This window comes from Dromiciops gliroides, chromosome 3, assembly GCF_019393635.1.
Source record: "Dromiciops gliroides isolate mDroGli1 chromosome 3, mDroGli1.pri, whole genome shotgun sequence".
Classification (NCBI taxonomy): domain Eukaryota; kingdom Metazoa; phylum Chordata; class Mammalia; order Microbiotheria; family Microbiotheriidae; genus Dromiciops; species Dromiciops gliroides.
The window spans coordinates 92,753,775-92,825,863 of NC_057863.1; the positions used below are offsets into that span (position 1 = coordinate 92,753,775).

At 37.9% G+C, this 72,089-nt stretch overlaps 3 protein-coding genes across 3 annotated transcripts; 2 read left to right on the top strand and 1 right to left on the bottom strand.

Annotated features, from left to right (window-relative positions):
- Positions 1 to 2,825: 2,825 nt before the first annotated feature.
- LACC1 (laccase domain containing 1) lies at positions 2,826 to 16,649 on the bottom strand. The gene is given in 8 exon segments (XM_043994606.1): positions 2,826 to 2,947; positions 2,950 to 3,004; positions 4,143 to 4,285; positions 4,287 to 4,358; positions 4,360 to 4,370; positions 6,400 to 6,565; positions 7,961 to 8,139; positions 16,495 to 16,649. Coding segments are annotated over 6 exon segments (540 nt in total). The 5' UTR covers positions 6,539 to 6,565; positions 7,961 to 8,139; positions 16,495 to 16,649; the 3' UTR covers positions 2,826 to 2,827.
- On the top strand, positions 13,147 to 16,222 carry LOC122747181 (formin-like protein 5). The gene is made up of 3 exons (XM_043993367.1): positions 13,147 to 13,221; positions 15,046 to 15,099; positions 15,488 to 16,222. Exons 1-3 carry the CDS (start codon positions 13,147 to 13,149, stop codon positions 16,220 to 16,222), a joined length of 864 nt encoding a protein of 287 aa, XP_043849302.1.
- Positions 16,650 to 30,643: 13,994 nt separating the features above from the next.
- Positions 30,644 to 54,352, top strand: CCDC122 (coiled-coil domain containing 122). The gene is made up of 4 exons (XM_043990583.1): positions 30,644 to 30,757; positions 39,382 to 39,780; positions 40,533 to 40,649; positions 53,783 to 54,352. Exons 1-4 carry the CDS (start codon positions 30,644 to 30,646, stop codon positions 53,930 to 53,932), a joined length of 780 nt encoding a protein of 259 aa, XP_043846518.1. The 3' UTR covers positions 53,933 to 54,352.
- The last annotated feature ends 17,737 nt before the right edge of the window (positions 54,353 to 72,089 follow it).

Below are 72,089 nucleotides of genomic sequence, written 5' to 3' on the forward strand. Positions count from 1 at the left end.
ACTATTAAGCAACTCTAATTGTAACTATCAGCTAAGTCATAAAACAGGGAAAGACTCGTTCTTGACAAAGATATACATAATTATCATGGAGAGATTCAGCAAAGTCAAAGACACAGATGGGTTAGATCCTGGAGATGTTCCTAGTCTGACTGACTCAAATAGTGGAATGTTAGAGAGCCTCCTACACAAAAGCCGTCATCGTTTAGAAGAGTACAGCATAACAATCAATACAGAAAACGCCCAACAGCTGATGAATGCCTACTGTCCAAAGCATGATATGAAGTTGGGTGATATCTATAGAGAACCTCCATCACTTTGGAAAAACACCACAAACAGAAAATGACTCGGGGCCTAGAACTGAACGAGCTTGGTTTCCTTTGGGAAACAGCAATGTTTTTTAATGACTCCAAATTTCTTTCTGAAACAAAAATCCATCATGTGGTGATGTTGTATGGTGGTGAGCTACATCCTACCTTCTACAAGGAATTACAGTAGAGCATCATACAGAGTAATGGGGCGTGCCAGGACAACCTGACACTTCACAAGTAAGGAATGATACAAGAGAAAGGGCATAAAGGAGGTTATCAGAGAACTGTGCAACTGAAAAAATGGCTGTCATGGAGCAAAACGAGTACTGAATAGTCGAGATGCTATACTGTTATCCACATGATACCCCAAAGAACATCTGTCAGGCTCCTAATAGTGAATTTATGAGAATAGATGTGTTAGAATCCCAGGCATGGAGGGTTATAATCTGTATCACTGGAAAGAATATTCACACTGATGAGATCGCAGAACCACTGGAATACTGGAACCAGTTGTATAGGTGGCCAGGAAACAAGCCAGGCAAGCATTCAGGCTTGTACCTGTAAAACACAAGGCAATCAAATATAAAAAGATATTGCTAAAATAATAGAAAGAAGTATCCCGCCATACTTTCTGGCAGCATCTATCAATCGTGTATTGATAAGGTCAATTATAAAGAGAAAAACAAATAGTTAGCATATCAAAACATTTGCATTGTTCAAAGTTACTGTGGGGAAAAATACTGAGGCACATTCACAATGATGATTATCTTTTGGCTTCACAACATAACTGAAAATATAGGAGTGGTGGAATAGGAAGGGAATGCCATTTACTGGAATTAGACATCGATGCAGTCACAATAATGTAACATTTCTGGGAATTTCAATGTGTTTCTTCAACAGATAGAAACTTTAAAATCAAAATCATTTTCTTGTATTACCTGCAAACAGCTGTTGTAAATCTGGCTAAGTACTTGGCCTGCACACCAGACAGGCTAGTATTTTAATGAAAAGTTGTTCAAAGATTATTCCTTCAACTGGTAAACAGAAAGATAAATGAACTCAAAAAATGAGAAATTTACAGTGTCAACACATTCTACTTCCTGGTGTCAACATTTAATGAAATGGCATAATATACTCATCGCTACATGCCCCAAGTAAATTAAGTGATCCATTATTAATATATAAACATAAATTTTTTAAACTGACATTAAAAACACGAGGAATCTTAATTATTAGACTACAGAAAAAAAGTGATTTGGGGATTCATACACTATTAGTGGAGCAACTTTCTTCATGTTTTCAATGTTGTTGACTGTTCAAAATCTTGCTGATGATTGTCATTCTATTTTCACTTAAGGTTGCAATTCTGGTTTTTTTTCATTTATGCTGAACTATTTTGCCCCCCCCCCAAATCTCAGTATTTGAGTAGCCTAATATAGCAAGAAAAGCACCACTTAATCACAAGGACAAGAGAGATTTTAAAAATGAAAAATGTGTATGAGAAGAATTCAATATTCTCTGGTTTCTCCCCCAATGACATATTCCTAACTCAAAGATCAAAGACTTCAGAGCCAGAGGGGACCTTAGGTATCAACCGATATACCCCCTTCATTTTATTTACAGAAGAGGAAATCGAGGCTTCAGAGTTGTTCCAAGACTGAGCACACTGGCAAGGGAATGTGGACTAAAACTCAGGCCTCTGGAATCTTGGGTCGGTGCTTTTCCACTATACAAGCTGCTGCTTCCTTGTCTGTCAAGTTTCTAACACCCTCTGTCTTCACATATATTAAAAAAAAAGTCTTCAAAATGCATTAAAAAGATGACAGTACCTACCTTTAAAGAAACAAGAAGAGGCTGACATCCAGATAATACAAGTTTTACAAATAATTCTTGAGCACAGATTCTATCCCAGGTTTGAATGATGTGAGAGCTATAAAGGACCTTAAGAGGTCACCTAGTCCAACCCCTTCTCTTTACAGATGAAAAAACAGATCTACAGGGGATAAGTGATTTGCCCAAGGTCCCACAGGGAGGAACAGAGCCAGGGACTTTGGACTACAAATTCAATATTCTTTCCACAATGGGCAGCCTCTCAAGGAAAGAATGGATTCTAAATTGTGCCTCTTGATGCATATGAACTGTGTGAACAAAGAATAAGTCACCTACCATCTATGTATAACAAACTCAAAGAACAGTAATGCTGAAAATGATTTGGAAACCATAACGCAGTACAGAAATGAGTTATTATTATTATTACTGCTCTAATATATTAACCAAGAAAAGCAGCTATCCTTCAAGGGAAAATCATCTTAGAGAAAACCAGGAAGAAGCCTGTCATTATGATCTTCCTACCCTGTAGCAGACTCAAAATAAATTTCTGAGTATACCCACAGGTATAAAAAAGGAAATTTATTATGCTATTATTAGGCATTTAACCTACCAAGGAAAACCTTAGTTCACAAAGAGTCTTTGAATGCATTCTAATAAGATTTGGTGAAAAGAAAAAGAACTTACCATATTTACTCTCTTATTAATACGAAGCCCATTTGTGACCCAAAATTAATGCCATCTCGGACATGAGAGAAGAACATATCAGGATTACAAGATGTACAAAGGTCAAGATTTTGGTTCTGTTCAGACTTCGAATCACCTTTGAATATTCTGAGTGAAGAATTCCTCCTCGTTCTAAAAGAATTCTTAAAATAAAAAACAAAGGAAGACATCAACTTATATGTCAATAATCAAGTAACTAGAATAATGTGTATTAGACATATTCTAAGTAGGGGTAGGGGGTTGATTTGGTATGAGACTGTTCTAGTAAAGATCTACAAACCACTAAGGAAATTAATTATATTTCAATCATGATACCTGGCCTATTCTACAAGTGGGTGCTATATCCTTAATTAATGAGATATCAGTGCAATCTTCATATTTCACTTTACAGACTTGGTTTAAAAACAAAGCTTTGCAAACAACATAAAGTATGGGAAGAGATAGGTCTAAAGCAAATTAAAATGTATTTTTATGCAAGGCTCACTTAATCCAATCACAGCATTAGGCTGGATTCAAACATTTTAGAATTGTTTTAAAAATCATCTGGCTCTCTTTTCTCCTTACTTTTTGAGTTTTTTTTAAATAAGAAAAATAGTTATCAAAGTGGCATATACAAGGCTATAAAATAATAAGGTTAGTTCTTAAAGCCATATGTAGAAATAAAGCGTATTCTTTTATATTTGTACAAAAAATTTTAAAACTCTTTACCTAACTCTGCTTCTGGAAGCAAAAGAACAGGATCAAACACAAACAGAGCAATAGCACCCAGTTTTCTAAGGGTATTAATAATAAAACTCAAAAAATTCAAATAGCAAGTCTCCAAAAAAAATCTTTAAAGGTACTAGGTTTTAAACCATCTTAGTTATTTTAAACTAAAAAAACATATTCCTCTACCCAGCTAATAATAGAAGTGTTCTCTGGTAATGTGCTACTTTGATTAAATAGATCAGCTTAATACTTCACCATCCTTGGGAAACTTTAGCCTACATACTACCTGTGACTAAAAGTAAACTTTGATCTACCTAAAGCTTTAAAAAAATTATTAAATCGTTTACCAAATATTTCTCTTTTCCCTTTCAAATCAAAAAAGGCTTGCAAAAAGTTTAGGAAAAGTTTCTATATTGTTGAGATAGAACAGGCTTCATCTTTTATATAGATTTTTGATACAACTGAGTTCTCAGCTAGTTAATATCAGCATCCTGAATGTCTCAGGGCTGCCATTTTGGTCTTATAATGAAAAGGGTGACGTTTCATGTTCTACAGAAAAGAAATCAAACTTACCGAGTGGCTCTACGTAAGTCAACATAGGGATTTGGTGAATCAATTTGTCTTACACATTGAGGATCGATATTATAAAAGGCCTTTGCTGAATCTCTCGGAAGAGTAAAACAACAAGGTCCCACCGAAGGGCCCATTACAACAAGAAATATCTTCCAGGCGACAGCCATATTCCGCTACCAGAGCATTGACGGTAGCATAGCAACTCCCTAACAACGTTACCCCTCCATCCTAGACAATAGCAAGGGAAAGAAGGCAAAATTTAGAAACGCTCAACAATTATGAACAGTATTTCTCACATTACTATAATACCAAATCGACTCCACAAGTATTAGTTCTTGAAAAACCTATCACATTTCAATATGACAATAAGACTAGAATATACGAGAATATTGAAAGCAATCTTCTGAACTCTGCTTAGGACTAAGAAGAGTCTGTATTGGGTCACAACTTTAAGGACAGAAATGTGACAAGATTCAAGGGGAGGAAAATTAAAAGAAATATTTGCACTTAATTACTTCAAAGATCATTGATTTCAACTGATGCACATAGAAACCCTTCTACACCTCAGAAATTCTTCATGGAAAAAAAAGAATTTCCAGGAGAAGGTAAGACACTGTTTTTATCTTTGTATTCTTAGCATTAAGAAAAGTGCCTTTGTAGCAAGTATTTAATACATGTTTGTTAAATTGAACTGAATTTGAACCTCCGAAGTAACAAATAGGAACCAATTTTATATCAAGAAATGGAGATAGAGAATAAACCTGTGTTCCCCAGCAATGTTTGCTATTTACCAAACGTGGCTACAAACCATCCAATGCCATTGTTGTTAACTGGGTGACAAGCATCACAAGGTACTTTGTTTTCTCAGTGCTATCTGGAGCCCAAAATAATGGACTGATTCGAAAAGGTGAAAAAAGACTTGGTAATTCTGGCATCTTCTGTGTCTTAAGGAAAGATCCTTTAATTCTTCCTTAATTGATTAATTACTTCCCCAAAATTTTTCAAACCTCCTCTTCTCTCCTCAAACCTTCCATACACCTCTACCTTCATACTCTCTTAACAGAAGATCTCATCTCTTATTTAAAAAAAAATTAGCATCTTAAACACAACATACCCAAAAGTCATCTTTCACCCCAAACCAACCCTTTAAATTTTTCGATTTTTGTCAAAAGCACCACTATTTTACCAACCTCCCAGATTCATAACTTTGGTTTTCACCTTGATTCCCCTCTCACTCCATTTATAATAGCCAAATTTTGCCATTTCTACATTCACCGTATCTTTTGCATACAACCTCCTCTTTCTGCTAACATAGCTATTTATTACCCTAGTAGAAGTCCTAAAAACTTCTTGCCTAGAGTTCTGCCAAAGCCAATTTTCCCCCCTGCCTCAACCTTCTCTTTCAGTCTATCCTACACACTGCTGCCAAAGCAATTTCCTTTAAACCCAGATCTAACCATGTCATTCCCTATTCAATAAACTCCAATGATGCCCTACTGTCTCTAGGATAAACTATAAACTCCTCTAATTTTAAAGCCCTTCCAAAAAAGCCCTTGAAAGCCTTTAAAACATACCTTGCTCCAATGTACCTTTCTGGCCTCACGGACATTACTTGTCCTTTTGCACTGGAATCCAGCCACACTGGCTTTCTCTTTGTTCCTTACACACACCACCTCCATTTTTTGTGCTTTTCTACCTGCTGTCCTCTATGCCTGGAATGCTCTTCCTCCTCCCATCCACTTCCAAGCATTTCTCTCTTCCTTCAAGATGCTCTTCAAGTGAAACCTTTCCTGATCTCTTCAGCCACTGGTTCCCTTCCACTCCAACCACCTTTTTATTTAACTATTCATTTATCCTTTATATACTTCTATATGCCTTGCTATTTCACCTATTAGAATATAAGCTCCTTGTGGGTAGGGATTATTGGGTTTATCCTATTTGGAACCCTATCCTTGAGCTCAGTGCCCAGCACCATAGCAGGTGCTTAAGACTGGATTACTGACTGACTGATGACCACACCCAAATGAGAATCTACCTACTGTTCTAAAAAACCTCCAGGAATTTTTTATCTTCCCCAACCCATGTGATCATTGCTATTAAGAAGTTTTCCTGTATATTTATTTTAAATACTTTAAGTTTCAACTTAAGCTTTTCCTATCCTAATTTATCTCAAAAGGAACAGTCCAATATCCACAACACCTTAAACACACTATGATAAAAGGTGCTGACAGTGAAATGAACAATGAAATATAGTTACCGGAATGGGCAACACCACATGCTTTTTTAACAGGATCTGCAAAAACCAAAGGCATACAATCTGCGCCAAGAGCTGCTATGGTGACACCTCTCTGGTTGGTGGTTAGTCCATCATAATAATCAGGTTCCTTCTTGCCCATTATCCAAACACTATTGGCATGATCAGTCTAGTAACAGGAAAAATTTAAGGCAAATAAGGGGAAAAGTTTTAAAAGAGAAATTCATTAATAACTTTGAATGAAATGACTATAACATAAAACATTATCATCTTAAGATTGTTATTAAACCATTAGTTCCATGAGATAATTGACTCTCCTATAGATAATACACACTAGGTGCCCTTGGACCAACAAATTATCCCATCTTGATATAAAAGCCATATGGGGGGGGGGGGGCAGCTAGGCGGCGCAGTGGATAAAACACTGACCTTGGATTCAGGAGGACCCGAGTTCAAATCCGACCTCAGACATTTGACACTTACTAGCTGTGAGACTCTGGGCAAGCCACTTAACCCTCATTGTCCCAATCCCCGCCCCCCCAAGACCACATAAGTTTAAAAACTTTTTTTTTTAATGAAAATCTCCATAAATCTTAAAGGAAAATTAGAAAACCAATAAGTCGGGGACAGCTAGGTGGCACAGTGGATAAAGCACCAGCCCTGGATTCAGGAAGACCTAAGTTCAAATCTAGCCTCAGACACTTGACACTTACTAGCTGTGTGACCTTGGGCAAGTCACTTAACAAAAAGCAAACAAAAAAAAGAAAACCACTAAGTCCCAAAGTAAAAAGCTCAAACAGGGTGCAGCTAGGTGGCACAGTGGATAAAGCACCAGCCCTGGATTCAAGAGGACCTGAGTTCAAATCCAGCCTCAGACACTTGACACTTACTAGCTGTGTGTTAAGCAAGTCACTTAACCCTCATTGCCGTGCCGCCCCCCCCCCCCCAGCTCAAACGGAGGAAATAAGGTGGCACAATGGATAGAGTGCAGTGCCTGGAGTCAGGAAGACAGACCTGAGTCCAAATCTGGCCTCTAGACTCTTAGCTATGTGACCTTGGGTAGGTCGCTTAACCTCTTTTTTCAACAGTAAAATTGTGATAATAGATGCAGCTACATGCCAGGATTGTTGTGAGAATAAAATGAGATAATTTTTGTAAAGCACTTAGCACAGTCCTTCCTTCCTTCCTAGGAACACAAGCTTTGTCAGAAAAAGGCATCTTCTCATCAATGATGGTTGTTTGCTTCTGATGCTACTTGAATGGGCTCCCTTTGTTTTAACCACACCCAACACTCTTGTAAATAAAAAGGTTAGCCAGTGAAGCTATATATCAGTAGGATCAGGTCTCATAGTAATCAGTATGGTACTATGGTACTTTTGAAGGCACTCCGAGTGGCAGATATATAATTTTGTAACTTATCTTTGGGGTCTGACGTGTCTATTGAGGAAAATCAAGAGTAACTATCCTTAGACTAGAAGTGGAAAAGCTGAAGCAAAAGTAGCCTGATCAAAAGTCACATGGCCAAATATACTCTAATTTTCTCATCCATGAAGCAACAAAATACCTTTATGCGGTGAAATTTTTCAGGGTCAAACCCTGCCGCTTGAGCCAATCTGCGCAGATTTTCTTGAACAACGGCCTTGGGATCTTTACGCTTAGTACTACTGAAGAGATTGAAAGAACTGAGCGTGGGTATGTAAGATATCCCACCTGTCCTGGTAGTGAAGCCATGTATAAATGTATCTGGAAAATAAGTAAAAGATTCAAAATAACTTCCATGTACAAAGACTACATTCTACAATGCTCCTGGCAAATGATATTGATAAGGGACACTAATGTGATACTACCAAAGATTGTTTTTAAAAGTCTGTAGGGATAGCTAGAAAAGGTTGGGCTGAACAACTGGGCCTGAGTTGATCTAATTTGAAAAGCAATGGAAGCCTTCTGAAAATCATCCAAGGAATTACTGCTACATCAAGCAACCATCGCTATGGGTCTTCTGGCTGCCAAGACAGCAGGCTCTACAGGGTTATGACTTCTTAAATCATGAGACAACCTCTGCCACCACTGCTTAAGTGGTTTGGACACTACTCTGGTGGAGCCTCAGCTTAAGTCCTATACATCTGGATCCTTTCCCTGATACCCTGCTTTCCACTAACTGATCTAATCTTCCCAACTATGCTCTCACATCATAACCCATAGTGGCAATAGCTGAAAGGAACTTAACCTTTGTGCTAACTGGCCAACTGGCCCAGCTCTAATAGCTTATTTCAACCCAATTTTGTAGGATGGAAGCCCATAAAATTCAGACCCTGTGCAGAGCCCCAACAACAGATAGTAGAGAATAGTGCTAGCAGAATAGGGAGCTGAGATGCAAGTGCTACATAAATTCTGGTGCTGAGGACCCAGATACTTGTAACAATAACAGCTCATGTATATGCAGTATAGTTGACAAAAAGTTTTCCTAAGCCTAAGCCAGAGGTAGATAATGTATTATTTTTCCTTGCCAGGTTCTTATTTTCCCAAAGTCATCTAATTCCTCTTTAATTTCTAGCTCTATTGAGCCAAATCCTCCATGTTTCTCCCCCCATAAAACACAATCTATCAGGAAGCTAAGATAAACAATATTGTGTAATAGTATTACAATTTGAGCTGCAAAACAAACTACAATGTAAGGTCCAAGGACAAAGACTGTCACCAAAGTTATTAGAAAAGGCTTCTTAAAAGAGGTGGCATTCAAGCTGTATTTTAAAGGATGGGTAAGAATTCACAGGTTACAGAAGGCTAAGACTATTGTAGGAATAAGAAACAGTAGAAGTAAAGCCAACACCAGGAGAATCAAATATGCCTTGTCACATTCAGAGCACAGAGAAGTCCAGGTTTTTTGGACTATGGCATGAAAGGTAGGGTGGCATTATATAACAGTGGATAAAAATATTATCTGGGACTACAGAACAAAATGATCTTTTGAACACTGATAGAGGTAGCATGGTGCAGTAAAAAAGACTCCTGAACCTGTAATCATAGGACCTGAGTTGAAATCCTGATTCTGCCACTTATTAGTAACTGTGGACAAGTTAATTACCAATTCTCTAGACCTGTCTTATCTATAAAAAGAAAAAAGTTAGACAAGTATGCTACTCCCAATTGAAAATCTAGATGCTACAATGACCTCCTCAACAGCAAGCTCTTCATAACTGAGTTAATGAGGTAGCATGCCAATAAGCAGGAAATACAAGTAACACACTTAATGCTAACAGATTTTATTTGTCCTCCATACCCAAGAGTCTTATAGTTATGGATCCTTACCTTAGTGATCCTTATTCTCTCCTTCAAACCATAGAAGTAGTGTTTCCTCCCAAATATGATAAAATCCTTTGTCTGTCCCCTTTCCTTTGAGGTAGGTTTATGTTAACAGCAACCAACCAACTATTCTCCTGCTAATCAAGAGTGATATGCTTTTACCCAAACTAGATGCGATATTCTGATGCAGAGAAACATGGTTATGCCTTTTATGTCACAAGAAACAGAAATGAGGTTGTTTTATATTGTGCTACAGAAGCAAACGGTCAGATAATGCTTTAGACCAGTAGTCTCAAAGCTTTTGTTGATACCACTATCAATAAAAAATTTATGTGCCCCTAGTATATATGTGTGTGTGTATATATATTTACTCGTTTATAAATTCTATATGGGTGCTACTGTACCATTGTTAACATTACAAAATAAACACGAAAATAGAAATTGAAAATATTTTATTGAAAGTACAAAAACACTGCTCTCACTAAAAATTATCAATGAGATCAAAATTAGCGAATACTTCATTAGTCTTGAAAATTTGCTCAACAATTTGTGTTAAAGCACTTCACAGATCTGGTTTATTTAGAAACTTGGTTTCAATGGCTGTCATAACTGAAAAAGATACCTCACAAAGTCACACAGATCCAACTTACTGCTGGTCAAGCTTACTAAATTATATTCATTGGTGCTCTAAGTATATAGTTACCCTAATATAGGTGACATTGTTTTCAGCAACCAGGCAAGGAAACAGGAAGTATTCAGAGGGAAAATATTGACAATATGGATGGAGAGGATGGTGTAGGTATGTTGAAACCTGAGATTGGCTATCATGGGAAGCATAGAATGTGGCCCATCTTCCCATCATCTTTTTTGGTTGTTCACATATGATTTGAGGTCAATCTATGGCCTCTACCCTGAAGAACATTGCTTTAAAAATGTGAATGGTGACTTTTATTCATCCACTAATAAGGGAGCCATCTTTATCAAATAAATGATCTAAATTCTAAGAAAAAAAATATTTAAAAGTGAATACACTTAGAGCCAAACTCTAGTAACAAAGAGTTGTAAAATGTCATAAGTGGACTAATTTATTCTGGAATATGTTAACAATTATACCTTGTCGACACAAACAAAATTATCAAGTGATGAGATTATTTCTTTCCTTTTTTTGCAGGGCAATGAGGATTAAGTGACTTGCCCAGGGTCAAACACCTAGTAAGTGTCAAGTGTCTGAGGTCGAATTTGAACTCAGGTCCTCCTGAATCCAGGACCAGTGTTTTTTCCACTGCACCACCTAGCTACCCCCAATTAGAGTATTTCTATGCTTGCCAATGACAAGAATTTTCCATCTGTAAAATAGCAATATGGTTTATAATACTTTGCTTGCTAAGAAGAGGGCTCTGATAAAATTGTACATATAGCTGCAGCCAAGTAATCTATAATAAGAATTTACATGCCAATCACAGGCCAGGCACTAAGAATATAAAAACAAAAATAAGTAATGATTCCGTGAAAAGTAGCTGAATTTGGAGTCACAGGACTAAAATCCTACCTCTGCCACTTCCTATCTATGACTAAGCTACATACCAAAGCTTCTTAAATTTTTATGTGACCCTCAGTATATAGGTATATAAAATAGACAAACATTTATTGTCAAATTTTTTGTGACTCTCATGTAGTTACACTACTCCATATGGGGTTGTGACCCATAGTCTGAGAAGTTTCAAGCTATCTATTCACCCTCTCGAGGCCTCAGTTCCTTATCAGTAAAAATGAAGAGTTTGTACTAGATGGCCTATGAGATCCCCTCCAGCTTTAAATCCATGACCTTTTGTGTGTGTGTGTGTGTGTGTGTGTGTACATATATAATGTACATATTATGTATATCTTGAGAATACATAGAAAAGGTATACAAGGCAATTTGGAGAGGGAGCATGCTAGAGCCGAGTAGATCTGGAAAGGCTTCAAGTACAAAGTGATGCTTAATTTAACTGAGTGATACAAAGGAAACAAGGGATTCTAACAGGTGGAAATGAGGAGAGTGAATTTCAGGAATGGGGATGGCTAGCACAAAAGCAGAGACAGTCTAGTCTAGTCTGGCAACCAGAGTCTGGGAAAAAGAACAATCCATTAATAAAGCTAGAAAGGTAGACTGGGGCCAGGTTGTGAATGGTTTTATATTTCATACTAGAGGCAAAAGAGAAACAGAGGTTTACAGAGTAGAGAAGTGGCATGATCAGACTCACACTTTAGGAAAATCACTCATCAATGCAATGACCAAGAATAATTCTAGATGACCAATTAAGAATGCTACTTACTTTCTGACAAAAAGGTCACAAGACTGTAGAATATGATGTGAATATCCGGACATGGCCAATGTGGGAATTTGTGCGTGACTATAACTATTTGTTTAGATGTATTTTCCCCCCTCCCTCAATTGGAAGGATAGGAGAAAGAGAAGACTAATGCTTAATTTTTAAAGACATAAAATCATTCTGACAGCATGTGGAAAACGGATTGGAAAGGGGAGAGATCTGAGGCTGGTAGACCAGGTTCTTGCAATAACTAAGGCAAGAGATGATGAAGGGCTAAACTAGAGTGGTGGTTATGTCAATGTACAGGAGGTAATAGATGTTTAGAAAATTCTGAACTTTTCTATAAGTAATCTTATCCTTCTTTTCTTCTTCTTGATACATCCATAATTTTACTGACTTGGGTATTCCCTCTATCAATGAAACCAAAGATAGGGATATTTTGTCATGCTCAATAAATATTTACTAAGTGAAAGAATATCAAATGAAGATTTTATATATATATATTGGGGGGTTATGTATATATATATATATATATATATATATATATATATATATATATATATATATATATATATATATATATATATATATATATATATATATATATATTTGTGTGTGTGTGAACACAATAATAAGCCATGAAAAAGAGATGAAATCAAGTAAAGGATAGGGGTTTGGAAAAGGATGGGCGCCTGAAGAGTTGACTACATGTATACATGAAAAATAAATGGATATAACCTAAAATACCTGGGATCAAGGAAGATGTAAGAATGGTGAGTTCCCCCATCAGTCCTGGTAGACTTCTCAAATATGTTTTGATATCATTCTGGACTTCTTCTAATTCTTGGTTTGTAACAGTGTTTAGCTCAATGGATTCTTTTATAGGACTTTCTCCCAAATCTAGTGGTAAGTCTTCAAACTCAAAATGGTAAACATCAGTGAAGAGTTGATCAATAAAAACTTTCATTAGTGCTTTCCTTTGTAGTGTCGTCATTATTTTAATACTACTCAAATTTTTCTCATCAAGTTTTTGCTTAATTGTATATAAGATAGCAGCCATGCTGGAATTACTTATAACCTCAAATCCCACTGGAAGGGCTGGTAAACTATTAAGCATTTCAAGTTCACTATTATCATGTTCACCGTCATTTTCACATCTGAGATTATGGAAATGCATTATGCAAAGGAATTTGGCATTTGTGGCATGGAGGTAATGGACAGCTTTCAGTGTTTTTAGGAGTACACAATTACTCTGAGAGTTCAATTTCAAACCAAAGAAATCGATCAATACTGCTTCTGCCATATTCCAATACTGTATAAAGCTCCTCAAATAGAATCCTGCACCAAATAAACTACCTATAAAGAAAAAATATAATATGAATATAAAATTAAATTACCTCTTCTCAATGGCCACCACCCAAAAAAATTGTGTAATTTTAAAAATTGGATTTGGATATTAAAAAACTAAGCCATCAAATAATATGATCAATGAAGTAATGCCTCCCTTATTTTCCATATAAAATTTTTTGTAGGCTTTCAAGTACAAATATCTTTATAAAGCAGTGTTTTATATAGGAAGAGTTAAGCATAAACTAAGAAAGAGACCTAGGATACTTTTTTTTCTCCATCATAGGTAGTTAGCTTAGACAAAATCCTTAAAACTAAGATGGCCACATAATGTCATACAACTCGAAGTGAAATATCTTACCCTCAACCTGGGGCCAGGTTCCAGCTGTCTCACTTACTAGCCAAGTCATTTTAACTTGGCTGAGTCTGTTTCCTTATCTGTGACACGAAACTAACTATCCTTCTAATATGGACCTCAAGAGGGTTGATGTATAGATAAAATGAGACAAAATAAGTGAAAGTGCTTCATAAATAAAAAGTATATATTGTTGATCATTTCAGTCATATCCAAACTCTGGGGGTTTTCTTGGCAAATACTGGAGTGGTCTGCCATTTCCTATTCCAGATCATTTTTACAGATGAGGAACTGAAACAAACAGGGTAGTGACTTGCTCACTGTCACATACCTAGTAAGTTTCAGAGGCTAGATTTGAACTCAGAAAGATGAGTCTTCCTGATTCCCAGCCCAGTGCTCTATCCACTATGACACCTAGCTGCATAATAACCTACATTTATTAAATTTCAATCTAAAGAAATCATTATTTTTATAAAGCAACTTCATCCTAAGAATAGCTCATAGGGATTAAAATTTTGCAAAGTGCTTTACATACATTATTCTCATCTGATCCTCCAATAAAACCCATGAAGTACGTTTGTTATTGTCTCCATATTACAAGTGAGAAAACTGAGACCCAAAGAAGTGAACATCTTGTTCAATATCACCCAGTTAATAAGTGAAAGTTCTGGAATTTGAACTCAGGTCTTTTCAACTCTATCTAAAGCCTTTGTTACCTTTGGTTTTTTGGGGGGCAGGGCAATGAGTCAAATGACTTCCCCAGGGTCACACAGCTAGTGTCAAGTGTCTGAGGCTGGATCTGAGCTCAGGTCCTCCTGAATCCAGGGCTGGTGTTATCCACTGCACCACCTAGCTGCCCCTTTGTTACCTTCCTTTAAAAGGATAAGTTAATAGGGAAATCTTTATTTTATATGTATAGAATGGTATATCTGCACAGCATCACAAGCACCATGCAGATTAGATGAGTACAGCTATCGTAACCCTCTTTTTCCTTCAATCATCAACAAGGCATTTACTGAAGGGCTCAGCTGGAGACCAAGCCCAGTCCCTATTCTTTCCTTAGGCTCTATAGAGCTATGCCCTTTTCACATCCCACCCCATTTCTAGCTCCCCAGCATTGTTTATTTCCTAAGGTACTTAATTGCTACACTTTCCATTCTTTATCTAAAGACACCCTTGGCGTTAATTTGTAACAGATTTTACCTCAATACAAATGAGGGATCAAGTGGGAGAAAAAAATGGTAATGAGCACAAGCAGTGCTTTGTCACCCCATCTTCAGATGCAATCCTGCTGCCTGCAATCCTGCCGCCGCATTTTCCTTTTTACTTCAGCATCAACGCATCAGTGCGGATCTCGATTTCCTTCTCCTTTCTATTGTTCTTAAGGTGTGTCTGATCTTACAGATCCCCCTCCCCCCCCCCCCCCCCCCGTGTGTATATGCATAATACAGCTCTAGGGCTTTTCTACAACTATAGAGATAGATTTCTATGTATGGATACACAGATAAAGATCTACATCTACGTAGATGTAGATCTATATCTACGCGTCTATATCTATAGTTCTACAGATATGAGAGTATGACGTAATACATATTACAAATACTGCTATATCGCAGACATATTTTTAGACTATATATAATCGCTTAGCCCAGCTGGGGCCATTCTTAAGGTTCCCGATCCCTAGGGTCGAGGCTGTGAAATCATCCCTTAGCCTCGTCGACACAAAGAGTCTCACCATTCATCCTAGGGGGTTGTTCCAGTCGTCACATTTTAGGCACTCACCTCGCTTATAGCACTTGGACTCCTTCAATCATCGAGGCCCCCCCCCATCCTGCCCACTACTACCCCCCCACAACCCCCACAACCTCCCACCCTCACCCGCCCCCGCCCGAGACACCTCCCCCCAGCATCCTTACCCACCCCCCCACAATCCCCACCCGCAATCTCCTCCGCCCACGCCCCCCCTCGCCCCTCTCCCCCCCCCCCGCCACGATTCCCCCCAGCTCACCCGAGCTCCCCCCGCCCGCGACACCACCCCCTGCACCCACAATCCCCACCGCCACCCAGGCCCCCGCCCACGACCACCCCCATTCCGCGCCCTCGCCCCCTGCGCTCACGACCCCCACCCCGGCCCTCGCCCGTGAATCCCCCCCTCACCCTCGCCCACAATCTCCCCCCACCCTCGCCCACCGCCCACGACCCTCCCCCCCGCCCCCCCGCCCCCCCGCCTCTCCCCCACGACCCCCTCCTCCAACGCCCTGCTGGATGGGGCGGTGGCCGCCGTCTTTGTCTTCCTAAAAATTCAGCAAGCCCAGGTAGCTTTGACCGGGTGCCTTCGGCCAGGGCCGCCGTCCTCAGGGCTCACGCACACAGCCGCCCCGCACTGTTGGGGCTCGTGGCTGTACCCCGTTACCACTCGATAAGCACCCAAGGACACCCCATACTTACAGGCCAAGGACGAGCGGAGCCACAGCCCGCAGCTTTCAGCCTCCCCGAGCTAAGCTTCTAGGGAGGGTCGTGTGAGACTGCGCAGTCGGGACTGCGGCAGACTGACTAGACAAGCTGCGGCTGCGCAGTGAGCCGCCCAGGAGGAGATGCTGCAGATGCGGCAAATGCCGCAGACTTCCGGTGCCCCTCACCCCACCCCACCCCACCCCCACCCCCGCCTCCAAGCCCTCAGCCCTGGGCGTGGCCCTGTTTTAGAGCCCCCGAGTATGGGGCAGGAAAATAAACCTAGAGAAAAAGGGATGGGCGGGGGGTAGATAGAGAGATTGGGCTCACCAGAGATGCGGGGACCTGTGGAGGAGGGGGAGGGGAGAAGGGACGACCTTGGAGAGCGACTGCAGCGAGAGCGAGGCTTGGGCTCCAGCGGGGGAGGGGAAGAGAATAAATCCCTAGGGCAAGGCTGGAAGAGTGGAGGAGGGAGGGGCGGCCTAAGGAGCGGCCGACGCGAAAGCGAGGCTGGGCGAGAAATCGGCCAGTAAAACCCCGCCCCTGCGGCACCAGCTGCGGGCACCTTCCCGCAGCTGGTGCGGACTTGACCTGAGTGCCTTAAATAGGGGGAAGTGGGCCTCGTCCGCCATTCTGAGGACCCAGGGTTCTAGCCCCGGTTCTAGACTCTAGTTGAGTAAGCGCTGGTAAGTGGGCCTGGGCTTCCACCTGTATTAAATTATCCCACTCGCACGTCAATCCACGAAAGTCCAAGACACAAAACGCCTACTGTGTGCCGAGCACGAGGTACCTGATGGGGTGAGCATAGCCTTGCGATGTGTAGGTTGGCATCAGCTCCCCGTTTTTTAAAATGAATATTCTGGGCGTGGCAGGACCGCACCTTCCTTTGTTTGGGGTCTGGACTTCCCAGCCCCCTCCAGGAAGCCCAGTGTCACATTGTCCTTTTGGATGTCTCATCATTCTAGTCACGGTGAGCTTACGGTCCTTTAAAACTACCCGTCTGAAAATTAATCTTTTTCAAAATAAAGGTATTGCTTAACCACCGCTCCCTATCTCTTATTTGTGAAGCTAATGTTTTGAGCCCAGCTGTAAACTTAGATGCTTAGAGCCAAGCCAACATTCTAACTGGTTGGAAACTATAGATATAGGAATATCTCTAGATATATCCTATATAGATCTATGTAGGTATTATATGATTTGGAATATACTATGTATTATGCATATATTTTATATCATTGATTGCATACTGACTGCCATCCATAGTTTAGCTGTCATCAAGAAAATGGAAGACTGCTATCTTTGCCTTTATCCAAGTCATTGCTAAAAATGTTGAATAGTTCAGGGCCAAGAATCTGTCCTAGGACATTCAACCATAGAATGCTTCCAATTTGAAATCGGCCCATTAATTAATAACTGTTCTTTGAGTGCGGTCCTTAAATCAGTTTAGAATCTACCTAAGTATACAGTTTATTGATTAGTCCACATGTCTTTATCTTGTCTAAAAGGATATCATGATTTTGCTACATTTTTCTTATTTTAACTTTCAGTCATTCCTTTGTGGTCAACATTTTACTCATTCAAAAAATATCTATTGAGATCCCCTTTGTGAGATAATGTAACCTCACTGATCTGAAGGTCAGCAAACCTGCATTCTACTTCCAGCCTTGCTAGCATTTGATTTGGACCTCTTCAGACCTCAGTTTACTTGTATTAAAAAGAGGGGGTTTGACTAGGTGACTTCTCAGGTCCCTCCCAGCTCTAATATCCTATAATTTTACTGCAAACAAGGAATTGTGTGGGTTATACAAAGATATAAAACTGTCCCTGCTGCCAGGGAACTTTCAGTCCAATAGGGAACTATGTACCTGAATATATTATAAATCAAGATGTCATAAATGTCATAAGCATAGTGCAACCAACATACTATGGGAAGTCAGAGAGGGGAAAGCTTTTTGGATTTTGGTGTAACCAAGAAAGTGCCATTTTAAGCTGGTTTTGACTTTGATTTCCCATATGTCAAGTGAAGTCTGTTGCAATGTAGAAAAACGAAGTTCTTGTATTCCAAATATGAGGAAGTATGTTGCAGTGGATAGCATGCTGAATTTGAATTCAGGAAGACCTAATTTGAAATCACCTCTCAGAGAGTTACTTGCTGTGTGACCCTGAACAAATAACTTTATCTTCTTTGAACCTCAGTTTCCCATCTTTACATCTATGAAGGATAATAATACTACCTCCAAGATTTGTTGTGAGGATTAAGATGTATGAAGCATTTTGCAAACCTTAAAGTATTATAGAAATGTTAGCTATTAACTATCTTTAATTGAATCAATTGAAATATTTCCATTAAAATACTAGTATAATTGACTTTTTTTTTTTTTAGTGAGGCAATTGGGGTTAAGTGACTTGCCCAGGGTCACACAACTAGTAAGTGTTAAGTGTCTGAGGCCGGATTTGAACTCAGGTCCTCCTGACTCCAGGGCCGGTGCTCTATCTTATAATTGACTTTTAAGAAATATTGACAAGGGGCAGCTAGGTGGCCCAGTGGATAGAGCACCTGCCCTGGAGTCAAGAGGACCTGAGTTCAAATCTCGCCTCAGACACTTAACACTTACTAGTTGTGTGACCCTGGACAAGTCACAACCCCAATGACCTCAAAAAAAAAAAAAGAAAGAAAAAGAAATATTCAGAGGAAAAAATTTAAAACAAAGAATAAAACAAACAAAAAGAATATTTCATATTGAGAATAATTTTAAATTTTTTACATATATATGTTTTCATTAGTTTGAGTACTTCACTAAAAAACAAACTCTATACTTTAAGTAAACAGACTATCATCTTCATGATGAACCCTCTTGATCTTAACCAGTCTGTTCCTCAGACAACCCAAGCCCTTCCTCAAAGCACTTCTAGCTTGCTAAGACCTGTCAGATCATGCACTTTGCTTGGAGTTGCTTTCCAGATCCTAGTAACACCTCCATGTTATGGGAAAGCATTTAATGGAAAGATGATTAGAATATTCCACCGTAAACACTCAGGCCACTTTATGTCAGCTTAAAACAGGACAATGTAAGGTCTGCCTGTTTATTTATTGCATAGCAACTTTCTGAACTTAATGCCACTAAAGCCAGGGGAATTTGAGAGGAAAAAACCAAACAAAAGTAAAATAGGCTCAGACCACAGACACAGATTTGTTGCCTAAATACAACCAAGCAGAAAATTTATAGAAAATCAAATTCTTTGCTAGGTGGTATATTGATGGAGTGCTGAGCAGGGAGTCAGAAAGACCTAAATTCAAATTTTACCTCAAGACATTTGCTGTGTGACCTTGGTCAAGTCACTTAATTGTTTGCCTCAGTTTCTTCAACTGCAAATTGTGGCTAATTGTGGGCACCTATCTCCTAGAATTGTTGCGAGGACCAAAACAGATTGTGGGGTTGACATATCTCTGAAAAGTCTTCAGGATTCTTGACTGTTACTTGAATAAAAAGTACCAGAACCTGAATAAAAAGGATGAAAAACCCATGGAATTGGAAGAATCATAGAACTTTAGAATTAGAATGGATTTTAATTATGATTTAGTCCAGTCACATTATTTTACAGATTAGAAAACTGAAACTCCAGAGAGGGAAAAAGATTTGTCCAAAGTTAGAAAGTTAGCGACACACCAGAACTAGAATCAAGCCCTCCTGAGTCCAACAAATTTCATTTCCACTATACCACATTGCCTTCTCCTCTAAGATAAGACCATACTTCACCATCCTGGACAGATGAAAATGAATCCTGTTTTCCAAAAATCCTAGAGAATGAGATTTGAAAATTTTTGTTTTAACTAAGTTTGGGAACCTTGAGAAACACTATGGCAAAAAGAGTCACAACATACTAGCAACAACAACAACAAATATATATATATATATATAAACAAAAGATAAGTAAGGGGGCAGCTAGGTGACACAGTGGATAAAGCACCAGCCCTGGATTCAGGAGTACCTGAGTTCAAATCTGGCCTCAGACACTTGACACTTACCAGCTGTGTGACCCTGGGCAAGTCACTTAACCCCATTGCCCCACCAAAAAAAACCAAAAAGATAAGTGAAGGGGAGCTTATGTTTCCAAAAACCAGGGAAAACTTTAGTAATATGCCTATGGAGGGAGCTAGCAGTAGGGACATCTTAAAGAATTAATTGTGGGTTTGATCTGAGTAAAAACTTTACTGAGCTAGGTCACAGCTGTTCTTTCTACACAGAATTTAGTTTTTTCTCTGGGAGCTAGCTCAGCAATTGAGTCTTGCACAACCAACATCACCCAGTAGTTTAGTACTTACTCAGCACTTAAGGATAAATAAAGGAATTTCCAGTCTGGGTTCAGATAAAGGTTGTTTCTTTTCTTAAAAGACCTGTTTGTTACTCAACTGTCTTTATATAAATAAACTCTTCAAGAAAATTCCCTGTCTGCTATACTTCTCTCTAATGTTTAACATACTCAGTCAAATATTTTTAACATATACCTTAAGATCATAAGAATTAGAACTGAAATTTTTTTAGAGATAATATAGTCCAAACATTTCATTTTAATGATAAGGAAACTGAGGTCCAGAAAAGTTAAAGTGTTTGCTCAAGGAGATATCAGTAGTCAGCAAAGATACGTTCTAAACCTAAGTCAACTAATTTAAAAATATTTATTATGCATCAGTCACAGTGCTAGGTATCAGGGATACAGACCAAAAAAAAAAATGTAATAAACACTACCCTCAAGGAGGTTACTTTCTGTAGGTCCTTTGATGCTAATGCCTGTGTTCTATTATATCATCCTGCCTCTTATTCTCTACTAAGTGGAAGAGTAGAACACAAGATAAAACAGAAGTCTCTATAAAATTAACCCTATATATACTCCAGAGACTATTAAATCTTTTTTCTTTAAAGTTTCCCTAAAGCTAAAAATCCCACAAGTATTGTCTCATTTGATATGTCTGAACTGAAATAATTCCCCGCCCATCTCCTGACTTCCCATTTTCTATATGTGGTACCATGATCGACATGTATCATTCATCACACCATTGTCATTCAGCTTGAAACCTTGATGTTATCTTTTACTTTCTTCTCCCTGATCTTCTGCATATAATTATCAAATCATATCCATATCTCTGCAATTTTTCTTGTCATTTATTCTTTCCTTGCTATTCTCATTGCCAGCTAAGTGGTACAATGGATAGAGCACTGGACCTGTAGTCAAGAGGACCTGAGTTCAAATTTCACCTCAGACAATTACTAGCTGTGTGACCCTGGGCAAGTCACTTAATTCCAATTGCCTTAAATATCTGGGGCCATCTCCAATTGTCCTGGTATATATATCTTGCCACTGGACCCACATGACTCTGTAGAAGAGAGTGAGGTTGGTGACCTTGCACAGCCCTCCTTCACTTAAATCCAATTCAGTGCAAGTCATGACATCACCCCGATATCATGATCCTCTTCAAGAACGAAGGATAAACAACAACAACATTGCTAGCACCATAGTATAGCCTTTCATTATTATTCACTTAGATTATAACTATAGATTCCATTATGCCTTCACATCTCTATTTTCTCAAGATCCTCCAATGTATCCTTCATAGACTCTGAACTTTTTGAGAGCAGGAACTATCTTTTGCCATTCTTCATATCTTCATTGCTTAGTACAATTCCTGGCATGTGCTAAGTGCTTTTTGACTGGCTATCAGAATAATATACCACACAAATCAATCCTTTACTTATTTTTTTTGGTGATAATATTGCATGCCAAGTAACTTTCTAACTCCTTTGCCTAGCAATCAAAGACCTATAAAATATGGTCCCAACTTTTCTTTTCTCACTAAACCTCTTATTGCTCCTCAAATTCTCTACTCTATCCATTAGGCTAGCCACTACTAGTTGAACACACCCTACCTAATCTCATCTCTATGCCTTTGTCCACACCATTTCAGCTATCTTGGGGGAAGAGCGTGTGGTAAGGGTACAAAAATAAAAACGTAATGATCCTGCCCTTAACAAGCTTAAATTCAATTGGGGAGATAATTCTATGTCATGTGAAATTTCTCTGAAGAAACTGTGGCTGTCTAGCCTTCAGAAGAGAAGATGAGACCATGATAACTTTCTGCACATTTGGAGGGCTGTCATATGGAAGACATATACATATTTTCTTTGGTCTAAAGAGCAGAACCAGAAGCAAAGGGTGGATGTTGAAGAAAGGCACATTTCAGCTTGACTTAAGGGAAAGTTTCCTTTTAATTAGAGATTTATAAAAGTAGAATGGACCATCCCCAGAAGGAGTAAATTCCTTTCAGGTAAAAGTTACATGACCTCAAGGATATAATAGAGGGCATTTCTGCTGGGGTATGAGTTAGGCTCTATGATCTGTCAGGTCCCTTTCTTCACTAATATTCTATAATTCCATGCCTTGGGTTCAATCAGTACTGTGTTCCATATATACTCCTTTCTGAGATGACTCCAGAACATGCTCATCCCTCCCTTTCTTTGGTCATATACACAAAAGACTTCTATTCCAACATTTCCTTTTTTTAGCTCTACTCCATTGGGATGACCATACCTGCCAAATATTGGCAGTGGATTTGTCATCTTCCCTCTGTGTCAACCAAGCCCCCCAAGGTTTTCCCCAGAAGCTTCATTAAGTTTGTTCTTTGCCTCACTCCTGCCATTACATTACAATATGTAAAAGGATAGTGGAGGGAGAGTCTAATACAGTTGTGTCCAGAAAAACAAAACATCCAGTCTAAAAAGAAAGCAAGAAAGAATGCAGTCCCTTTGACCCAGCAGTACACTATGAGGTCTATATCTCAAAGAGATCAAAGGAAAAGGAAAAGGACCCACATGCACAAAAATATTTCTAGCAGCTCTTTTTGTGATGGCAAAGCATTGGAAATTGAGGGGATGCTCATCAGTTGGGGAATGATTGTGGTGTGTGAATGTGATGGCATACTCGTGTTATAAGAAATGATGGGCAGGATGCTTTCAGAAAATCCTGTGAAGACTTACATGAACTGATGCAAAGTGAAAGAAGGGGAACCAGGAGAACATTGTACGGGTTAACAACAATATTGTAGGGGGCAGCTAGGTGGTGAAGTGGATAAAGCACCAGCCCTGGATTCAGGAGGACCTGAGTTCAAATCTGACCTCAGATACTTGACACTTACTAGCTGTGTGACTCTGGGCAAGTCAATTAACCCCCATTGCCCTGTAAAAAAAAAAAAAGGTAAAAAAAACAACAGCAATATTGTATGATGATCAACTGTGAATGACTTATCTATTCTCAGCAACACAATGATCTAAGATAATTCCTAAGTACTTATGATCCACCTCCAGAGAAAGAACTGATGGAGTATGAATGCAGATTGAAGCATACTGTTTTTTCTTTATTTATTATTCTTGGTTTTTTGTCCCTTTTCTTTTGCAACATGGCTAATGTGGAAATATTTGCTTGACTACACATATATTAGCATATATTAAATTGCCTCCTCAAGGAGGGAGGAGGGGGGAAATTTGAATGTTAAAAAATTTTTGTTGGGGCAGCTAGGTGGTGTAGTGGATAGAGCACTGGCCCTGGATTCAGGAGGACCTGAATTCAAATGTGACCTCAGACACTTAACACTTACTAGCTGTGTGACTCTGGGCAAGTCACTTAACCCTAATTGCCTCACCAAAAAAAAAAAAATGTTTACATGTAATTGAGAAAAAATAAACAACATGCACTAAAATTTTAAAACAAAAAAAGAAGGAATGGAATGCTTCATATTTAAGTGGAAGTGGCACAAGGAGTAATAGTTCGGGTTTCTTTCTTTCTTTCCTGGTATATAGAATAGAAGGGCTAAAGTCCCTTCAAGTGAATGAGAAAGAGAGAAAATGTTGGGCCAGATATTCTGCTGCAATTTAAAAGATTAGTTAGGAATGGTCTTGTGCCCCTGCTTAGCTGATGAATAGGAAAAAGACAGAAGCTTTGTACTAGAAGGGATTTTAGGGGCGGCAAGGTGGCGCAGTGGATAAAGCACCGGCCCTGGATTCAGGAGTACCTGAGTTCAAATCCGGCCTCAGACACTTGACACTTACTAGCTGTGTGACCCTGGGCAAGTCACTTAACCCCCATTGTCCCGCAAAAAAAAAAAAAAAACCACACAGAAGGGATTTTAGAGGTCATCTATCTTTAAATACAGGGGGTTACTTCAGGGCATCTTTCAGACAGTCCCCAAAGTTCCCATTTCAATTACTTCATATTGGGGCGGCTAGGTGGTGCAGTGGATAGAGCACCGGCCCTGGATTCAGGAGGATCTGAGTTCAAATCCGGCCTCAGACACTTAACACTTACTAGCTGTGTGACCCTGGGCAAGTCACTTAACCCCCATTGCCCCGCAAAAAAAAAAAAAAAAAATCAATGACTTCATATACTTATTAAGAATCCAGAATGATATACAAGTATAAAAAGCACCAGTGTTTTATAGTCAAAGGTGGAAATTAATTTTCCTTTCCTTTCTAAACCAGGCAGTGGAAAAAACAGAAAAGGAATATTTCAATACAGCAAAACTGTCATGGGAAAGAGATGTTTTTATATACTATTTACATATACCTTCCCTTCACAATAGAGAAAATATCAATGATGACATAACTTCTCTTGAATATATGTACCTCAAAAGATCAGCCATCTTTTCTGCTAAGTATTGTCTGCCTTTCGGTTAGCATTTCCGAGCCCTATTTATGGGTCTGTCAGGCCTTTACATCTATGATTCTGCCTCAGTAGTTCCAAATTTTTCTCAAACTGAGTTACTCCATACCTATTTACGTAAAGTTTTTTTTCTTTTCTGGGCATGTTTCAAAATAATTTAAAAATCCCCCAATTCCACTAAATAATCTACACTCTGAATATCTTCTGTTACTAACCACCCCCCTTCCCTTCCAGAATCAACTTTAGTTTTGAAACCTTAGATTCAAAAGAACCAATTTCACAGTCAAGTGAAAACTATACATATAATCGAGTTATTCAACAAAGATTTTTAAGCACCTATTTTGTGCAATGTGCTCTGAGAGGCACTAGGAATGTAAGGATAAATAAGAATGCTAGGCTACAAAGAATTTATAATCTTATAAATAAGAGTATAAGCTGCTGTGAGATCACATGAGGGAAAGATTACTTACAGAAGGGTTAAGGGAAAGCTTCAAAGAATAAAGGACATTTCAGCTAGACCTAAAAAAGCAGACAAGTCAATAGTCAGGATATATAACTTTCTTTTCCTTATTTTGGTTAAAACATCAAGACAGGGAAAGCTAGGTGGCACAGTGGATAGAGCAACAGCCCTGGAGTCAGGAGGACCTGAGTTCAAATTTGACCTCAGACACTTGACAGTTTACTAGCTGTGTGACCTTGGGCAAGTCGCTTAACCCTAATTGCCTCATCAAAAAACAAACATCAAGAAAACAGAGAGGGGGTGGTAGGGTGAAGAAAGCACACTAGTAAATGAAATGCATTTTTGAATGTGCTCTTCTGAGAGCTTCTGACAAGAACCCTTTCTTCTTTTGGCCTCCGGAAGAATACAGCTTGGAGCTGCTCTGGGGTGGGTGAGTGTACAAAGCAGCCTCTATTTTTGTTGTTTTGGGCCAGAGGATCACAAAAAGGCCAGGAGTGTCTCTAACTTATGTCTTCTGCCTTCCATGAGTGTTTTTGATGTGTGTGTAATTCTATTATTTGATTGTTTGTTTTTGGTGGGCAATGGGGGTTAAGTGAGTTGCCCAGGGTCACACATCTAGTAAGTGTCAAGTGTCTGAGGCCACATTTGAACTCAGGTCCTCCTGAATCCAGAGCTGGTGCTTTATCCACTGTGCCACCTAGCTGCCCCCTGAGTAACTCTATTATTGGAGCAGTGGTACTTTGTAGTGATCCAACCTTAGTCTTTTCTTTTTTTTTTTTTTTTTTTGCGGGGCAATGGGAGTTAAGTGACTTACCAAGGGTCACACAGCTAGTAAGTGTCAAGTGTCTGAGGCCAGATTTGAACTCAGGTCCTCCTGAATCCAAGGCTGGTGCTTTATCCACTGCACCACCTAGCTGCCCCCCTTAGTCTTTTCTTTATGGCTACATTGTTTAGAGCAGCAGTTCCCCACCTTTTTTGAGATTGAGAACCGCCCCCCCCATTTTAGTATACAATATTTTAATACTAAATAATAAGGATGACTGTGAAATAGTGATAATTCTTAAGAAAAGACTTAATGACAAGGCTATAATGAAGTCAGTCTCGTCTTTCGATGAATTTATATTTTGTCACATCAGCTTCTACATACCCTTGGAAAACAGCAATGTGTATATTACAACATATACATATAGTAATATGAGAGCAAGAATCAGGTAATGCCCAGGCTCAAGGTAAAAAAGACTTGGAGTTCAAGTCCTAGCTCTGACACCTATCTGATGATGTGTGACCTTAGACCGGTAATTTAACCTCTGGATGCTGCAGGCAACTCTCTTAAACCTATAAATTGAAGAGTAGGTGTGGATCTAAATTGGTAGAAGTTTTCTCACTGGGATTTTCTTTCATCAGTGAAAACACAGGTCTAGACCTAAAACAAACGTATACGTGCAAAGGAGTAATATTTATTCAGTCTATAGAAGTTACGTTTGATAAAGATCAAAATGGCAATGCTTAGTGAATACATAGATTCTTGGGAACCCTTTAATTCCAGACCACCCCACATACCCACCAATATCTGGGATTCACATTTTGGAAACCACAATTATATCCTACTATTACTTATTATTGTTGTTATTGTTATTATCATCATGATCATTTATATAGTACCTTAAGGTTTGCAAAGAACTTTACATTTATTGTCTCTGTTGATCCTTGCTACAAGCCACACTCCAGTAAGGTTGCCTTTTTACATTTGAGAAGATAGTGTGAGAGAGGTTGAGTGACTTACCCAACTAGTAAGTAGCTACCCTAAGTTATATACACATAAACATATACAAATATACACAAATAATTACATATGTAATTTATTGTCTAGTATAATATACTACTTTTTTAAAAAATTGCAGAATCAGTCAACACTTGGATCTCTTCAGGATTTTTGTTACTATATGGAATTCCAAGGCCTTACCAATAGATGGCAGGATTTCTTTTTTGATTTCCTCTCCATTCTTCTGTAGATTACAGAGATTGATTGAAATAAGTCTTGATTTTTTTCTCAACAGCTACATGTCCTTAGGCGTGTATTTGTCTGGTGTAAATGTACCACTGATTTGTTTAAACCTATTTTTCATGTCAGTTTGTTTTCTTAGGCTTTCTCTTTAGTTAGGGAGGATATTGAGCCTATTGTTTTGTACATTGTGCAAGGCCCAAAAGAGTCAATCTGTGTCCTTCCGTGGTTTATAATCCACTTTAAATACAAAGTAAAAATGTAAGGGTTGAGAATCTTGAAGATAAGTGCAGCACAGTGGAAGAAACACTGGATTTACAGTCAGAATTTAATTTTGAGTTCTGTTGATTCTCATTAGAACCTTAGGGAATCACTTGACCTCCCTAACCCTGTTTCCTCATTTGTTGTCAGGTCGATCAGGTGTTCTAAAGCTAGGATCCATGAACTTGCTTTTTTAACATGTTGATGACTTTCAATAGAATAGTTCTCCTTTGTAATCCTGTGTATTTTATATTATGCATTTATTCTGAATTCTGAAAAGTCCAGAGGCTTTGCTAAACTGACAAAAGGGTCAATGACCCAAGAAAAGTTAAGAACCACTAGCACAGGGGATTCATTCATCTTATGATTGGAGATGTAGCCTGTGGCCACATGAATCCAAGCTGTCCTATGGAAGATTTTTGTGGTCTGGGCCTCATCAACACTCAGCTGCTGCTGCAAATGCCTGAACTAATAAACTACAAATTATGTATGTACACAAAAGCAGAAGGAATGTGTAATATTGGAGTGAAAAGAGTGAATAATATCCTTCACAGCAGAGATTAGTTTTGGTGTGAGGTCAACAGAAAAAGAGGAATATGGATTGACAGGGAAGAACCATGTGGCTCTAACTGCTCAGTGACAATGGGATGCTAACATAACCTTCCCAATTTTTGGCATAGGATAATAATTTAAGAGATGATTGGCTATATAATAAAGGACTGGACTAGGATATTCCTATAGCCTCTTCCACATAGAAAATGCTATACTTTTATAATTCTACTGACTTCATAGAAATTTATCTTAATCATTCCAAATTCCTAGTAAATCTCTTGATTTAGGGGGCTTCCTTCCCTTTAGCTTTTTTTTTTTTTTGGTCTTATTCTTTTTTTTCACATCAGATTTTAGTGGTCTAGGGAGATAGAGGACAGACACTTAATTTATAGTCTGTCTCGAGAAGATATTTTCTTGTTCAATAATGGTTTTGCCTTCATTAGAATATAGTTCAAATATCTTCCTTATTTTGTACAGTTTAAAGAGGTACCACTTATTTAATCTTTCTTTTATGTCTGTTTTCCCATGTTTTCTCTGAGTTATTTGTGTTCAGTACTTTTAGTTAGTCACTCTTTTTTTTTTGGGGGGGGGAACGGGGCAATGAGGGTTAAGTGACTTGCCCAGGGTCACACAACTAGTAAGTGTTAAGTGTCTGAGGCTGGATTTGAACTCAGGTCCTCCTGACTCCAGGGCCAGTGCTTTATCCACTGCACCACCTAGCTGCCCCCAGTACTTTTAGTTAGTGTGTAAACCATTTATTATATAACTAACTTATTATGTTACCTTTTGTGCAGATACAAAAAAATCTGATCTGTACACTTTAGTCCAATCCCTTCCCTTTCCCCCAACCATTTTCTGGAGAGATTCCTCTTGTTTTGTATTTAATTTTAAATTTAATTTTTTAGTTTATAGAAGAGGTAAAGGGGTATAATCCTGTAACTCATAAGATTCTTAAGTGCTAATGGAGCAAGCAATGAGTCAGTGGGTCAGTAAAAATAGAATTTCCTCTTCATTTCCTGAGTGATTTATCTTATATTGATACATGAGCACACTCCTGGGGATAGAACAATTCTATTCTATGTCTACCTTTTTCATCTGCCTACTTGCTCCACAGAGATTTGTGGATTTTATAGCAAAGACCAAACTACTATTTTTAAACCACTGAGCTTGAGGTAAAATAGAAATATCCTGGAGGGTATTTGAAAATTAGTGTGAGCTTCAAGAGTAAACAGTAGGTTAAAATAGAGAAAAATTAAGAAATATCAGTCTAGAATTGGCAAATCAGTTCATTAAAATGGAGCAAATAAGCTAGAGGAGAAACGGTGTACTGTAGAGATAGAAGAAAAAGACTATGTGGGCTAAAGTCTCCTCTGTGCCAGCCAAGATGGGATGGGAAGGAGAAGAGAATATAGCAAAAGAGTGAGAGAAAAGACTTTATTTGGACTCTTCTCAGAGGCCTGGGGACAGAGAGTGGGTTTAGTTTCAAATCCCAATCTAAGTTTCATTTCTTGAAAGTTATGTAAGGTATGCTAACACAGAACATTGTGATAAGGAGGAGCAGACACTCTTGCCCAGAATAGGTTAAGGCCTAGTATTGTATTTCATACAATGTGATTGGTTGACTTGGTGTAGTGTGATTAGTCGACAAGTGGTGTAATGTGATTGGTCGACTTGATACAATCTGATTGGCCTATACTGTATGTAAATGGCGGGTGGTGGTGAATATTGCAATGTAATTGGTTGGGAAGAGACCCTCTGTGTGTATAAATAGCTGTGTGGATCTTCACTTTGACACATTCAGAAGCCTTCAACCACACTCTGCTGCCTACTGGGATTATTTGAGCTGCTTTCAAAACTTGAGCTGCAACACTTATTTGAGCTGTTAGCTGCATTTCTAACAGGAGCTATAGAAGACCCAGGACCATGCCAACTGCAAGAAATGTTCTTGTAATATGGGATAATTATTTCAGAAACAACATCAAAGTAGGATAGAGGAGAGGATGTTAAATTTGGACATGAGGAGGATTGTATAGTGTTTAGAAAAGAAATGCATGTGTTAAGATGTGTGAATATATAATGAAGGTACATCAACCTTAATTATAGCATGGCGTTCTTATTATGTTATTGGAATTATAATACATGTAGAAATGGTCTGACAAAAAATGGAAAAATAACATCATGCTCAATAAAGAAACAGGTTTAAGTGCATCAGAAATCCATGTGAAGAAGTCAAATTATCTCTCATAATTTCTTTTGGGTTCAGTTATGTTCACAGAAAGGAAGCTTACCAGTCCTAAATTTCATATATTTATAGTAAAAAAGAAACTTAGGAGCTTAGTAGAATGGAAATAAAATTTCTTAGCACATTTAATAGTAGTTAACATTTAAATAATGATTACTATGAGCTAGGCACTGTGTTATACAATTATTATCTCATTTTATCATTTGTATTTTAACTCCTAATTTCAAAATAGATTTAATTCTTCTCTCCAGATATGGCTAAGAAAAATGATTCTTCACTTTCTGAAGTTGTAAAGGAAGTTGTAGAGCAACAGCAATCCCAAACATCTGAAATAGAAAAAAACAAAAAAATTCTGTTCCAGTTGCAGGTAATTTCATTCATGATACCTTTAATAAAATATTAAATTCATTTAAAACTACTCTATTAAAATATGAGAAATGATTAAAGATGATGTGACATTTCATTTTTAGGGTTCTTTTTCAACCATTCACTTGTACTTAAATTATATTTATATGAACATTCTAATCATGTGGAAACTGTACCATTCTGTGCATAAAATTAATACAAAATATTCAAGTGTCATATGAAAGCAGCCACTGAAACAGCTAGCTGGCACAGTGGATAGAGTGGAAGACTTGGATCAGGATCCTCCTATCAGACATTTACTAGCCATGTGACCACTTAACCGTTCTGTGCCTCAGTTTCCTCATATGTAAAATGAGTTTAGCAATACCTACTTCCCTGAGGCATTGAGAGGATCAAATGAGTTAACATGTTAATGTTTTGAGAACCTTAAAGTACTATTTAATACTAGGTATTATACAACTCAGGGTTCACATGTTTGTATGTGTGTATATGGATTCTTTCTTTGTAGTTCCTAAAATGTTTAAGCCAGCTGACAGCTTTTAATTTACTATTTTCAAAATTGTAGATCACTAGTGACTCTTAACCTAGATGGAGCCTGGGGACTTTCCTTCATCTTTGGACATGGAACCATTAATTGTCTGTATTCACTGCTTCTACTTCCTCAGTTTTTTACAGTCTGGCTTTTGACCTAATAACTGAAACTCCTCTCTGCAAAGTTACTGGTGCTATTTTAATCACCAGAACTGAAGGTCTTTTCTCAGTACTAATCCTTCTTGACCTAAGTGTTTCATTTGACACTTTTGATTGCCTCTCTTTCTAGATACTCTTTCCTCTCTAGTTGTTGTGACACCTCTCTCCTCTCCTGGTATGCTTACTCTCTAGATACTTAGTTCCTCTAAGGCTCAGATTTTCCTTGCTCATCATTCACATTATACCCCTTAACTATGAGTGTTTTCCAAAGTTCTATCCTGGGCTCTTCTCTGTCTCTCTCTCCTTTCTCTTAAGTAACCATATCAGCTCCCATGGGTTTAACTATCATCTTTATGCATATTATTCCTGAATCTATATATTTAGCCTAATTCTTTCTACTGAGCTTCATTCAGTCCTTCTTAAGTTCAGTTATTATTGTTGATACCTAGTTGTTTTCAGTCATGTCCTATTCTTTATGACCCCATTTGGGGTTTTCTTGGCAAAGATACTGGAATGGTCATTTCCTTCTCCAGTTCATTTTACAGATGAGGAACTGAGGCAAACAGGGTTAAGTGACTTGCCCAGGATCACACAGCCATTAAGTGTCTGAGTCCAGATTTGAACTCACAAATACGAGTTTTCCTGATTTCAGGCTTGGCATTCTATCCACTGCGCCACCTAACTGTCCCTTAATTGTTTCTCTAAGATTGAAATCCTTATCTTTCCCCTTAAATCCTCTCCTCTTACAGACTTCCTTATTTCTGCTCTGGTCAGCAAGCAAAAACAGGCCTGCTTTTCTTCCCTGGAACTATGAACAGAGTCCCACTCCACTATGGCTACAAGCTCTTGTGTGCTTGTGTTCCTCCCCTGCCTGGGATCGCTACCCAAGACTGTGACCTGGATCTGAGCACAAGCAAAACAAGAGTCCTGCCTCAGTGCTGGCAAAGAGATCCCTATAATCTCCTCCTGGCCAATTGTTCTACCCCCTTACCATCTGTGGGCTGAGTTCCAGAAGCGGTTGCTGCCATTACTGATTCAGAGGCTCCCAAGGCCTGTTCCTGGTTTGCTGTGGCTGGGGCTGGGTGTGTGATGGCACGGTCTGTGCTGGGCAGAGCTCCACTCTTACTTAGGTCAGACATTTCCCGCTGACCTTCTAAGTTGTCTCTGGCTGGAAAATCATTTCACCCTGGTTTTTTGTGGGTTCTGATGCTCCAGGAATTGTTTTAATGCTGGCATTATTTGAAGGTATTTGGAGGGGTCTAGGGGAGAGCTCAGGCAAGTAATTGCCTTTCCTCTGCCATCTTGGCTCTGCCCCCAGACTTCCTTATTTTGACAAAGATACCACCATTCTTCTAAGTCTCAGGTTTGTTATTTTGTCTTTATTCTTGACTCCCAATTCTCCCTCATCCCACATTCCCAGTCAGTTGCCAAATCTTGCCATTTCTACTTTCACAGCATCTCTCACATTTGATGCTCTTTCTCTCTTCACATACCTACACCTTAGTTTATGCCCTCATCTCCTCTTGCCCAGATTCTTTCAACAGCTTCTATTGTTTTCCCAGCCTCAAGTCCCTCATGATTCTAGTCTATTCTACACACTGCTGCCATAGTATTTTTCCTTAAGTGTGGATCTGACCGTGTGACTCCAATGACTCCAGTGACTTCCTATCGATTTTAAGATAAAATATGAACTTCTTGGTTTTGCTTTTAAAGCACTACAGGCTTGGCCCCAATCTAACTTTCCAACCTGATTGTACACTATTCCTCCCCTCACGCTCTGCAATCTAGCCAAATTGACCTCTCTGTTCCTCGCTCACAACACTCCATTTTTTATCTTGATACCTTTGCACTGACTGTCTCCCATGTCTAGAATGTACTTCCTCCTTACCTCTGCCTCACTGCAGAAGGCTTCAGAATGAAGCCTTTCCTGATTCTTCTTGATTCCTCTGCTAGTGCCCTTCTTTTCATAGTACCGTGTTTTAACTGCTTTGTGTATATATGTATGTAAACATATTATGCATGTTTTTATATGTACTTGTCTCCTTCATTGGAGTGTTAAGTGCCTTGTGAATAGGTATCCTTTCATTCTTTGTACTTGTATCCCTAACACAGCTCTTGGTACACAGTAGGTGCTTAATAAATACATGTTGACTGATTGATACGAAAGCATTGAAGATGATTACAATTCATGGGTATGGCTAAAAAGACAAATATATGAGATACAAAGTATTTTAAACTCTTTATATGGAAAGATTTTTATTTAATTTTCAGCTGTGGCTTCCACTAAAATTCCTGTCCTTGTTTTCAAGTTACCACATAAGATTTGTAGCAAATTCAGATTTTTGCTGTTTAAAATGGGTTACCCTGTACACTCATGCTACCTCTTAGAGTTCTGTGTCTAAACCACATTCAAGTTAGAAGGTTTAGAGTGTTCATGAAGTAGTTCTTTGCTTTCTCTTATTATGGGAAAAAACAATAACAACAAACTTAAGGAATAGAAAGTTGTGAAGCTTCAGAAATTTTTTGTTTGTTTTTGGTGGGGTATTGAGGGTTAAGGGACTTGCCCAGGGTCACACAACCAGATTTGAACTCAGGTGTTCCTGAATCAGGGCCGGTGCTCTATCCACTGTGCCACCCAGCTGCCCCAAAGCTTCACTTTTAAAGATTCTTCTTCATTTTCTCAAAAGATCCATGATCTCATCTGTGATTTTATCCTGTCTGCATGGTAGTGTGGTGGAATAGAAAGACTTTGAATCTTGTTTCTGCACCCAATGACTTCTGTGATCTTGGTAAGGCAAATCCCCTGGGTTGGCTTCTCTTTCCTTATTCACAAAAGGAGAGGATTAGAGTAGATGAACCTGAAGGCCCCTTCAAGCTCAAAATCTATGATTCCATGACCACAGTTTGTAATCCTTCCAGAATTTTAGAAGCCGTTGTAACCTTCCTGGACTCATTACAAGGTGGCCAACTTCATGGTTATTCACTTTTCTGAATTTAGATAGGCTGGTCTTTGGAAAGTAGACACAAAGGCAGTCCCTGGAGCCCTGGAACCAAGACTTTTTAGTCAAATGGGGCCTTTCAGAGCCTAAATACCATTAGCATAGTCTTCATGAACCCCAGATCAGTTCCATATGACTTTAAGTGATTGGAGGAAGACTTTAGGAGAAAAATCTTCAAGAATTAGATTGCAACTTGAAAGTATACTACCACACTATCACCACTTCTAACAACAACAAGAAGAAACAATGACAAATATCCTACATTAATATAAAGTCAATAGTTTTCAAAGTTTTTGTTTTTGTTTTTGTTTTTTGAAAAAAAGCATATGCTAAGGCTTAACTGCCCAAATTACCTGTCTAAATTAGAGTGGCTTAGGTATGTTTATAGACTTCCTAATTCATATACTTGGGGCAGCTAGTTGGTACAGTAGATAGAGTGCTAGATCGGGAGTCAGGAAGGCTCCTCTTCATGAATTCAAATATGTTCTCAGACATATTTACTAGCTTTGTGACCCTGGGAAAGTCCCTTAAACCTGTTTGCCTCAATTCCTTACCAGCAAAATGAACTGGAGAAGGAAATGGCAAACCATTTCAGTATCTTTGCTAAGAAAACCCCAAATGGGGTCAGGAAAAGTTGGATGTGACTGAAATGACTCAACAATAATTCATATGCTTAGATATGGCCCTCAACATTTTAATGGAAATTATTCCTTGGCAAGTGATGTTTTTCTTTTCAGTCTTTGGCCAAATGATAAGAATTAGCATAGTTCTGGATTTAGGTATTGATATCAAGGTATCAACTGTGATGTGATGACATTGATATCAGTATGACAACATATTTCCTGATTGTCTCTTAAATACTCGACTTTTCCATCATATAACAATAAAAATATGTTCAATTCTTTAATTTATTTTCACATGTTTATCTTGTATGATCCTAACAACAGCTCTACGAAATAGACTATAAGTAAATCTGTTCTACAGATGAGAAAAATGAAGTTCAGGGGTTAAAAATCTTCTCCAAGATCTCCTGGCTAGGACTAGACTCCAGGTCTTTGGGTACTTAATCTAGTTCTCTGTCCACTTTACCACATACACAACCTCTTTGTATTGCTTCTATTATTCCAAAGAATTATGCTTATTAACACAAATTTTTAAACACAATGTCAAAATAAAATGTTAGAATCAAATAATAAAAGCCAATTAGCTAGATACAGGTAAAATTTTTAGAAAATAGAACTCCAAGTTCTATAAGAAAAAATTTTGTAAAATAAACATTTTTATTTAAAATTTTGAGTTCCAAATTCTATCCCTCCTTCACTCTCTCCCCTGGTCCCTCCTTGGGGTAATAAGTAATCAGATATAGGTTATACATGTGCAATTATGTAAAACATTACCATATTAGTCATTTTGTACAAGAAAACTTTAATAAAAGAAAAAAATGAAAGAAATAAAGTGAAAAATAGCATGCTTCAGTCTTTGTTCCATCGATATCAGTTCTTTTTTTGGAGGTGGATAGTATGCTTCATCATTAGTCCTTTGGGATTGTCTTGGATCATTGTGTTGCTGAGAATAGTTAAGTCATTCACAGTTCTTTATTAAACAATATTGTTGTCAATGTACACAATGAAGAAAAAAATTTTAAATAGTATTTTATTTTTTTCCCAATTACATGTAAAGATAGTTTTCAACATTCATTTTTGTAAGATTTTGGTTCCAAATTTTTCTCTTTCCTTTCCTTACCTCCCCCACTCCTGAAGACAGTAAGCAATCTGATATAGGTTATTCGGTACAATCATGTTAAACATATTTCCACATTAGTCATGTGGTAAAAGAAGAATCAGAACAAAAGGGGGAAACCACAAGGAAGAAGAAACAAACAGACACACACAAAAAAACAACAAACAAAGTGAAAATAATATGTTTCGATTTACATTCAGACTCCACAGTTCTTTTTTCTGGATGTAGAGAGCATTTTCCATCATGAGTCTTTGGGAATTATCTTAGATCATTGTATTGCTGAGAAGAGCTAAGGCTATCACAGTTGATCATCACACAGTATTGCTGTTATTGTATACAATGTTCTCCTGGTTCTGCTCGTTTCACTATGCATCAGTCCTTGTAAGTCTTTCCAGGTTTTTTTCTGAAATCTTCCTGCTTATCATTTCTTTTAGCATAATAGTATTCCATTACATTCATATACCACGGGGCAGCTAGGTGGCGCAGTGGATAGAGCACTGGCCCTGGAGTCAGGAGTACCTGAGTTCAAATCCGGCCTCAGACACTTAACACTTACTAGCTGTGTGACCCTGGGCAAGTCACTTAACCCCAATTGCCTCACTAAAAAACAAACAAAAAAACCCCATTCATATACCACAACTTGTTCAGCCATTCCCCAAATGATGGGCATCCTTTCAATTTCCAATTCTTTGCCACCACAAAGAGAGGTGCTAAAAATATCTTTTTTTGTGTATGGGTCCTTTTCCCTTTTTATGATATCTTTGGGATACAGACCTAGTAGTGGTACTGCTGGGTCAAGGGGTACGCACAGTTTTATAAGGCCTTTGAGCACAGTTCCAAATTGCTCTACAGAATGGTTTGATCAATTCACAACTCCACCAACAATGCATTAGTGTTCCAATTTTCCCACATTTTCTCCAACATTTATTATTTTCCTTTTTTCATATTGGCCAATCTGATAGGTGTAAGGTGGTATCTCAGAGTAGTTTTAATTTTCATTTTTCTAATCAGTAGTGATTTAGAACATTTTTTCATATGACTATAGATACCTTTAATTTCTTCATCTGAAACCTGCCTATTCATATCCTTTGACCATTTCTCAATTGGGGAATGGCTTATATTCTTATAAATTTGATTTAGTTCTCTATATATTTTTTAAATGAGGCTTTTATCAGAAACAGTGGCTGTAAAAATTGTTTCCCAGTTTTATGCTTTCCTTTTAATCTTGGTTGCATTTGGTTTTGTTAGTGTAAAACATTTTTAATTTAATGTAATCAAAATGATCCATTTTGTATTTTATAATGTTCTCAGTCTCATCTTTGGTTATAAATTCTTCCCCTCTTCATAGATCTGACAGGTAAACTATTCCTTCTTCTTCGCCTATGGTATCACCCTTTATGTCTAAATCATGTACCCATTTTGACTTTACCTTGGTATACGTTGTAAGATGGTGGCCTTTGCCTAGTTTCTGCCTACTATTTTCTAGTTTTACCAGCAGCTTTTGTCAAATAGTGAGTTCTTAACTGAGAAGCTGGAGTCTTTGGGTTTATCAGTCGATTTCTGTAGTCATTTACTATTGTGTCTTGTGTTTCTAACCTATTCCACTGATCCACCACTCTATTTCTTAGCTAGTACCAAATAGTTTTGATGGTTGCCACTTTATAATATAGTTTTAGATCTGTTACAGCTAGGCTACCTTCCTTTGTATTTTTTTTCATTAATTTCCTTGATATTCTTGACCTTTTGTTCTTCCAGATGAATTTCATTATTATTTTTTTCTAGCTCTATGAAATAATTTTTTGGTAGTTTGATTAATATGGTACTGAATAAGTAAATTAATTTGGGTAGAATTGAATTTTTATTATATTATCACAGCCTGCCCATGAGCAATTGATAGTTTTCCAATTGTTTAGATCTGATTTTATTTGTGTGAAAAATGTTTTGTAACTGTGTTCATAGAGTTCTTGAGTTTGCTTTGGCAGGTAGACTCCCAAATATTTTATATTGTCTACAGTGATTTTAAATGGAATTTCTCTTTCTATCTCTTGTTACTGGGCTTTGTTGGTCATATATAGAAATGCTAATGGTTTATGTGGGTTTATTTTATATCCTGCAACTTTGCTTAAGTTGTTTCACATAGTTTCTTAGTTGATTTTTTAGGATTCTCTAAGTATACCATCATATCATCTTCATAGAGTGATAGTTTTGTTTTCTCCTTGCCTATTCTAATTCCTTCAATTTCTTTTTCTTATTGCTAAAGCTAACATTTCTAGTATAATATTGAATAATAGTGGTGATAATGGACATCTTTGCTTCACCCTTGATCTTATTGGGAACACTTTTAACTTATCTCTGTTACATACAATGCTTGCTGATGGTTTAAGATAGATACTGCTTATCATTTTAAGGAAAGCTACATTTATTCCTATGCTCTCTAGTAAATATCAAGTGTCTGAGGCTGTATTAGAACTCAGGTACTCCTGAATCCAGGGCTGGTGCTTTATCCACTGTGTCACCTAGCTGACCCCACTCTCCAGTGTTTGTAATAGGAATAAGTCTTTCCAGGCCTTTCTGAAATCATCCTGCCTTGTCATTTCTTATGGCACAATAATATTCCATCACCATCATATACCACAGCTTGTTTAGCTGTTCCCCAGTTGATGGCATTGCTTTGATTTCCAATTCATAGCCACCACAAAATGAGCTGCTATAAATATTTTTGTACAAATAGGTCTTTTTCTCTTTTTTGCAGTGTCTTTGGGATTTAAACCTAGCAAGTAGTATTGCTTCCCTACACTCCCCTTTTACCCAAGTAAGACAGACCTTTCCAAAATCCTTCTAAGTTATCTTAAGCAGGTAGATCGTTTCACTCTGGCTTTTTGAAGGTTCTGTAGCTCCAGAATCCATTTAGGGGCTTGATTTAGTGTTGTTTCTGAGGGAAATTTGGGAGAGCTCAGGCAACTTCCTGGCTTCTGTCTGCCATCTTTGTACTATTCTATAAGAAATTTTAAAAAATCACTCTGAGACTTCACTGTATTTTTCATTTTCTTATACATCAATTTTTCCCAATGTGATAAATACATATTTTTCAGGTTGTTTAAGTGATTTTCCTGCATGTATTATGCATCAAAACAATGACTTTCCTCCGATGTTGAATATCATGAATTAATAATGATAATGTTGAACTATATTACAGAATGAAGTCTGTGAACTTGAGAAACAAATAGGATCTGTCATAGCGGAGACAAAAGAAACAGAAAAGTACATTTATCAACAAGAAAGTGAAATAGAAAAAACCAAGCTTCACTGTGGAAGCCTAGAAGCTCAAATCAAATACTTACATGCAGAAAATGTAAAGCTCAAATTTTCCATAGAAACAGCACAAGAAGAGTTTGAGGAGTGCCTTACAAGAAATAATGCATATGATGAGAAAATAAGAATATATAAAGAAGGTCTTGCTGAGGCAGAAAATAAATGGCCATTTATGATTGAACTCCATCAGAAAAAAGAACAAGTTAAAAAATTAATGACAAAGAAAAAGGAACTGATCCATGGTCTCCAAAATCCAGAAGGAAACATGATAAAACAAGAACAGGTTTGAAATATTTTTTTAAAAAAACTCATCCTTTTTATTTTTTTGCAAGCACCATATAATACATTATCTGGTAAGGAATTGTTAATTCATAATTAATCAGCAGACCTACTTGTTAATGTCTATTTCAACTAGGTTCATAAACCACTCAGATGGCTTTCATAATTCTTTTCAACTTTGTTATGTATTTGAAATGAGTGACAACAGTGTCAAGTGAGTAAAGGCATAACTGAAAATGAAATAAAATTAGATTTATAAAAATATACAGGCAAAATAATCCTGTGAGCAATTAATCCATTTGTGATAAAAAATTGTGATTCAAAGAAGTGCTGAAGCACTTGGTTCCAGACTGATAATTTCAAACCAACTCAAATCAATTTAGTATACCTAATGCTGCTATGGAAATAATATGAATTAATGATTGTACCTTAAGCCTTCTTCTTTTTCCTGCTGTTCTTTGAAGACTGGGGATCTACAAACTTTAGGTTGTCAATCATTTCTTAGTGCTATTGCTGGGCATTAACCACCATGACTACCACTTATCTTTGCATCTTATTTCCATTTGATTCTTGGTTCTGTTTCAGAATCTAAGGGGTTTTTACTAAAGTTCTAATTTTAGTTGTACATAATAGAAATATTTAAGTGATACTTAATAGCTTCCAGGTAATTTTTTTAAAAAATTACAATGATAAATGTGTCTTAGATTTTATGTACTCATCTTCAGTTCACCCATATAGTTTCAATTTTATATGTAGGAAGAAATTAATAATCTAAAAGAAAAAATGGTAACTATAGAGGCATCTATCTCCACAAAAAACAATTTGCTGGAGGAAGAGAAAAGGGTACATGAAAAATTGATAAAAGAAATAGAGGTAAGTTTTACATATTTGAGTTAATTTTTTAAAAATCTCAGTTCTATATCATGTAATATTTTTGTTTTGTTTTGTTTTGTTTTGTGGGGCATTGGGGGTTAAGTGACTTGCCCAGGGTCACACAGCTAGTAAGTGTCAAGTGTCTGAGGCCAGATTTGAACTCAGGTCCTCCTGAATCCAGGGCCTGAATCCACTGAGCCACCTAGCTGCCCCATGTAATAATTTTAATACAGTAAATTGTCAGTTATTTATTCTAATGAGGGCAGAGGAATCAATAATCCATTTTTAAAAAATCTCAAGTTATTTGTTGGATTTTGAAATGTGACCAGGGAATCCTACTTTTCAGAGACTTACAAAGCTTCACCACAAAAGATGTGCTGGCCCTGCTCATTTTTACTGCCCATCATCTCTTTAAGCTGTGGTTCACTAATTCATATATTCTATTACCACAGAATAGTCGGGATGGAATATAGCCTGTTAGAACTGGGAGGAGTCGTAGAGAACACAATGTCATATATGAAAGAATGCTTAGACAAGATGTGATCAACACTAAGCTAAGAAAATGCCAAATGTCTGATCAAAACACAGCAGCACTGATCTGAAATGTCTAGGGAAAAGAGTTAGAATTGATGATCTTTCTTTTAGGCCTTGTACATGATTTAGATGAGAACGAGAGAAGCCAACTTCATAATGCCTTATACGCATTCATCCTTCTTTCTCCAATCTGTCCTGGACTGGATTCTAAACCAAGGTTTTCTTCCTAAGACATTGTCACACATTGTCATTGTCAATATGATATATCCCATCAGAGATAGGATTTGAATCCTGATCTTGCCACTTACTGCCTTTGGTTAAGTCACTTAACCCTTCTGGAACTCAGTTTCCTTTGATAAATTAGAGGGTTGAATTTAGTGACCTCTAAGTTCCCATCCAGCCCTAAATCGGTGATCCTTTCTGTCTTCCTTTTCACATCAGTAAGTCTCTAAACAAAAGCTTTTTGATGCCTTGCCCTTAAAAAATAAGTTTTGTTGCAACTTACTTTTTCTTCCATTGATGCTGCAAGACCCATTTTGTAGGCCTGTTAAGGTTTGAGGTGGAACATTAGGTATGATATGTTCTAGAATATGAAGGGGAAACACAAGTTTGAGACACTGAAGGAAGCCTAGCCACAAAAGCAAAGGAAAGGGGGCAGCTAGGTGGCACAGTAGATAGATCACCGGCCCTGGATTCAGGAGGACCTGAGTTCAAATCTGGCCTCAGACACTTGACACTTACCAGCTGTGTGACCCTGGGCAAGTCACTTAACCCCAATTGCCTCACCAAAAAACAAACAAACAAACGATTAAATAAATAAATAAAGCAAAGGGAAAACGTGCATGTTACATAAAGGAGAGGGATCTCTGAGAGGGATCAGGCAATTGACACTACAGATTATGAAGCCTCTGAGGCCATGAGCATGTGTGAACTGGCACGGCTGGTCTCATTCATTAATAGCTAATAAACAATGGAATATTACATATTTCTAGAGTCCTCAAAAGGCTATTCTGTAATTTCATGTTTATGGTAAGACAAGTAGCAGTTCCACACTTACTTTCAGAAGTAAAAGGATTTATTTTTTCATCAGTGTTAAGTCTCCCATCGATGCAGATATGACCCCTGCTATGCCTTAGTAACTAAATGACTGAATGAACAAATGGATAAATAAATGAATGGGTGAATAAAAAAGTTCTTTTTAAGCTCTCATTTCCCAAGCATTGTGCTAAGCCCTAGTGATATAAAAACCAAAAGCCAAATAGTCTCTTTATCATGGATCATCAATGGTCATCTTGATGCTGATGTTTCTTCCTCATGACCTCTAATCTCACATCACCAAATACTGATGGATCTATCAGACTAGATATCATTTGGCATCTCAAGCTTAACATGTCCAAACAGAACTCATTATCTTCTCCCCAAACCCTTTGCTTTTCTGAACCTCCTTACCATTGAAAGCATTACCATTCTTCTTGTTGCTGTCGTGTCATTTCTACCTCTCTTACGGGCATTCTCCTCTCCCTACTCACACAGCTGCCACCCTTGTTCTGACTCTCATCTCCACTCCTAGATTATTGCAGTAGCCTGCTAGTTCTGCTCTCTTTGTCTCAAGTCTCTCCACATTTAGCAACCACATTGATCTACTTAGAGCATGGATCTGACCCTCAATGCCATGCTTCCTGTTACCTCCAGCATTAAACATTAAATCTTTAGTTTGTGTTTTAAAGTTCCTCACACAGTGGCCCCTTCCTACTCTTCTAGTCTTCTTACACTCTACTGTCTTCCACGAATTCTACAGTCTGGTCACACTGGCCTTCTTGCTTTTCCTCACACATGACACTCCATCTCCTGACTCTGTCTTTTTGCTGGCTTCTTCCCATGACTCTTTGTTTTTATGTTCTGGCTTCCCTGGATTACTTCAAGACTTAGCTTCAATCTCCCCTCTCTAAGAGGTCTTTCCTTCCTGCCCCTTCCCCCAGCTAGAGTCTTCACTCTAAGATTACTGCCCATTTATACTGTGTAGATCAGGGATGGACAGAGTTGTTTGCATGCTGTCTCCCTTGTTAGAAGCTGAATTCCTTGAGGGCAGGGAGCATGCTTTTGCCTTTCTTTGTATCCCCAGCATTACTAAGCTTCTGGCATGTAGCAAACACTTAATAAATACTTGTTGACTGACACTTCATTTCCAGGAATGGTAGTAAATAGGAGTCTGGATCAAGCCAGAAATGGTAACAGCTTACTCATCAGAATAAGTTAAAATTCTTAAAAGTTCATCACTTGGGGTGGCTAGGAGGTGCAGTAGATAAAGCACCAGCCCTGGATTCAGGAGGACCTGAGTTCAAATCCGACCTTGCACACTTGACACTTACTAGCTGTGTGACCTTGGGCAAGTCACTTAACCACCATTGCCCCACAAAAAATTTAAAAAAATTTTTTTTAAAGTTCATTACTTGTTGGCCAAACCTTTTGTTGATGAGTCTTTCTGAACTTAGTAAGGCAGGCCCCTAGACACCGGAGGTCTGTTGCCTGGTCCATGGCTAAGACTATCCCCCTTAGAAGGAACAGATAAGGCTTTTGTTCTACTAGCCCAGTCTTTGGAAAGCTCAAGGACATCTCTGTGCCACAAAGAGACATGGTGGACTTTAATGGAAGAATAATCACCATAGTATTTTTATAGAGCATATAAAGCCTCATGTAGGACTGAATTTTATAGTAGCATGTTACCACAAAGAGACTTTAGTGACAATTTATGTTCAGATGGTTTTAGGAGGAAATTTAAAATACAGAGAAAATAGATTAAAAATAAAAATCTACAGTGAAAGTACAAAGCTGAAAATAATGCATCTTAAAAGTATTTTAATCTAGAAATGGATTATTGTTTCTAACTTATTGCATCTAATTCAGAACAGTATCAAGATACAAACTGAATGCTCTTACACAGTATCCTATGAGTATAATTTACATTTCACTGAGAATAATAATAAAAATTACTTTTCTGACCAAGATTAATATTCTCAGATGTTCAGTCTTCTATTTTAAAGGTTCATATCTATTTCATTGGCATTGATGTTTAGTTTTAGACAGAAGGGTGGATGAACCTGGGACTTTCATTTTTTATCACTTCAGCAGATAACTTCCTGCACTGAAAATTAATGAACTGTTTCAAAGCCTTATAACAGCCAGTTTTGTCAAGAATATCTTTTCCATTATAATTTTAGCTTTATTACCTAAAAGTAGTTCTATGTTAACACCACTATAATAATAAAGCTGAAAAATAAAACTTAGAAAATTTGATGCCCCAAGATTAAGTTATAAAAACAAAAGACTAATATATTTTGTTATGTATAACATTATATACATTATAATAACTTTAGTACCTTGCAAACATCCTATCCATTAATTTTTCTCTTATTTGAAGAAATATTAGTAAAACAAAATCTAACAAATATTCTTCTTAAAATAGCATATTTCTTTTTTTAAAATAATAAACATTATTATTTAAAGTTTTGAGTTCCATATTTTATCTCTTCTTTCCTCCCTCCCTGAGGTGGTAAGCAATCAGATATAGGTTATACATGTGCCATTATGTAAAACATTGCCATATTAGTAATTTTGTATAAGAAAACTTGAATAAAAGGGAAAAATTAAAGAAAGTGAAAAATATTATGCTTCAGTCTGTGATTAGTCAATATCAGTTCTTTCTTTGGAAGTGGATAGTATGCTTTGTCCTTTGGGATTGTCTTGGATCATTGTATTGCTGAGAATAGTTAAGTCCTTCAGAGTTCTTCATCAAAAAATATTGCTATCTCTGTGCACAACATTCTCCCAGTTCTGCTCACTTTACTGTACATCAGTTCATATAAGTCTTTCAAGGCCTTTCTGAAATCATCCTGCTTCTCATTTCTTATAGCACAATAATATTCCATCACCATTATATGCCACAATTTGGTTAGCCATTCCCCAATTGAAGGGCATTGCTTTGATTTCCATTTCTTAGCCACTGCAAAAAGAGCTGGAAGTAGTGTATTTCTTAAAAGAATCTATATTTCAAAGCCAAAATAATTTTGTATTGCCCATCATACCTTTTGCTTCTTAGTAAGACACTACATGGTATGATGGAAAGAACACTGGACTTGGAATCAAGTGATAAGCATTTAAGTATCTATTGTGTGCTCGAATCAGGTAATATATGAATTTAAATCACACCTCTGACAATTACTAGGCATTTTTCTAGGTGTTTTTACCATGACTAAGGAATTTATTCTCTTTGAGCCTCTGTTTTCACATTTATAAAATGTGGTGAATAATAACTCACAATATTATTGTGAGACTCAAATAAGATAATATACGAAAAAGCTTTTTTAAACCTTAAAATGCCAAATTAGTGTCAGCTGTTATTAATTCTGCTCCTTTTGCATTTCTAGCCTTCATGAAATTTCTACTCTGATGCCTCGTTGTGGAAGTGGTTCTGAGGACTTGAATCAGTTAATCAACAAAGAACTAAGAGCCTGTTACATGATAGAAATTGAGGTAGATATTCTGCCAGTAGAACCCAGGGTCCAGAAGGTCATACCAGGCTATAGAGATTTGACACATCATATGTCCGGTGACATATGATGTGTCTGTCATTCAAAGACTAGCAAATTGCTCACAGAGGCACATGACCAAAAACTTGGGCAACAGGCGATCAACTTTTTTGGCTATAATAATCCATAAAAGAATGACTCCTAAGCCTAAGAGGTGTTATGTTCTACTCAAGTGGAGGGAGTAGCTACGCTGAGGAAATTAGTTTTATTCAAGCACTGTACTCCTATAGCCAGTACTTTAGTACAGTATTGGGCCTTTGCTTGGATCACAGCACTGGTGGATTTCCATTTTCAGTGCTTTCACACTTTGCAAGCTTCACTTTTATGCTGTCTGTGCTAATGTGGCTTTGGTAGAACTAAATCAAATTATTTGTATTTAGCATAATTTTTTTGCTAAATAAATTATTTTAATTGTTTTTTTAAATCTGGGTCTACATGAAGCAAGCATTTTAAAACATACTGTTTCTTTTCATTCATCTTGGAAAAAGTGAATTTAGACAAACCTGGTTCAGACAACAAATGAGATCGCAGAATACCAAAAAACAAAACGAAACAAACCAAAAAAAAAAAATAAAAGCCCAGCACACAGACATCAATAAATGATTTTCAGGAGGTAAAAATAGTATTTGCTGAAACCATGGATTTGGGGGCAAAAAACCTTGGGTATTAAAAGAGGCTTTAATAGATGAGGAAAGCAAGCAGGCAGAAATTTGTGATTAAAAAGCTATGTATAAAGGATTTTTGCCTGTATTGTATAGGATTCTGGGCTCTGCTACTTAAAAGGACTAGAGAAATTGGAGAACATTCATTAACTCTAAGCTCCTAGAGTTCAAGAGAGTATATTTAGCCTACTTTGTACAACATAAGCACTTGATAAATGTATTCTTGTAGGACAGGTACAAAAGTGACTAAGGATTTGGAAAATAATATTTAAAGTATTTTACCCAAGGCGGGAAAACTATCAAGGTGATTTAAGACTTAAAGTATATGAAGATTTAAAGTCTATTCAGAAGGTAGAGGGGTAGTATGGCATAATAGTTGGAGAACAGCCACTGGCACCAGGAAGACCTGGTTTCTTTTTCTTTTCTTTCTTACTTTATTTTTCTTGCAGGGCAGTGGGGGTTAAGTGATTTGACCAGGGTCACCCAGCTAGTAAGTATCATGTGTCTGAGGCCAGATTTGAACTCAGGTCCTCCTGAATCCAGGGCTGGTGCTTTATTCACTGCGCCACCTTGCTGCCCCCAAGGAAGACCTGGTTTCAAGGCCCACCTTCTTCACCCTGGCCACAGAGACCAAGTCTCTTAACCTCTCAGCGCCTAAGTCGCTCTAATACTCTAAATTGTAGAGAAGGTGGAGATTGACCGTGGCAGAAGAAGTGACGTTTCTCTCTTGGAGCTCCCTACTCCAGTGAAGTTATAGGTCTAGCCCAAATCAGAAAACAGAAGTTGGGGACCAGATATTTCCTACTAAAAGAAGAGACAAGAGAAAATAATAATTTTTTAGATTTACATACTAAACATTTTAGAAGTTTTCCTATTCCACATCATTCTTTCACTACCCTGTGGGTAGATATTTTTAATGTTCCTTAAAAAAAAAAAGTTCACAGTTTTCTTAGCTCTGAAGCTAGAAGAGACCTCAGGTGTCATCTCATGCAACCCCTTCATTCTGCAGATGAAGAGACTAGGATGTAAGGAGCTTATGTGACTCCCCAAGGTCACACAAGTTGGGCCATCAGTCACATGTTTGATCTAAGTTCTCTGATCCCCAAGCCCCAGCTTGTAAGTGACACACCTGCTGGTGGGTCTGTCTAACACAGATCACTCCCCACTCCAGATCATCCTCCATTCAGCCGCCAAAATGATTTTCCTAAAGCTCTGGTCCCACTATGTCACCCCCATACTCAGGTAAACTCCAGAAGTTCCTATTACCTCCAGAATTAAATACAGAATCCTCTGGTTGGCTCTCACAGCCCTTCTTAATCAATCCCCTTAACCCTCCCTGCCCCCCCCCCATTTCTACTCTTCTTACACACCCCTGTTCCACCCCCCTCCTCAACATACTCTTCAATTCAGTGACACTGGCCTCCTGGCTATTCCCCAGACAAGGCACTCCATCTTGAGGCTCCAGACATTTTCTCTGGCTGTCCCCTACACAGGAGGGAATGTTCTCCCTCCTTATCTCCACCTCCTAGTGTATCTAGCTTCCTTCAAGTCCCAGCTAAAATCCTACCTTCTACTGGAAGCCTTTCCCAATACCTCTGAATTCCACTGCCTGTTAATTATTTTCCATTCATTCTGTATAGAGCTAGTTCATGTATGTATATTTGCTTGTTGTCTCCTCCCCCAACTCCCAATAGACTGTGAGCACCACGAGGGTAGCAACTGTCTTTTAGTACTGTACTGTCTTTTGCCTTTCTTTGTATCTCCAGTGCTTAGCACAGTTCCTGGCTCATCATAGGTGTTTATTAAATATTTACTGACTCATTGAGTCAGGACTGGTGCTCAGCTCTCCTGACTCTTAATCCAGTTCTCTTTCCGTTATTTCATAATTCATGTAATGAGTTCATTAAGGTTATCAAAAAGAAAAAAAATGGATTAGTAAAAGAAAGTTTAAAGCTCACAACTAGTATGGAAATATATTTTGCATGACTTCATATGTAGAATGGATATCATGTTTCTTTCTTGCTTTCTTAATGGGTAGAGCAAGGGAACTGAAAATAAAAAATAAATTTAAAAATAAGTTTAAAGCCTTTCTTTTGAATACTTAAAATAGAAAAGGGCTTACATTTAAATTTCGTTGAGATCATTGAGGTCAGCCAGTTGCTTGGGCACAATGTTTGACTAGACTAGAGCATCATATCACTTGGCTGTGTTGGTTCTACCTGTGACCCTTCATTGCCATCATGCTTAGTTCAAGAAGCCACTGTTGATGTTAATTCACCCATACCCAAGATACAAAATTATATATTTCAGAGAGCTGTACCTGTGTGTGAGCTGTGCCTCCCACATCATCTTCATAATCCAAATTTAGACATGTTTTTGTGTAATAGATTAGATCAGCTTTCAAACTCCCCACTAACCCCATGATCCGATTCTTTCATTTGTTTAACAGTTAATGTCCTTTAAATAACCAGTATTAACATCAGGGAACTTGAATTTTTCTCTTTAAGTCTCTGAAAACATACTGTGATTTATCCCACACTACTTGGCTTTTTTCTTTTAATCCCAAGTATGTGTGGCACATGCATACTTTCAAAAGGTACCCCAGCATTAATATGCAACATGTAGAGAATAATTATTTAACATTTTTAACAACCTTGAAAGCCAAACTGCTGTTTGAAACCACTCTTTCCTTGGAACTCTGTGAAAATGTTAAACACTTACAGATTTTAATTATTATCACTAGCTTGTTTGATGTAATTTATGAGACAAGAATTGTTGATTCCACCTTCTGTAAGCCTTCTGAATTCATTCCAATAACAAAAGAATTAATTTTCAAAACCAGGAATAACCTCAGAATTCACCAGTTCCTCCTTTTATAGAAGAAGCAGCTGAGGTTCAGATTGCCCAGCTAATTTGTCACAGACCAAGACTAGTACTGTACTTTCAGGGCAGTAGGTTTTGTTTTTTTATTTTACTTTACTATATTATAGCATCTCCTTATCCTCTTTCCCATGTCTGTATGTAGAATCATACTATGCATACTTCTGTTTATCAGTTCTTTCTCTGGAAGCGGATAGCCTCTTTCTTCATAGGTCCTTTGTAGTTGATTTGAATGTTTATAATACTCAGAATAGGTTAGTCATTTACAGTTATTCTTTGAACAATATTGCAATCACTGTATACAATGTTCTCTTGCTTCTGCTCATTTCACTCTTATTTCATGCAAATCTTTTCCATGTATTTCTATAACCAACCTGCTCATCATTTCTTACATCACAGTAGTATTCCATCACAATCAAGTATCACAACTTATTCAGTCATTCCCTAATTGATGGACATCCCCTTAATTTCCAGTTCTTTGCTACCAGAAAGAAAGCTGCTATAAATATTTTAGGTTGTTTTCTTTTTTCTCTAATCACTTTGAGAAACAGACTTGATAGTGGTCAAAAGTAGTATAAACTCAGCAACAATATGTGATGAAAAATTATGATAGACCAACTCTTCTCAGCAGTGCCAACGATCCAAAACAATTTCAAATAACTTCACGATAGAAAATGTTCTCAACATCCAGGAAAAAAAAACAAAACAAAACCTGTGGATTCTGAATGCATATTGAACCATCCTGTTTCTACTTTGGGGCTATTTTTTTTCCTTCTTTTTTGAGGTTTTTCCCTTGTGCTTTGATTCTTCTTTCAAAATATGACTAATGCAGAAGTATGTTTAATGTGATTGCACATATATCAGATTGCTTTCGGTCTTGGAGAGGAGGGAGAGAAGGGAGGGTGGGAGAAAAATTCGGAACTAAAAATCCTATGAAAACAAATGTTGAAATATAGCCTTATATGTAACTGGAAAATAATAAAATACTTTTATTAAAAGCAAGTAGTATAAACTAGGTCAAAGAGTATATAACTCTTGTTAGATTGCTCTCCAAAGCGGTTGGATCAGTTCAGAGTTCCACCAGTAATTAATTAGTGTCCTAATTTTTCCACATCATCTCCAAGATTTGTCATTTTCCCCTTCAATCATTTTGACCAATCTGATAGGTGTGAGATGATATCTTAAAGTTGTTTTAATTTGCATTTCTCTAATCAATAGTGATTTAGATAATTTTTCATGACTATATAGCTTTGATTTTTTTTAATCCAAAAGCTGCCTATTCATATTCTTTGGCCATTTATCAATTTGGGAATGACTCATATTCTTATGAACTTGATAAAGTTCTTTATTTATTTGAGATATGAGACCTTTACCTGAAAAACTGTCTATAAAAATTTTCACCAATTTTTTTCTTTTCCTTCTAATCTTGGCTATGTTGGGTTTATTTGTACAAAAGCTTTTTTATTTAATGTAATCAAAATTATCCATTTTATATTTCATAATGCTCTTTATCTCTTGTTCATTCATTCATAAATTCTTCTCCTGTCCATAAATCTGAAAGTTGATATATGTTCTATGTTTTTCTAATTTACTTATGGTGTCTTTCTTTATATCTTATTTTAGTAAATGGTGTAAGATATTGGTCTATACCTAGTATCTGCCATGCCAGTTTTCCCAACAATTTTTTTTAACCAAATAGTGAATACTTATTCCAAAAACTTTAATTTTTACACTTGTCAAACAAAAGATTACTACAATCATTTGCTACTATGTACTGTATATCTAATTTGTTCCACTGATCCACCTTTCTATTTCTTAGCCAGTATCAGATAGTTTTGATAATAACTGCCTTATAATGCAGTTTAAGATCTGGTACTGCTAAATTTCCTTCCTTTACATTTTTCATTAATTCCTTTGATATTATTGATCTTTTGTTCTTCCAAATGAATTTTGTTGTTATTTTTCCTAGTTCAATAAAATAAGTTTTTAGCGGGGCAGCTAGATGGCGCAGTGGATAGAGCACTGGCCCTGGATTCAGGAGGACCTGAGTTCAAATCCAGCCTCAGACACTTGACATGTACTAGCTTTGTGACCCTGGGCAAGTCATTTAACCCCAATTGCCTCACCCCCCCCAAAAAAAGTTTTTAGCAATTTAATTGGGATAGTATTGAATAAGTGGATTAGATAGAATTAACAATTTTATTTTATTGGCTCTGTCTACCCATGAACAATTAATATATCTCCAAATATTTAAATCTGACTTTATTTCTATAAAAAGTGTTTTATAATTATGTTCATGCATTTCCTGTGTTTGTCTTGGCAGGTATACTCCCTGGTATTTTATGCTATCTAGTCATATGCTTGTTTACATTTTTCCTGTGAGTTTTTGTATTCAAAGCTGTGTTAATCCTGCCTCCTTTAGCCTTTAAGTTTGTTGAAGCACAAATTATGTGTAGTGTTTCTTTTCTATCTTCGCACAGATGTTGGTGTGGTGCTTTGAATAAATGGGAACAAGGAGTGATGACATGGCTTGTGCTTACCTTACTCAATGTCCAATATGCAAACATACATAATGCATACCCATGTATATGCATACATGCATACATATGAAAACTAGGAATAATAAGTTAAGACATGTATGATATGCTGTGTAAAATATACATATATAAGCTATAGATACATAGAAACACACATATAGCTTTATATTACATATGTACATAGATAGCTATCTATATCTTAACTAGGGTGATAAAATTGATTAAGTGATTCTATCCAGACAACTTGTAAGATCAAGGATTCATCCCTCCCAGTTTCTGGGTAAAGATTATAAATAGAGAAACAGAATAAACTGCAATTTTAAGCCATAAAGCCCGTTGGTTTATAGCATAAGCATTTTAACTGTACTGGGGATGGAATGATACATAGGGGGATAGCAAGTAAGCCACTTTGCGGGGTACAGAAAGCAGGAAGCGAAGTGTGGTCCAAGTCTATTAACGCAGTTTCCCTGTCTCTGTTCGGAACGTCCCCCATGCTTATGATGCATTTCCTCGTTGACTCTATCTCTTAGTATTCCTTGTTTCCTTCATAGCCGATATACAAGGCTACCTCCTATACAAGGCCTTTCCTGGTCTCTCCAAGTACTAGTGTTTCCTCTTAATTTTCTCTTCTGATATATATTTTTATATTTCCTATTTGCTAAGGCAATTAATCAATCAATCTATCCACCAACAGTTACTGAGTACTTAGTGTGTGCCAGAAGCAGTGTGGCTTAGTGGTTAGAGAGCTTGCCTCAAATCCAGGAAGATCTGGGAGATAACAACTGGCCCTGTGACTGCAGACAGTTTACTTAACTTCTCCATGTTCTAGGTAACTCTCTAAGGTTCCAGGTCGCAGAGAAGAGGCCTGCTTTTTCCGAGGATGTTTCTTATGCCAATGAAATCAGTCCCTGTCCTACTCCATGGCAGTCACTGCTAAGTGCTTGAGATACAAAGGAAAAGTGAAAACAGTTCCTGCTGTCGAGGAGCTTACATTTTAATGAAGGAATCAGTATGGGTAAAATGACACGCAAAAGGAATACATAAAACAGAACTGTAGTCTTAACTAGTAATAACATGTCTCATTTACAAAGTACTTCAATGTTTGTGGGACAGCTAGGTGGGGCACAGTGAATAGAGTCACAGACCTGAAGTCAGGAAGACTCATCCTCCTGAGTTTCAGTCTTGCCTCAGACACTTACTAGCTGTGTGACTGTGGATAAGTCACTTAACCCTGTTTGTCTCAATTTCCTCATCTGTAAAATGAACTGGACAAGAAAATGGCATACCACTTCAGTATCTCTGCCAAGAAAACCCCAAATGGGGTCACAAAGAATCCCATTATTTGTTACAATGGTCCTGTAAAATAAATACTACAGGTATATCCCTGTTTTACTGATGAGGTTTATACCTAATTTTTTTTTTTTGCAGGCAATGGGGGTTAAGTGACTTGCCCAGGGTCACACAGCTAGTAAGTGTCAAATGTCTGAGGCTGGATTTGAACTCAGGTATTCCTGAATCCAGGGCCAGTGCTTTAACCACTGTGCCATCTAGCTGCCCCATACTGATAAGGTTTATAGAGATTAAAATTACTTACCTAGGGGCAGCTAGGTGGTACAGTGGATAGAGTTCCAGCCCTGGAGTCAGGAGAATCTGAGTTTAAATCCAGCCTCAGACACTTAACACTTACTAGCTGTGTGACCCTGGGCAAGTCACTTAACCCCAATTGCCTCACCCCCCCCCCCAAAAAAAAATTTACTTACCTAAGGATCACACAGGAAGAAGAATTCAGGCTTCGGGCTCTCCTAACTCCCAATCCTATACTAAATTACACTACACTACATTACTTCTTTATAGCTAAGACTTCTTCCCTTAAGTAGCTTTCCATATTTATTATTTATTCCAAATCCATTAAATTGTACTCTTTGTCTTAATAGGTGCAAAATAAAAGGTACGACGCTATCTTAAAGCGCCTACACTGTCAGGTGAACAAGCTTCAGGCAAACAGAAGACACTGGCAGTGGAATATTCAACAGATGGAAAAAACTTCAGAGGAACTAAGAAAACGCATAGGAATGACAGAGTAAAAGAGTACTCTGGCAAAATGAAGAATACAGGTGACAGTGTATGTCATCCTTGGCATATAGTAAAATAATTTGGGAAATAAGCCTTTGTTTCTATGACTAGCCTTCAAAGAGACTTAGATAGTGAATACGTTTCTTCCTTTTTGTGAAAACTAGCTCTCAGTTGTTAATTAAGGCACTACAGTTGAGAATAGGTATATGGTAGAAGAGTCTGCAGAAATCTTGAGTATGTTGTGGAGGACTGTACTGATTTGTGTAGATGAGTTATAGAGAAAGAAGCCCTATCCACAGTTGGATTATATGGATGGACCAACTGGGAAAGACCCTTTTGTACAGAGAGTCCATTCGGCTAAATGCTGAACTGTTTGAAAATTGAGTGTCTACTTCTATTCTTTCTGTTCTTTTGTGTTTCATTTAGCACCAACAAACTATAAAACATTTGGCAAGAAAATACTTCTGAATTTACAATAATTTCAACTTAATGCATTTTAAACCTAAAACTTTAGAAAAAATTAATATATCTATTTCAAACTGTGTGTTAGAACTTGCTTTCTAGATATCCATTTTAGCAGTAGTCCATAGTAATAAAGATATTTGCATTAATTTCATTGTTACAGGTTAAAAAAAAAACCACCAAACTTCTCTATTTTGTCCAGTAGGTGGCAATTTAGTACCATTTTAATAATTTTCTTTCTTTGTGGTTATAGAATGGAAATTGGGTAAAAAACAAAAAGCATCAATAAAACTTACTGTGTTTTTCAGTATATATCTTCTGCATTTTTAAATAGAATGTGATTTTATTCCACTAATCCAACAAAAATTACTTTTTAATGTCAATCAAAACATACTATATTCTTTTTCTTAAATCATAAAAGTATTTTATTATTTTCCAGTTACATATAAAGATAGTTTTCAACATTTGTTTCCATAACATTTTTAGTTCCAAATTTTTCTCCCTCCCTCCCTTCCCTCCCCGCTCCCCAAGACAGCAAGCAATCTGATATAGGTTCTATATGTACAATCACATTAAACATATTTCTGCATTCATCAAAACCTACTATATTCTTAAAAGGATGGTGACAATATGTTTGGATTAACCAATTTTCTTCCCTTATAGAAAGGTAAATAATTAGGGTAGTTTAAAATGAATTTTAACTAACCACTTTGAATGGAATGAATGAAAAGGCATTTTATGGGCTGACTATATGCTAGGCACAATGCTAAGCACTGGGGTTAAAAATATAAAATACAGGCCTTACGGACTTTACATTCTAATAAGGGGAGACAAAACATAGAAAAGGAGGGGTGCTAGGGACAGGTGAGTAGAAAAATAGGATGACATGCCCCTTCACTAGTATTTGTAGTTTCATCCCTTCAGTCCAAATACATTATTTTTTGCGAGGCAGTGAGGGTTAAGTGACTTGCTCAGGGTCACATAGTTAGTGCGTGTCAAGTGTCTGAGGCCGAATTTGAACTCAGGTCCTCCTGAATCCAGGACTGGTGCTTTATCCACTGCGCCACCAGCTGCCCAAGTCAAATACTTTCTAGTGCTTATATATAAAACCACTTATTTGAAGATTTCTTTAAAATACATCATTTGTGGAATTTTTAAAATTTTAAAGTGGAAAGGTAGTAGATGTCCATTTCCTTCATCGTATATAACTTTCATTGTGCCTGAAAGCTAATGAAATCATAATTTAAGACCACAAATATTTCTGTCCTATTCCTATGATGAAGATGTATTGGCCCATTTCCCAAAGAATGAAATGCAGGGGAAAAGAATACCTGAGTTGAGCTAAGTTAAAGAGAAAGAGTTGGGATCCTTGATAAAAAGAAATCTGAATTGTAGGACAAATGAGGAAGATGCAAGGCAGTCAAGAAAAGAGTAAGGAATATACACAGTAAATGAACTGCCAAAAAGCAGAAGACACCATGACTTTACAAAGAAAGGAAGCCTATGCAATGGAAGAATAGACAACAGGTAGAGATGGATAGTTTTCTATGTTTGTTTCTACTACCAACCTTACTTCTGCCTAGTTTATATGGTATTTTCGATAGCTGCCATAAGCTGTTTCCTATATATCGATTTATACCCAATGTTTAGACTTTCCCCAGGCATGAAAATTTGAGCACAAATAGAAATGTTGTGCTATGTCAAGCCACTTTGGATTTTTAATTTAAAATCTCTCTATATATCATATATAACTACTTCTATATATACATGCTAAATATTTTTTTAATGTTTATATAAAAATTTCAAGTCGACAGAATATTTAAACTATTAATGTATATACTATGTGTAATGATGATCACACTAAACCTCACATGTTATCAATATGGGTTTATTTTCCTAAGGACAAACCAACGTCTCCAGGCAGAAATAAAAAGAGGTAGCATGATATAGGGAACAGCACTGGACCCTGAGTCGGGAGACTTGATTTTGACTCCTGGCTTTCACCCTTACTCACCTATATGACCATGGACAACCCATTTAGCCACTCTGGGCTCCATTTTCTTCATCTCTAAAATGAAGCTAATATGGTGATCACTAGCTATCTCACAGCATTATTGTGGAAAAAAGTGCTTGGTAAATCTCAAAATGCTCTATAAATGCATGGTTTTCAGTTGTCCCTACCAGGGTTTGGGCCCTTAGTGGGTCTAGTTCCTGGGGAAAATCTTCTCTGCTTCATGTCTCATTATAGAAGTGACTCATACACTTCAAAGGCCATGGCAGTTGTCTGTGTGTGTGTGTGTGTGTGTGTGTGTGTGTGTGTGTGTGTGTGCGCGCGCGTGCGCACATGTATGTGTGTGACCCTAGTGACAGCACAGCCAAATTCAAGTAGACAGCATCAGACTGGCGACAGAAGGATGAATTTTCCAGTCACAGCAGCTCTTGAAGGCCATCTACAAAGACAAAGGTGTTACAGCTTGTTTTAGTGAAGAGTACCTACAGCAATGAGACTATAGAAGGATGTACATTAGCCTTATGATTTCTGTCTCCTACCCAAAGGCTTTCTTCCTTAATCTCTGCTCAGCACCAGCAATACAGCTCCCACCTCCTAAGTGTCTTGGTGAGGCAGTTACCCCAGTTTACTGTTCCCTAGACATAGTTCTACCTCCTATGCTTCTAGAAAATCCCTAAGCCCCTGAAACTTTACCCAATTTCCTCCTCTGAATTTGGTAGTGTCAAAGGTCCTTAACTATCTTTTTGTAGCTTATTAGAACTAAAGTGGTCATTTGCTTTCTAGCATTCTTAATTATCTCTGGTTATTCTATGCATCTGATGCACCCGCAACCCTACTCTATTTTTATTTGCAAGGGAATGATTTCCCTTAAAACTGTCTCATCTACATGTTTCTGCATCCTTCTCCTTTCACTATCAAAAGAAAAAAGACCCCAAATCATAAAACTTGATGAGTGTCTTTTTTCCAATTAGATGAAGGTTACTCAGGTTTGCACTTCTATATGGATCCCCCTCCTTTGAAGCTTAATGCTTACATATAAGTTACTTTGAATGAATAGTTAAAGGTGTCCTTTTCATCAGCCTAGTAACTGCCAGCAGTTGCTTTTTTTCCCCTTTTCTTAAAACTTGCTTCAGGACTGAGACTTCTTAAAGCAGCCATTTTTTTTTTTTTTTTGCTTTCTGAGCATTTAAACACCAAAAAAGGGGAGTCGTTCACATATTTAACAAATTTATAGGACAGCTTCCTCACAGTTTACAACAACCACATATGAGAAAATTAGGGGTATCCCTGATACTGTCCATGCACTAAATAACAATACTATATTACTACTGTTCCCATGAGAAATACCTCCAGTTCCTTATATGGAGGTCCTCATGTGGATGATATAAACCAGTTGGGCAAAGAGTTTTTACATTTATAATGTTATTTACATGTTGCCCATTTCCCATTATCAATTTCTTGTTTCAGTCATTCAGGATTCAGTTGTTTTCATTGTGGATAGTTTCTTTTTCTCTATCTTCTATCTTTTTGATCTTTGTTCTAATGCAGTGAACTAACTAGACAGAGACTGCCTGTTCAGGGATGACTCCCACATCAATAATGAGTTTTCCCATCTAAATATAATCAATTTCATATTTTGCACTTAATTATTAAAATATTTAACTATAACTATTTAAACAAGTAATTGATCATGACAATCTGTAATGAATATAAAAATGTGCATGGCAATTATAATAATTGTATACAAAAATTTAAACCAATGACCATAACAAAGAAACTGTGTGAAAGTTGTATCTTGTTCTGGTCCCCCTGATAACACCCACCCCTTCTAGTTAGTACAGTAAGCAAGGTTATAAGTGTTGTTGTGTTGTTTCAGTTGTGTCCGACTCTTTGTGACCCCATTTGGGGTTTTCTTGACATAGATACTAGAGTGGTTTGCCATTTCCTTCTCCCCCTCATTTTACAGATGAGGAACTGAGGCCAACTGAGTTAAGTGACTTACCCAGGGTCACACAGCTAGCAAGTGTCTGAAGCTCAGGTCTTCCTGACTCCAGCCCCAGCACTTTTATCCACTGTGTTACCTGTGTAACAACAGGAAGAAGGATGGCAAAAAGAAACCTAGGAGTCACATACAGACTGTTCCAAAGATCAAAGGAGCATAATTTGGAAACTGTAATATACATTAACCAAAAATAATATCCTGAGATTATGTGTTAAATCAGAGGATACCGTCTAGAATTTTCTGTCAGGGCCTTTTAGTCCTGTGATATGTAAACCTAAGATAATCTCCAGACATCTACAGTAAGGCAAGCAGAAACCCAGTGGTGCTAACTTTGAGATGATGTGGCTATATGAACTTTAAAGTTTTGCTGACAATTTTGAGATAATCTGAATAGGTTAATGAAGTAATCCCAAGGTGACAGGGATAAGAGTTAGTCTGTTCCCCACAAAAAAAACTATAAAAATGAGACCCCCAAACTCCTGCACCCCCTAAATATGATTCCATCTTCATATGGGTCTATGCTGCTGAAAGCTCTGTGACTTTCCCTCTCCTCATCCCCTTAGCCATGTTGCCTGTCTTCCTCTACTCACCTCTGCCTTTATATCCCACCTCCACCAGATTTGTGTCATTTGTCTCTGTACTTTCTGTGCTGTTTTCCCCGCCTTTGTCCCTTATTAAAGTGTGACTGAAGCCTCACTCCCTGCTGCCATTGTGTTCTTTCCTGGTGAGTACCAAAAGAACCAGGCATGCCTGTCCCATTTTATAATTCCATAAACTAATTAGCAACTCAAAGTCCAAAAAGAGCTTTAAAATGCCTTAGTCAGCAAATACTTGACTTACTTGCCAAAGGAGATGACAGCCAAAGTTAAGACATAAACTCATTTCTAAAATTGTACAAAGAAGGCTGACATATGATTGTAAGCAGCATAGTTTCATAACAGAAACAGTTAAGAGAAAAACAATGTTAAAGAATATTTGGGAAAAGATTTGCATTTCCATTATTTTAGTTGTTGTATATAGTTTTCCTACCTAATTCACTTTCATCAGTTCATAAAAATTTTCTTGTGCATTTATATATTCATTACTTTTTTCTGACAGTGAAATAATATTCAATTGTGTTCATGTCCCAGAAATGGTTTAGCTATTTCCCAATCAATGGGCATCTATTTTGTATTCTGTTTTTTTCGTAAGACTAAAGAGCTGCTATAAATGTCTTTCTTTTTATCACTTCCTTGGGTACAGTATGCCAAGCAGTGTAATCTCTTAAATGAAAAAGTATAGACATCTTAGTCACTTGCTTCATAAAGTTCTAAAGAATGATTGGACAAATTCATAATTCCTACAACATTGAATTAATGTACCTGTCCTTCCGCAACTCCTCCAGCTTTGATTGTTCCCATCTCTTGGCATCTCTGCCAGTTTTCTGGGTATGGAGTGAAAATTTGCAATTTGCAATTCTTCTTTAGTGAATTAGTTGATCAAATCCTCTGGCCTCTTAAGTATTAAGGAATGGCTGAAATTTTAATGGCACTGCTTGGCCTTAGAAAAGAGACTGGAGAAAATATCTCCCTTCCCTTTCTGTGAAGTTGGGGAACTATCAGTATGTAGCACTAGAGACAGACTTTGATATGTTAGTTTTGTTGAACTCTTTTTACTCTTTTTTTCATATAAAGGATGGCTTGGGGTTAGGGGAGATACATTGGTAAATTTAGATGATAGAAAAGAAAAGATTATTTTAAAAATATTTGTAAATCTTTCCCATTTTTCTTCTTTCTTGTCCTATTTTCATCTTTAAATGCCCTTATTTCTGTTGCTTGTTTATAAATCTTGGATATCAGACCCTCATGAGATACTTAATCCAGTTATTTTCTCCAGTTGACCACTTTTCTTCTTATCCTAATTACATGAATTCTGTGCAATTCTGTGCAAAAGCTTCTCAATTCCAAGTGATCAAATGATTTATTTTGACTCTTATAATTTCCTCTTTCCCTTATTTGTATAAGAATTCAAACTTCTAACCTTAGTTGTGGACAGTCATACCTGATTTCATTCTCTTTGTGTCTGTGTGTGGTAGGCTGACTTTTGATGTCCAAGTCACAGCCATTTTGAACTTACTATACTATATGATGGAAATGTTGGTTCAAACCTAATTTCTGTCAAATTGCTTTGTAGTTTTCCCTGGAGTTCTTGTCAAATGGGAAGTCCTTTTCTAGGTAATTTATATTTTCAGGTTTATCACATACTGGGTTATTGAGTTTAATTATTTCTGATTCTTCCATGTCTAATCTATTCCATTGATCTGCTTTTCTATTTTTAACCTGCATTACATATTTTGATGACTACTGTTTCATAATAACTGTTTGAGGTCTGGAAATGCTCCTCTGCAGAAATTCCTGGAAAAGATCTGTAACCATCCAAAATAGTTTGATTTGACCATCCGCAGAAGAAAGAACAAGTGAAGGAAGAATATCTGTTGCCTAGAGTATAAGATTCATTGGCAGGGCAACCACTAGCGCTTGTCCATCAGGACATATATATGTCTCTCTCTCTGTACAAATGGATATACAAAGACACAAATAAATGCATGTATCTATGAAATATGTATATGTATATATATATATATATACACACATTTACTTCTATCTATGACAAGTATAAATAGACAAAGAGTTCATCCCAGAATAAAAAATGGGAAGGAAAGAAGGCTAGATTGCCTTCATGAAAAGCTCCTTTAATTACCTCAAGCTTTTTTGAGAAACAATTATCCATCTTTTTAATATCAATATTTTACCACTTTTGTTGTATAAACATGAGACATGGAACACGGTTATTTCTGAGGAATTAAAATAAATGTCACACAGAAGGCAACAGAGAAGTGCATACATAGTGTGTGCTGGCAGGCTTCAACATCTAATCAGTGAGGAATGGCAAAGAACAGGAGTAAAAGATGGCACCAAGGAAATGCATGAGAGGAAGAGAAGATAGGCCAGACACATGGCAAAGGCAATGGAGGGTCTATGGACAGATCAAGTGCTCCGCTAGTATCCTTTGGATGTCAGCAGAAAGCAAGGAAGGCTTTCATTGTAGCTGGTGTATTTATTCCCTATGGTAAACTCATGGGAAAATATGGACAAGTGTCACATGTAATGCTTAGGTATGGAGAGATGAGATTACAGATGTATTTGAATATTTTGAGTTTTTATATGTGTCCAAATGCCTTGTACATAGTTACTCTTGTTTAAAAAAAATTAAGGGAAGGGGAATAAGCATTTATTAAGCAATTACTATTTGCCAGGTACTATACTAAATGCTTTATGAATATCTCATTTGATCCTCTCAACAACCCTGTGAGGTAGGTAGTATTATTATCCCCATTTTACAGTTGAGGAAACTAAGGCAGTTAGAAATTAAATGACTTACCTAGCATTAAACAACTTGTAAGTATCTGAGGCTTGATTTGAACTCAGGATTTCTTTCTGATTCTAGGACCAGCTCTCAAGCTACTAGATCACCTTAGCTGCCTGTGTCCAAAAAAAACCACAATAAGATAAATAAGTATTACATTAGAAAAGCCTCAACTTAAGGGGAAATTTTTCAAAATATAGGTATGGAATATGAGTTTCATAAAAGTAACCTGGGGGGAGCTAGGTGGAACAGTGGATAAAGCACTGGCCCTGGATTCAGGAGAACTTGAGTTCAAATCCAGCCTCAGACACCTGACACTTACTAGCTGTATGACCCTGGGCAAATCACTAAACCCTCATTGCCCCACCAAAAAAAAAAAGTAGCCTATTATTAGACTATCTATAATGTTATTGAGTTTATTACCACCATCCGCCTATTTCTTACCATATAAAAAAGTTTTAGTTTTTACAGGTAGTTGCTGGGGGGGGGGGGTTGTTGGGTTTGTTTTTGTTTTTGTTTTTTTCTTTTTGGTGAGGCAATTGGGATTAAGTGACTTGCCCAGAGTCACAGAGCTAGTAAGTGTTAAGTGTCTGAGGTCAGATTTGAACTCCGGTCCTCCTGACTCCAGGGCTGATCCACTGTGCTACCTAGCTGCCCCACCTGTAGTTGTTTTTGCTTGAGGGCTGGGCACTGTTAGCAACAGATGAAAAGTCAAGCCAGCCTCTAAAAACAGTCCTGATAACATAACTCACCTTCTTTAAACTGTGCATGATTCTGAAAGGGACTTTCCTTCTCTCCTTGCCCCATTCTTTCCAAACCCAGGAGCCTTTTTGGAAAAGGGGAACAATTTAGACTAGGCTCAGAGCACTAATAACTGAACTTTCCTTCAGGGCTAATGCTCCATCTCCGGAGAAGGCATTGTGGAGAAATGTGAGGAAATATTCCAGTGCAAAACACACTTAGGCATAGGCTTTATGGTTTGAAATCACCAGACTGGAACACATTTGAGTCTGTTATTTCAGTCATCTTAACAACCAAATTGGATTGTGTCATGCTTAATAAAGTCAAGTCACCACTGATGGTAAAGATGTTGAAATGTTCTCCTCTGTCACACAGCAATTTTTTTGTGGAAGACGATGTGGCCCAGTGGAGAGAGCTCTGGAATTGGAATGAGAATACCTGTGTTGGAATCTCATCTCCACAGGGTGGTCTGGAATAAGCCTCGGACTTCATCTGTAAAATGGGGCTAATAATAGATTCACTATTCACTTTGCAGGGTTGTTATGGGGCTCAAAATGAAATGACTGATGTGACTCTACCAGTGTGACCACCAGCTAGTCCTGCTGCCACACTCTTGCCTATTCAGGCACTACATCCTGCCATCATTTACTCCACCTAGTACCTGAAAGAACTTAAGGAAATCTCAAGCTTTCTGGTTCCCAGAGAGCTGGCAGTTTGTTTCTCTAGCTCTGCCTCTTTTTGTATGGCACTTCCCACTGCTTTCATCTAAGGGGTATGGTCAGTAGGGATTGATCTAATATCAAAATAGCTGTCAGGTCTTCATCGCACCAAGAAAAAACCTGTGTTTTACTGAGCCTTAGTCACACAGGTAAGACAAAATGGGATGCCCAAGGCCACACAAGGGTACTAACTATAGCGTTTACATTTTCTTTACTCATATAAAAAAAAAATTTAAAAATTCATGTACAATTGACAGGCAGGTAGAGTAATGGATAGAAATCTGGCCTTAGGGTAAGGAAAACCTGGATATAAGTCAGGAAAACCTATGACCCACACTGACTGTGTGACCCTAGACAAGACTCTTCAAGTTTCAGTGTCAAGTAACTCCATTACTGTATGCTGCAGATCTGAATTGGTAGAGGGAGTTCTGCATCAGGAGGCCCCATGCCAATGAAATCACAGTCCCCAAAGGTGTGTCCGGAGAGGTGGGGAGGGTTAACTACAAAGCAGATATGACCACAGTTTCTTCCCTACTCTGGCTTCCTTCAGTCCAGGAATTTTAGGAAAGCTCCAGTTCCCACTTCTCACACTCACCCCGTAGTGGACAAAGAGCTTCACACTCACCTTAAGAAGGATCATAGTAAGTTATTGAGAAACTTAGCTCAGGTTGGCTGAGTTCTTCACGGAACAAGGATGTAGATTCAAGGTAAACCCTAGCAGAGAAAGAGGCTCCTCCATCTGCTTTGTTCTGATCATGCTTCTGTCATGGTATGGTAGATAGAGCAATGGACTTGGAAGTCAGGAAGAACTAGGGCAAAATCGCTCCTTAAGCATTTTCTAGCTTGGTCTCCCTGGGCAAGCCACTTAACTCCTCTATGGGCCTCAGTTCCTTCATCTTTCAAATGAAGTGCTCACACCTGATTGCTAAGGTCCCTTCAGGCTTTAAGTCTCTGATCCTGTGGCCCCTTGCCTCAGGATCCTAAAGGCACCAAAGTTTCATAACAGAGAACAGTCAGTAGGAGCCAAATAGATTCACTGTCTCAGTTGTCATTTTGCTTTCTCTCTCTCTTGCCTTCTGTGTTCTTGAAAAACGGGTGCCACCTGCCTCTTTTTGCTGCTGTATCTGGATCATCCCTCCCCTGAGCTGCTTTTCTCTCTCTTTTTTTTAAGTATCTCTTTTTTATGGGCATGGCCACCCTGAAATGCTTTGGGGACAGGAGCCCCTGGAGACAATGAGACCATGATCCTTCGCTGGAACATAATATAACCTTGGCTACATAAATGTAATTTATGACTATGGACTCAATTTGGGCTTGATTGACCTTGCCTATTCTGAACTCCCAACCACATCTAACTTAAGGAACAAGAAACTTCATCCCAGGGTTAAAGTCAAGTTTATTACAAATATGGAATCATAATTTACTTCCACATTTAATCCATCATTTTAATGGCTCATAAACCAAAGATGGAATTGAGCTGAGTTTAGTTGAAATGTAATGAGTTTTATGGTGAAAAGCAGCACCCAGATGAATGGAGAACATTGCGCAACCATCAGAAGAGGCGGGGAAATTGTCCGAAAACATTGATGGAAATCGTGATGTTCACAAAGGTCTTGTTGTGACCTTTTAGGTTCATACAGGAGATTAGTGTTATAGGCCTCAACCCTTGTGTAATATTGCAGAGTAATTTATTGGCTACAGAATCAATCCCCTTTTTCTTCCCTGAAAGAATGAAAAGGCTGTATTGACCCTATGGAGATTTAAGACTATCGTGCACAGTGTCAAAGGGTCAGAAGAATTGGAAGGCTCACCACTAGGGGCTGGGAACTTGCTTATACTTGATCCATCCTGAATCAATATTCATGGAACACAGATTCTCACAGACATTAGGGGCTTATAACATTTTCAGTATCATAAATATTTTATTTTTCATTAGCTAAGCTAATGATTGCCAAAGCTAATGATCAGAAGCTAAAACTAAAGTTATGTGCCTATCAAAATAACCTATGCTGCACACATTTGTTTGTTTTAATTTATCATGTATTCCTCAAGGAAGGAAGCATTTTTTTCTTCTTTACTGAAATACATTTGCAGTGCAAGGAATCAAGCTTTACAATGTGTTTTCTATATCACAGATGTCACCTCATAAGGTTGTCTACTGTGTATTCCTTAACAATGTTGGGCATTGGAAGCAGATGGGGGATAAAGGGATTGGAAGAAAAAAAAAATTTTAATTGGTAAAATTGGGGCAGCTAGGTGGCACAGTGGATAAAGCACTGGCCCTGGATTCAGGAGGACCTGAGTTCAATTCCAGCCTCAGACACTTCACACTTACTAGCTTTGTGACCCTCATTGCCCCACCAAAAAAAAAAGGCAAAATTATTCACCATACAACAGAGTGGATACTCCAATTTGAACTTTTTTGTACTGTTACATTTTCATAATGAATATTAGGACTAGATCTTGAGAAACATAAAAATAGCAGATGATTTGGTAATGACAGAGTTGCTGTTTATATACTTCAGTGAAGATAGACCCAAAGTAATGAGTCTTCTGCCTCTTAATTAATGAGATAATGTACTCCAAAGCCAAAATCAGAATTCAAATGATAAATAGTCTTAATAGGTTCCTTACCCCAAAAGCTCTCTGGCAGAGAAATCATGCTGAAATGCGAACAAAGAGCAAAAATTACAGACATTTTGCCAGTATCAGTGAAACATGTAGCATGTGGTAGTTTTGAGGAAAAGCACAAAGCCAGTGTAGGCTTAATTTTAAAAATATTTCCTGAACCAAATATTTGAGTCAAGAAATATAATCCACCTCCTCATTCGTTAATATTTATTTCTCCTTCTATGGCATTATTTCAATAAGTATAGATTTGACATCCTTCCTACTGCTGAAGGGACTAACACAGGCATGTCTACAAGAGGTAAATGCTTTCCAAACACATTGTGTTCTAAGAGCCAAGATATTTTGGAGTTTTCTCTCTGCCCCACCCGACCCCCACCCATCTCATAATATTTGTGTACAAGGGAGACAACAAAGTGCTGAGTAAATGATTTGTTTGGGTTGCTTTGTCTTCAGTATCCCACTGCTTCAGTGACTCATGCACAACAGCTTACCTGACTGATGTCAGTACATCTTCCTAACTGAAAAAAATCCGAAGGGTTTTGCCTTCACCTTTTTCAAAGTTACAGACTGCCTTGCTACCAAAAAAAAAAAAAAATCTCCCTCAAGAAAGAGAACTCATTTCTCAGATCAGTTCTCAATCCCATTGGTCCTTTCTTGACTTCCCCAGTAGTGGCAATGCAAGATGGATCAAGCATTGTCAAGCACATATCCCTAAGCCATAGGTAGAGCATCAAGCTCTTCAGAAGACCTTGTCCATAGGCCTCTTGCAGTGATAATTTGGGTATTTTTCCAGTTTCTGGTTGGTCTTGAATTGCAGCTCAATTCCAAGAAAATGTAATCTGTTTCTAACCTATCCCAAGTAAACAGTCTTCAGTGCTTCACATTGAGCTTACTCATTTTCTAAATCTATCTCAATTATGATTATTGAAAATTCACATTTTTTCTTTCTTCTTACTTTATCAAAACTACTACCTCCTGTAGTCTTCTGCCAGTCAGCCTTTATTTCCCTACTCATTAATCTCTGGACACCTCACCAGTTATGTTGTCCCCTTTAAAATTGCACAACTCTCCACTGAACACTATATTTTTACCAGTGTGACTTTGTCAAGTCATTGAGACCCCTCTTGGGACCTCAGTTTCCTCCTGTGTAAAATGAGGGGGTTGGCCTCTGAGGTTCCTTCCACTTCTAAAGCTATATGATAGAATCTATTTATATATATATATAATTTTTTTTATTTCCTAGTTTTCTCCATTTATTTGCTTACGTCTAGTGCCTAAAGATTTTCTTTAATCTCTTATATGGTTATAAATGAACTTTGTCTGGCAATCCAACCTTTTCTTTGAAATCCTTTCTAAAGAAGAGGCCTCTTGGAAGCCTTAAAAAAAAAAGCAATCATATAGTAAAGGTCTCCATTCCTCCACCCCTTCTCTCCATCACTCCCCCAAACCTAGGAATTGTGCCCCTCCCCCCATAATTTTAACCATTTTTTTTTATGTGGTTGTCTGGGGTGCAGGAGGGGCAGTAAAATTTTCAATGCATCTAACTCGAAGAGAAGGCTTGTAGGGCAGGCACTTTATTTTCTATGTTTAGCGCAATGCAAAGTGCACTGTTGGCTTTCAGAAATAATAAATTACTGCTTCTTATTATTAATCTCTGTCAATGTGCTCAGGGGCTACCATGCAGGCACATCCAATAAATCTAATAAATAAAAACATTATGATAATGAAAGCCCAACTTCCAGTTCAGGATATTTACTCAACTCAGATAACATCATATGCCTGATTTTAGAGCTGATATACTCATTATTATAGGTACTACAGCTGTCCTCCCCCCACTAATATTTTCAAGTGGCTGAGCATGCAAAAACCTTTGAATTAAACTGAAATGAGTCTTTGTATTTTATTTTTCAGATTTTTTAATATTTATTCACAATTGAATCCCATGGTTAAGTTATTTTATTCTACAAAAATTTTCCCTCCCATAACATCAAAAGATTGCTGTGAGACTATGGTACCTATTACATGCTAGGCACTGTGCTAGGACTCAGGAATATAAGCACACACACACACACACACACACACACACACACACACACAATTTAACTACCTACGTTTAAGGACCTGAAATTCTATCATGAAGAAGAGGTTATGGGAAAGATAAGATTATGTCTCCATAATCAGACCCAAAAATAACATGATAGAGGTTAAACAGTAGCTCCTTGGTCTCTTCTGGCTAGAATCTACCCCACAGTCCTTTCAGTATTGAGCCACATGTTTCTTTTAAACTGGGTAGGGTGCAGGCTAAGCAATTCATAGGGCGTGTTCTAACCAGAGTAAACCACAGACCTCTCTCTCTCTCTTCTAAGGGTCCCATCTCAGTTCTGGACCCACATACTCATGGATCAGGTTCAGACCTGGGGAAGTTTTGCCTCTAATGGTAGAGTTTAGGCTTTTTCATATACTCTTTGGTGCCTTATATCTCCCCACTCCAGAACCCTGGGGAAAAAATTACTTAAAATTTAAGTTTGACTTTATGTCTTTAGAGTCTCCCCAAAGGGTCAAGAATAAAGGAACTCAATGATCAATATGAATCAATTGTAGGACTGTTATATGTTTCCTTCACACAAAACAAATGCTAAACTAGAAAGATTAGCATTCATATTAAAACACTTTATTATTACATAACTATTTTTATACCCTCCCAAGAGGCTGAGACTTAAAACCATCAAAGTGTAATTTGTGGGACTGCTAAATAGTTATTGTTAACATTTCATCTCAACTCTGCACTCTCTCCTTTAAAGTCCACATTTTCTGCCAATCCAGGTCAGGGCTTGGGACTCCTCCTCCTTCTCCTGTTTATGGTTATTTTCTTTAAGAAGGCTAGATAGTTACAGAACAGCCAGTTCCAACAGAGGGATCCAGGACCTCTGGATTGCTTCAATTCCAAGGCTAGACACTTCCATCTCGGGATCACTCTTCAGTTGTTTCTGCCCAGGAAAGAAACATAAAGAAGAAGCAGCCTTTAGGGACTCATGCTCCAGTCCATTTAAGCCAACATATGTGATTTAGCTGTCATGTGCTCACAGTTAGCCATTTCCGGTAAAGTAGAAGAAAAGGCATGCTCTTCCCCATCCCAATTCACAGTAAGAGTGGAGAGCTATATGCCACACTTTGAGCCATAGGAAGAGAGCAAGCGTAAGGAGATCTCTCCTTTTTAATGGACAGAGCACCTCTGCTCTGGTGTTGGGGCAAGAGGAAGAACCAAAGTCCCACCCAAGTTTGCTGTATTACACCAAAACTCCAAGACTGGAGATGGCCAGAGTGGAGGCATAGTACTACATAAAGTGAGCTCTACTCAAAGCAGACCAGAGAGCATGCTGTCTACTCTCCCTCCATTTCAGTAGCATTTGGGGCAGAATGAATTGGGCATCAGTCTATTCAGTAAACATTTATTAAGCATGTACTATATGTCAGGCATTCTGCTAAGTGCTGGGGATACAAAGAAAGGCAAAAAACATCCCCTGCCCTCAAGGAACTTACAGGCTAGTGGGGGAGAGAACAAGCAAGCAAATATGTACAAACGAGCTATATACAGGATAAAAAGGAAATAACAGAAGGAAGGTACTGAAATTAAGAATGGTTGGGGAAAGCTTCCTGTAGAAGGTGGGATTTTAGTTGGGGCTTGAAGGAAGCCAGGGGAGCCAGGAGGTGGAGATGAGGAAGAAGAGCATTCCATTTCTGGGAGACAGCCAGAGAAAATGCCTTTGTGCTGAAAAAGAAAATGTGGAACAGCAAGGAAGCTGGTGTCCCTGCATCAAAGAGAAGTGAGAGGGTGAGAAGTGTAAGAATACTGGAAAGGGAAGAGGAGGCTAGGTTATGAAGAGCTTTTCTCTCTCTCTCTCTCTCTCTCTCTCTCTCTCTCTCTCTCTCTCTCTCTCTCTCTCTCTTTTTTCAGGGGAATGAGAGTTAAGTGACTTGCCCAGGGTCACACAGCTGGTGTCAAGTGTCTGAGTCCGGATTTGAACTCAGGTCCTCCTGAATTCAGGGCCGGTGCTTTATCCACTGCACCACCTAACTGCCCTTATGAAGGGCTTTGAACACTAGGCAGAGGATTTTCTACTTGATCTTGGAGGTGAGAGGGAGCCTCTGGAGTTTGACTATGGGGGTGACATTGTTGAACCTGTGCTTTAGGCAGATGAGTGAAGAGTGACTTGTGGTAGGCAGTCCCACCAACAGCTTTTGCCGTAGTCCAGGTGTGGGGTGATAAGGGCCTGTCCCACAATGGTGGCAGCGTCACAGGATATAAAGGGCATCTAAGAGAGATGTTGGAAAGGCAAAATCAACAGGCCTCATTGCTAGACTAGATGGGATGGCAGGAGGTGGTAAGACGTAATAGTGAGTACAGATTGACACCTCCTTTATGAGTTAGGGGGACTGGGAGATGGGAATGCCCTCAACAGTAATAGTGAAGTCTAGAAGTAGGGGGAAGGTTTAGGGGAAAGAAAATGAGTCACAGCCAGGGCTCAGTGGCCACCATAGCACTTATAAGTTACACTTTAGTAAAAGACTAATGGATTTGTATTCCAAATGTGAACAAATGACCAAATTTTCTTCTTATAGTATCTTGGGAATAAGGAGCACTGTGAAGATTAAAAGCCAGGCTAGGCTGTGGGCTAAAAATGACTATTTCTGTATGTTCCTTTGGAGGAGAAAAGAAAAAAGGATCATCAGCATTCCCAAAATAAGGGCTGCAGCTGTCTTATAATCCAAGCTTCCAGCCTGCACATAGGACAACCTACACATCAAACTACCCCTCTGCTCTCCCTGACAGCTCTTCCTGTGGGTCAGCACGGGATTGAAATTCATGAAAATCTTACTCTGTGAGCCTTCAAAGGGCACAGTTCTCATCCTTTGCCAGACCACATGAACATACTTTTTATAGGAAGCAGGGGAAAGGGAAAAGACCTCTCCATTCCCCCACATCATCCTGTGGCCTAACTGAATAGTCGGCTTTCTTCAGTAGCATTCCTTTCTCCTGTTATACCCTTTTGTAATTAACAATTCTCCTTTCCAATCATTCAATTATCCCTCCTGCAGCTCAAGAAGCAGCATAATAATCTGATGAAGCAAAAGAGTAATTAACATTCAGAAGATGACAAGGGAATGTGAAACAACTCAAAGGATGTACAAGAAGAGAAAACACTGTACAATCCAAAACATAGCCAATGTCATCAGTGTTTCTGGGGTTTTGCAATAAATTTAAATAGAAATCATTAATCATAAATGATCACACTAGTGGAATATATTCACGATGACTCTAAAATCTGAAAATAGTGAAACTCATCATAAGATTTGTCTTCGTGGTACCTATATATGACCGTATTAGGTTAAGATCAACCAATCAACAATCATCGAGCTCTCAAAGTATAAGTATGACATGGATGAAGGAACTTTAGCTATTACAGAGTGATAAAGGTATACCTATGGAGGGGGGGGAGTTATCACACAGTGACAGGTGATACAATGTTGGGTTTTTTTAATTCAAAGCATTAAGGGAGAGCACAGTAACACATGTTAAAACTGTTTTAGCCAGGTTATCAGGGTATAGTTTTACGGCACCAGGAATCACGGAAAGGGAAGAGAGAAAATAGTCAGCTAATTAGCTAATCCATGGTCCTCAAAGGCAAAAGGAGAATTAGGCAGTCAATCAGCGAAAGCTACTATGGTGAAATGACTGGAAGGGAAACTTGGAGCCAGTGACATAATACAAGGTCAGATCAGCAGATAATCAACACAAGACAGACTTGAAAAAAAAAAGTGGCCGGGGAGGGGGGGGAGGGGGGGAAGGGGGTGCAGAATTGAAAGCAAGTTCCCAGATCAAACCAGAGATCATAGTCTGGGATATGGTGTTGAGAGTAGACTTCAAAAGACTCAAAGGTTTTTTTCCTCTACCACCTCATCGATGACTGAATCCAATGCCCCTAATAAACTTCCATTATTGCCAATGCCTGTTCAACTAAGGACTTCACATAAGAAACTAATTTCTGCATTGTGGAACATGAGCCCAAGAAAGAACGCTTTGTTGAGCTGTTTTGAGTGAATTCTCTACAACTGTTGTTGTTGTTCAGTTGTTTTTCAGTGGTGGCGGACTCTTTGTGACTTGCTGGTGAGTCACAGCATCAGAGGTGAAACATGAA

Coding starts and splice junctions, on each gene's coding strand:
- CCDC122 (XM_043990583.1), top strand. CDS start 30,644: ATGGCTAAGAAAAATGATTCTTCACTTTCTGAAGTTGTAAAGGAAGTT. Junction 30,758..39,381: donor AAATTCTGTTCCAGTTGCAG/GTAATTTCATTC, acceptor ACTATATTACAG/AATGAAGTCTGTGAACTTGA. Junction 40,650..53,782: donor AATTGATAAAAGAAATAGAG/GTAAGTTTTACA, acceptor TTGTCTTAATAG/GTGCAAAATAAAAGGTACGA.
- LOC122747181 (XM_043993367.1), top strand. CDS start 13,147: ATGTTCACCGTCATTTTCACATCTGAGATTATGGAAATGCATTATGCA. Junction 13,222..15,045: donor TTGGCATTTGTGGCATGGAG/GTAATGGACAGC, acceptor TTTTTACTTCAG/CATCAACGCATCAGTGCGGA. Junction 15,100..15,487: donor TCCTTTCTATTGTTCTTAAG/GTGTGTCTGATC, acceptor GTCACATTTTAG/GCACTCACCTCGCTTATAGC.